Below are 72,089 nucleotides of genomic sequence, written 5' to 3' on the forward strand. Positions count from 1 at the left end.
TTTTGGTCACTGATGCGTCAAATTTGGAATAATTCTCCACATATCTGCCATAGAATGATTCTGTAAGCTTTACTGGGGCATTATATATTGTAATTCTGATCAAACAGCGTTTGAGCAAAAAACGGTATAGTCCTCTTTAAAACCTTCGATTTTATCTTGTCAGTTTTGAAATGTGGACACCAAAGGCTGGAGCTGTTAAATATCATTCGACATAAAGATAAATTAGACCAGTGGAAAATTAAAGCCATCTCTCTTGTCATACAGTCTTGCTGATAGTCGATAGGCGACTAGATTAGTGGATCTATGACCATTATTGAACCATATCAGATCATAATATACCTGAACCTTAGGATATTCAACTGCGAATGAAACTTTGTATAGTCCTTGATTTCAACCGACAGTTCATAGCCACTCTGTTCGAGCTTCGGACAGCGTAGTCAGACAACGTACAACATACGGCTCATAGTGATGTGGGCGATAGCTTCATGTAGTCCATCACTGACTATTTACAGCCAATACTCCGTCATTTTCACCACTCATTAATGGATCGTGCAGGATTTCGAGTGTCACGTTAATAGTATTTGCAATGGTTTGTTAATAACAAGATTAGTGTTCCTGAATTGGAGCCATTTCATATTATTAACAGAATTCTTGATAGATTAATCTTTAAGAAATCCTGTTTTATCTTTATCAAATCAAATCCCATGGCATTAGTAGTATACCAGCACACTAGTGTATAAGTAACATGCAAAGGGAAAAAATACGAATGAACAGGAAGACAATGATGAAATAAACACACAACTACCAAAAAGAAACTATATCTGAATATAATGGATGGTTAGGATAAAAAACACACATCAACTCAGTGTAAAGAAACAAAATTGGGTTTCAATTTAAGAGAAGCATGAACCAATTACCCAATAGTAAGAAACAGTTTTCGAATTCAACGGACAAGAAACTACACCGACTGTAAAGGAATAAATTACGATGAAGAAGAGGATAAAGACACCATCGGACTGCAAAGAATCAAAATCTGAATTAAATGGAAGAGAAGGATACAAAAACGTACACCAACGTTAAAGCAACATGACGATTTCAATGGAACAGAAGATTATAATAACCTGATGGAAACGAACAATGCAAAAAATATGGAATTACTTTTTAGTGTGTGAAGAGTCATAGACCCAAGATTATGTTATTTAGGGATGTGCGATGCCAACATCAGGTAAAAGAATCGTTTTGGATCAAGGACTTGTTGTTAGATTGTCCCTAGAATACGAAATATCGGTCCTTCTGACTTTTTTTAGCCACATGTATGTAGTTGATCATGTCAGAAGTAAAAGAAAATTGCAAGCGTACAAAAGAAACATGGCTTGTTTTCAGAGATTTGAACATTTATTATTTTCATACCAATATTTCTAAGTTTTCTAACTCTTAAATTTAAAATGCACACAAACACATCTCAACATTTGATTCTGACATCGTGTGTTGAAATTGTATGCGGGCTATTTCAAATGTACTGACGGTAAAGCTTATATTCCTGTAAATATATAAAACCAACATTTCTGACATAATTTAGTCTTACCTATAGATTTTCATTGTTAAAAGTCTAGTTCAAAACGCTCAAAACCAGAGTATAATTAGTCTTGCTTATCTGCTCAAACAGATCCAATAAGAAAGTACGTGTTGAAGTGATTAAAGCCTTATTGCCATTCGTATGAACATATTAGATAACTGTCATAATGATTTCTTAACATTTTGACCATTCAGTAGATTATGCAAGACCCTTATAGCTTGTCTTTTGAGTTGATTTCTAAACAATCCAAAGTTTGAGAGATGTGAAATATAAATATAGATATAAAATTATTTTGCCAAAAATAATTCCGTGTTCGTGAACTGTCAGCCTGTTTGGTTGGGCACTCCATCGTCAGATCTGAATGTTTTGATTTGATTTCCAAATAGATGCTTCTGTTGTATACGGTCAGTTCACGACACTCGATTCATTAGAATTGTAGTATTGTCGGCAACTATTTTAAATTCAAAGTCTTCCTACTTCCTTTTAGTTGCAAAACTTATTTTTATGGTAATCAATCTTACGAGTGTAGACACTGTGCCTAGAGCTTTTCGAATGATTAAAAACGTGCACGGCATTACGCAGTAAAGCCCCAAATACCTAGACGCATTGCTTGTCATACGCAATTATATGGATGTATCTGCTAATTTCCAAATATATCAAAACGTCACGTTGTATCTTCGGGTGTATGAATGAGATTGAAAAAATGCTTTGGGGCTAATAATATTAGCATAGTTAGACATCAAGTGCTTTGTGGAAGATGTCTTGGTGGTAACAGTGGGACACTTGCACGTGTTACATGCCCGAAAAAGGTTTGAGTGCTTTCCTTCTTAGCAATGAGTCATGCTTCCACTGGACGTTCATATTAACAAGCGTACCCTGTATGTGAGATTAATTGTTTATTCATATACATGTGCCTTGTTATCTTCAAAGGAAGTAATGAGTTACCTATTGGCACCCTTAAGACCTATTTCCTCTGTATCTAGCTATACTGGTTACAGTGTGTGTGTGAGGGGTTCATATTTCGAGATGTATTTTATCATCAGCCATTGTAACAACGTCTTTCATGCTTTCGTCTTTTAAATAAATTACATGCCTTGCCTAACCTTTCACGTATTGCTAAATATGTATCATTTTTAAGTTTTATATACTGGGTTTTGCCCTCTGGAGAAGCATATCTATCTATCTACTTCAAAGCAGATGTCTAATAACCAGCTGTTTAAGTCTCCAGTCTCTTAGACTTGGTTCATCGAAGTAGTCTGAACACAACGACAATTACTCCGAACTCCAATCGACAGATGGTAGGTTTTGTTTACGTTGTCTAGTCTATGGTGAAAGACCAGTGCTTGTTTGATTACATGCATATGGGTCTTGAACGTAAGGTCTTTGACTACCATAAACTCAGTAAATGTCGCGTTGATAACATTCGGTTTTCATATTGTCTTGCGGGTGTATATACCTTTAATCAATGAAATTAGGTGCTTTGGTTGTTTGACATATATTGTTTTTTATAGATGTGTTTTGATTAAGTGAAATTTAAGAATATGATGAGTAACCTCACGTTGATGCTTATTTTAAAAGACCGCCTAGCGGTCTTGTGGTAGAGCGCCCGCCCGGAGAGCGGAAAGTCGGGGGTGCGATCTCCGGTCGTGTCATACCAAAAGACGTTAAAAGATGGTACTTGTTGTTACCCTGTCTGGCGCTCGGCATTAAGGGGCTAAAACAAGGACTGGTCGGCTCGGAGTCAGTATACTGTGTCTGAGTGGGGTATTCATGTTAAACTGCGACATGGTATCTCAGTGTGCTGGCACTATAAATCGGCATCAGTCCTGACTAGTACAAGCAGTCACACACACACACACACACACACACACACACACACACACACACACACACACACACACACACACACACACACACACACACACACACACACACACTTTATTAAGTAGCGGCGTGTTTTCGTGCGTTCGTGCGTGCGATCGAGCGAGTGTGTGTGTGTGTGTGTGTGTGTGTGTGTGTGTGTGTGTTATAGCGCTAGCCCACAATCTAACATGGATATTCCACTCAGACATATTATGCTGGCACCGATCCGACCAGTTCTTGCTTTGTTTCTTTAAAGCCGAGAACAAGGCAGGATATCAAGGACCATCGTTTATCTATTTTGGTATGACGCGGCCGGGGGCTGTTAGGAATGTAAATGTGTATAGACAACTCTGACGGACCTTAAAGGTCCATTTGTGTCTTAAAAGTATAGTTATGTTGTAAAAAGGGTTTGAATGTTATTACCTTAAATTGTTTCTTTCTCCGTAATGTAATGGTACGTCTGATAGATTAATGGATCCGATTAAACAATTACCAAGTGACTTGAGGAGGTCAGGTGAAGGTGTTTTTGTGCCAGAAATACACATGTGTTTAATCACAATACATTTACATCAGAATCCCATTCAAAATGTGTTAACTTGTATCCATCGACAATTCAGACGAACACTGACAACACACAGTGCTTGTCTGTGCAGTTTACTTGAATCACAGTTGAAGTGTTAGCATTGCAGTACTTGTTATGACGATCACAGCATGGGGTAGCATTATGATTAACAGACAGTTAATTAAATACCGAGTTGTAAGGCCAAGTATAAATATTCCAGTTTATCTTTGTTTCATATCAAACATGTACAGGTTTGAGGACTTTCTGTCACACATAAAAACGCAGGCACGCAGGCATGCGCGCGCGATTTTAGATATCATATGTAAATGGGGTTTAATTATGAACATTAAACTTGTGACATTATTCTAAAACATGTTAATCGGACTCAGTGTTGTGTACGATGGCGAACTTACAGTTGAGTGTGGTATGCTTTGAAGGTGTAACGTCGTGTCCCTAGGACGCACCCGGTAACTCTCGATCAGCACAGCTTTCAGGTAGACCTGTTATGGGACTAGAACGCGATACAACAGACATTCATCATGAAGTACACAGGGAATTCTGACTTTCTGTAGTCCGTCTTTCATTGGGCATTGTGTCTTATAATGATGGAAAAGTAATGTTTTTTGGCACTTTTATGTATTTTGATCGTTTTGCTTGTTTTTCGAAAAGAAGTAAATACAAGAAATTCATTAATTCATTGCTTGATAATGTAGGTGGCTCTTCACTAGTTGTGGGTATTTCATTCATCATTCCCGCATCCGTCCTTCGTGTATTAAAAAACAGACAAACTGTCATGTCATATCATTAAATGTCAATGACATAATGGCTTTTCTGATAAAATGAGGACACCAGACTCGAGATGTCATTTAGTATTTATCTTAACAGTTACTGTATTGTACTTATCTATGAAATCATGAATAACTGCTGAACATTTTCTTGCCTTTTCTATCCTGAGCATTTTCATCCCTTTTTACAATATTAGTACTTCGAGTATGTGGGCCAAAAGCCTTGAATACAAGAATTGAAAAAAACATTGATTACATCGATAAATGTCACACTTGAAGATTAATAATAATCGATTTTGACAGTTGAAGCAAGGACCTGGCGTTGTAGGGGGTAATGGTGGCCCGCTGGGCCAAGAGGAGGAAGTTCATCACTGAGGTTGTGTCTCTCGACTGTTAAACTTTGCAGCTTCAGATGATAGTGCTTGGGCCGTCAGCATCGGATCCGTGCTCGTGGGCTTCGCCTAAGTCACCTATGTCCTGTAATATTCATGGCCGACTACGCGGTCTTGCCTAACAAATAAACTTCTATTTCCAAATAACTGTTTGGATTTCACTCGTCATTTTGAAATGTTGAAATATTACGGACATATGCTAGATGCAAACATATTTCTACCTCCTACGTTAGAAATTAATCACCAACGTAGGCGATACTGAAACCTATGTAAATTCTCTCTACGTTAGAAATAAAAATAGCGTGTGTAGTAGGATGCTTCCGTAAAATATCGATGTAAGCCTTTACGCTGTCATTTCATTCGGTAGTTGTTTTTCAATAACAATGAAACATAATCCTATAACGGATTGATCCATAACGAAGGACAGCTTGGCAACCATTTCAAATATCAATCTCTTTATGGAAACGCTTTGAAAAAATGTTTTCCCCATATCAGAATTTTTGTTAAAATGTTAAAGTGCAGTCAACTATATCCAGTGCATATGAATAGCAGTGAAAAATGAACATACCTATCAATCTTGTAACAATGTGTAGTTTTGTAGTACGTGGATCATTAGTGTGACCCTATGCTTTGTTCGTATTAACGTGTGTGGGCAGCTTAAAAGAGAAACGAACGTCTCCGTTTAATACCTATATGGTTGAATATGGTTTGCTGCAGATGCGTCAAGTTCTGCAATGCATCCAATTCATTCCATATAAAGATTACATGTAATTTTTGTTGATTGTTTGGTTTCAATTCGCTTTCCTGTCACGATCACAATTGATTGAGTGCCCATTGTTTTGTCCTTTATGTTATCTCAATTGCTGCATATATGTGTCCTACCCATCGTCACATATTGGCACTCATATGCATCATCGTTAATCACGCTTGCTAGATGATGTATTGCCACACAGTATTAAGTGCTTCCACTCTCTCTTTGTTATGTATGTGCATATTGACAAAACATGTACACAGTGGCCTGAGCGACATGACGACAATGGGTTAAAGCCACTTTTCCTGAAACACGTAACACATTTCCGCTGGTTCTCACACCTACTGATTGAGGGATTATTGTATTACGTCGTAGTCGGCGATGTTCCCGGGATGTCATGGGCCTGCAGTCCCGCCTGTAATGGAAGCAGTGACTAAGGTCGGGGCATTAAACCATACCATTAAACACATCCTGCTGAATCGAAGCCGTCACGGAAGTAAATGTTTCATCGTTTGTTCTATGGGTAGCCATCTTGTCACATGGTCTTACATGTGTGGTCAAATTGTTTCGTTTTAAAAATCAAGACTTTGAGAGCTGAATTGATTGACTGTGGTGTCTTTGAACGGGGTAATTGAATTGTGTACCATTGAACAACAAATACTGTTTACACACTCGACATTGTTCAATATGTGTAGGGGGCGGTCGGGTAGCCTAGTGGTTAAAGCGTTCGCTCGTCACGCCTAAAACCCGGGTTCGATTCCCGTACAATGTGTGAAGCCCATTTCTGGTGTCCCCCGCCGTGATATTGCTGGATTATTGCTAAAAGCGGCATAAAACCATACTCACTCACTCACTCAATATGTGTGTCTCATTTCGTAAGGAGAGCGTAGCTAACCGTCGCATTGACTTTCCCGGGACCAATTACATCTTTTCACCATCAACTTTGAATCATTATGTATTTTTTAATAAAGTAGTTATTTGATTTAGTTGTAAGTTCCATTTGTAAGACTGTGTCCCTACTGAAAGAATAGTGTGACTGAGCGTCACAAAACTGAGGGAAATAAATTTCTGTGTTGCATAGGACAAGTGGCAAAAGTATTTCAATAATCATATGAAAGCGTTACTAAAAGCGATTCCAACCATAACATATAAATAAAAAATAACAATGCAAGAGAAAAACCAGTCTTGATTATCCGCCGAAACAGATTAAAATTTACATTTGGTGTAAAGGGCAAAATAGCCGATGCGTCAAAGCCGTAAACGCCCCCACACTTTTACCACGAAACCCTATGAAAGCCGCCCCCACACTTGTACCACGAAACCCTATGAAAGCCGCCCCCACACTTGTACCACGAAACCCTATGGAAGCCGCCCCCACACTTGTACCACGAAACCCTATGAAAGCCGCCCCCACACTTGTACCACGAAACCCTATGAAAGCCGCCCCCACACTTGTACCACGAAACCCTATGAAAGCCGCCCCCACACTTGTACCACGAAACCCTATGAAAGCCGCCCCCACACTTGTACCACGAAACCCTATGAAAGCCGCCCCCGCACTTGTACCACGAAACCCTATGAAAGCCGCCCCCACACTTGTACCACGAAACCCTATGAAAGCCGCCCCCACATTTGTACCACGAAACCCTATGAAAGCCGCCCCCACACTTGTACCACGAAACCCTATGAAAGCCGCCCCCACACTTGTACCACGAAACCCTATGAAAGCCGCCCCCACACTTGTACCACGAAACCCTATGAAAACTGCCCCCACACTTGTACCACGAAACCCTATGAAAGCCGCCCCCACACTTGTACCACGAAACCCTATGAAAGCTGCCCCAACACTTGTACCACGAAACCCTATGAAAGCCGCCCCCACACTTGTACCACGAAACCCTATGAAAGCCGCCCCCACACTTGTACCACGAAACCCTATGAAAGCCGCCCCCACACTTGTACCACGAAACCCTATGAAAGCCCCAGTGAGGCCTCGATGGTCACAACCCTGATCGGGCATGAGCTGCAAAACGCCTGAAATCCCCGCACGAAAAACATGTAAGTGGGCCACTGAAGCCAACGATATCCCTTTGCAATAGATGGTAAAACTATTGTCACAAAGCCGAGACATAAGCATATAATATCCCGATAACATCAATGATGTGTTAACATACATTTTCTTGATGCAATCTGTACAATGAGTGTTTTCTTTTCATTTTTAAATACGAACATCTCTGAGCCGAGGACTGATTGCTTTCTACTGCTAATAATGTTCACGAATACGATGGAGTTACTCCGAGATTGTGAGATTGTTGCTGGGTGTTTTTCAGACAAATATATTTTAGGTTAATTAAAAAATATCTAGTGACCAAATGAAGCGACAAAACCCTTTCCATATTCAATAGAAATATCTGCATAAAGCAGAGTCGATTGTACAATTCCGACTACATCATGAGCATGTGTTTATGAATCACTATCAAATAGTAATGATACCAGGTGTTCGCGAAAAGGTGAGTGTATCCTGCCCCTTCGATGGCACATGTCACAAACACATGCTAGGGCAAGTCAATTGTTCATCCGAAACAATATGAGAACATATGGTACAAGTAAAAAAGGGAATTGAATCGGACATCATTTTTGTCGCTGATGCGTCAAATTGGGAAATATCCTCCACATGTCTACAATAAAACGTTTTGAAAGCTTTACTACGGCCTTGAATGTTGTAACCTTGATCAAACAACTTCTGAGTAAGAGTCGTATGAAGATCTTTGAAATCTTGGTACAAAGAGCATGCTCGATTGTATCTCAATAGTTTTGAAATAAACACCAAAGGCTGGAGCTTCTGGAATATTGCTCAAAGACCCTCGAGACTGATAATTTTCTGGTGCTGACGTTTGGAATTATATTGACAGTTACATACTTATGTGGTGGTTACTGGATGAATCAAATAGTGGATTCAACAGGATGTTGCAGAAAGGAGGATAGGAACATTGTTAAAGGTGGCTTTAAACCTCATCACTTACTCCAGCTGGACATAAGCTCCTCACAACAAAGGTTACTCGTGTTTGAAGCATTACAATTCATGTACTGCTTCAATCCTTTTACGTTAAACTGTAATCTCATAATACGTAATCGTGTTGGTTTCATTTCATGATTCAATCTCACGGTTAAGACAGAAAACATCCTGTTTTACGTTCGTCGTTTCTCCCCTCCTTTCTTCGGGTATTCGTACATGAACACATTACTGTGAACACAAACACGTACCAAATGCGTTGATGTTGGGGATAGGTTTGAAGATAGGTCAACGCAATGATTAAAAAAGCAGTTATTTTGTATATGTAAGATCATAGGATATTAAGTACTATTTGGGATTTTCCTGTCCATCTTCTCAGCATCACGTTTGTTTTTTCCTCAATCATGATGGAAGACTAATTAAAAACGTGAACATGATCTCCGCTTTACGTTCAATTTGGTTAATACAATTACAAACCCTTTCCATATCCAATAGAAATCTCTCAATAAAGCAGAGTCGATAGTACGATTCTGACATTATCATGAGCATGAGTTTATGAATCACTATCAAAAAGTGAGTGAGTGAGTGAGTATGGTTTTACGCCGCTTTTAGCAATATTCCAGCAATATCACGGCGGGGGACACCAGAAATGGGCTTCACACACTGTACCCATGTCTGGAATCGAACCCTGATCTTCGGCGTGACGAGCGAACGCTTTAACCACTAGGCTACCCGACCGCCCCTCTATCAAATAGTGATGACACCCGGTGTTCGGCAAAATAAATTATCTCTATCCGTAAACCTTGATTTTATTACCGGAGGACAAACAAGAGAGCCTGGAACAATTTATATTTCCAAATGTTGTTGGGGAAAGTATCTCGTAATGTAAATACAGATATTGTTTTAAACGCGGTTGTTTTTAATTGGCGCATATCGTATACAGATGCATAGGTGAGTGAGTGAGTGAGTGAGTGAGTGAGTGAGTGAGTGAGTGAGTGAGTGAGTGAGTTGGGTTTAACGCCGCTTTTAACATTATTCCAGTTATATCGCGGCGTGCCAGCTTAATGTGGGAGGAAAGCCCGAAGTGATGGAGGTCTCAGGCGTTTACCACTTCGGTGAAACCCACGAGCACGGGTATGGTGCTGACAAACCTAGAAAAATAATGGGGGCGAACCGGGATTCGAACCCAAGATGCATAGGTAAATATGATTAATCCTACCAGATGTGGATGTATACTGAACAATAAAATGTTAGGGATCATGAAAAGGTTTGGGATGTAATGTTGTGAAGACATTTTCATGCACACAATTTCATGAAAATATCCTCAAAAATAAATAATCATCATCCCTTACGTTTTTTGTTCAGTACCGTATTAGACGTAATAAGCGCCAAGGGCGCTCTCAAAATTAGAAATAGGGGGCTCTTATTAGGATATAATTATGGTGAAAGAGTTGAAAGTCGTAAATTTCGTGGTTTATGCTGACAGCCTGAAATGATACTAAAGAAAAGTATGTGCGTATTGTACACAGATATATTTTTCCAGAATTTAGCTGCCCGTAATTAAGGTTGCATATAACACACGAGTGCGTATTATACACGAATATATAAGTCGTGTGTACATTGATCAATTGGAAGGGTGCTAATTGGAATTGTTCACTAGCCAATATATTAGCAAACATCGCCGTGGGCGCAGAAGTGTATTGAAAAACAAGGAGATTATGTTGAAAAATTAAAACTTTTACAATTGTTAGTGATGTTTGATAGGCTCGTTTTAGCATTGCATATGCGCACTTAGCTCAAGGGTAACTAAAGCATTCATAAAGGTCTTCCGAACAGAAGACCTGCAAAAACTTTTAATGAATAAATACAAGAGACATCTAGGGAAATTTGTTACCAAATACAAACGATAGATGTAGTTGTTCGTAACACAAAGCAGCAGTATATCCGATTCCATGTCGGACTGCTGTCTAAATAAGACAATGAATCCATAGAGTGTTATTTAAGAAAGCCTTTTGGAAGGACTTTCTGTATTTCCATCCCCAAAGCAGCATCAATAAACATTCTATATACTTTCTGACCGCGCATGTTCTCCGCCATGTTGTTTCGAGGGATAAAATGGAGTCATTATTTAGTCACTATTTAAATTACACTGCAATATTCATATGTACCAGCAACTACATGCTGTTATCATACATCATAGTTATATATTAGAGTGAGTTGGCTTGGTTTAACGCTGTTTTGGTTAGTATTTCAGTTGTCACGGCTTGTCAGTTTGATGTGGGAAGGTAGACGTCTACTGCTACAGTGTATGCCACTGACATTTAGAAACATAATCGGGGTAAATAAAATCAACAAAACCCTTTCCACAGCCACAAGAAATCTCTGCTAAAAGCATAGTGGATTGTACGATACCGACTGTATCACGAGAATGTGTTCATGAACCACCATCAAATAGTGTGATACCAGGTGTTCGTGAATCCTGCCCCATCGTAGGCACTTGTCACGAACACATGCAAAGGCAAATCAATTGTTCACTCGAAAAAACACGGGCAGATCTAGTACAAGTCAAACAAGGAAACTGCATCGGACATTATTTTTGTCACTGAGGCGTCAAATTTGGAAGTGTCATAAACATTTTTGAAAGCCTTACTGCGGGCTTGAATGTTGTAACCTTGATTAAACAACTTTTAAGCGAGAGTCGTATGAAGCTCTTTTTAATCTTGGTGGAAAGAGCATGCTCGATTGTAACTCAAAAGTTGTGTAACATGGACTCCAAAGGCTGGAGCTGCTGAAATATTGTCTAGGGAACTGGAACCGGGATTTGTAGCGGCATCCACTACACCCATTTACTACACGTGCATCCACTACACCTGCATCTACTACATCCATGTACTGCATCTGCATCTTCTCAACCTGCATCTACTACATCGATATTCTGAAGCTATATGTGCATGTATCGACAACTAGAAGGCGCATAGACTTGATTACAAATGAAACTATTAATAATGTGCAGACATCGTAAGATAGGTGTCTTCAATTGCTTGTTTATAATTTAAAGGCTTCGGGAAATGACATTAAGTACGAAGAAACATACCAGTGTACAGTGGAATTTACAAACAACACTTTTCATATCATTGTTTGTCTGACATTATATAGGTTCGAACCTCTAGCTGGGGATGAGATGAAATTTAATGTTCACCAACTTCTGATCGTCGCAAAATACTGTTGTATTTTTAAACTGGCGTTTGAAAAATTGGAACATTGCACAATTGGTGCTCAGTCTACATGTATCTTGCTGTGTATACCTTTATGTATTTATCATACATGTGTGTGTGTCTGTCTGTGTGTGTATGTGTGTCTCTGTGTGTGTGTCTGTATGTGCGTGTGTGTCCGTCTCTGTGTGTGTGAATGTGTGTGCGTATATGTGTGTATGTATGTGTGTGTGTGCGTGTATGTGTGTGTGTGTCTGTGTGTGTGCGTGCGTGTGTGTATGTGTGTTTGTGAATGTGTGTGTGTGTATGTATGTATGTATGTATGTATGTATGTATGTATGTATGTATGTATGTATGTATGTATGTATGTATGTATGTATGTATGTGTATATGTGTGTGTATGCGTGTGTGTATGTGTGCGTATATGTGTGTGTATGTGTGTGTGCGTATGTGTATGTGTGTGCGTGTATGTGTGTGTATTCGTGTGTGTGTATGTGTGTGTGCGTGTTTGTGTGCGTATGTGTGTGTATGTGTGTGTATGTGTGTGCGTATATGTGTGTGTATATGTGTGTGCGTGTATGTACATGTGTGTGTATGTGTGTGTATGTGTATATGTATGTGTATGTCTGTGTGCGTGCGTGTGTGTATATGTGTGTGTATGTGTGTAATGTGTGTGTATGCGTGTGTGTATGTGTGCATGTATGTGTGTGTATGTTTGTGTGTATGTGCGTGTGCGTGTTTGTGTGTGTGTATGTGTGTGTGTGCGTGTGCGTGTGCGTGTGCGTGTGTGTGTGTGTGTGTGTGTGTGTCATTCCACGTCCTTGTAGTGTAGCTTCTGTACTTGGCGCATTGATCATGACTTGCAGTGTTATCTAGATTCCGTGGAACTTCAAAACATAGAAAGCACACATTATATCATTAGTTATCAGTTTACAACGTAGTCTATAACTGGAGGTGCTATGTCGACATTAACATGGATACTGCGAATTTGAAACCAAGCCCATCTTAAAATAGCATGAGATCAAGACTATTACTCTTCGGTGGACTCTCCCACATTTAACAACGAAAGAAATTGATTATACGACGTTGCCAAAAGCCACATTATCGTTCGGTCAAAAACCTCTGTAGTCCATGTTAATATGCAATTAATGTGTTTTCAACGCCATGGGTGGTAGTTTACAGTTCCAAGACTGCGAGGCTCTGCATATGCTTGTCTGTGGATGTTCAAGTTATGCAATTACCGCGAGCATATAGGACAAGACAATGCACCAAATATACTTGTATTACTTTAAAATCTGACCGAGCTTGGTTACTTTATTAATGCAAGAGACAGTCAACTTCTTAAAACGCCCCAAGAGTGTTCATCTAGACATCAAACTTCGCAGTATCGCACATTTTCACATTCTCAACACGACGATTTCTACTTTTTGTCATCTTTGAAGTTGGTCAGTGTTTCGAACGTGGGACTGTACCGCTTGCATTTTGTTTGTATTTTGTTTCCTTTCATGTGACATTGATATGAATAGGAATACCCTTGATGCATTGGTACCACGGTCGTTTAAGGAGCTACAGATGTCTTTGCAGAGCTGCGTACCTTAGGTATGACAGGATCCTATGATCAAAGGTTCCCAACCAGGTCTTCCCCGATTGTGATCCTTGAACTGTCCATATATTTACCCGTGCTCTTGAGTTCAAGAATAGTAAACGTCTAAGACTTTCATCACTTCGGGATTTCCTCCCACAAAAAGCTGACACGTGATGAAACTGACATATTATCCAAAGCACGTGTCTTTCAGCAAAGAGGCGAACGTCTGAGACCGGTAACACTTCAGGTATTAACCTGACAGGCCGTGATATAACTGGAATACTGTTGAAAGCGACGTTACCCCCAAATTATTCGCTCGCTCCAGAGTCAAACATCCTGGAAGGTTAGAGACTATTGCCCAGCTTCCGTCTCTGTCATAAGGTCGTCCGTCGCATTATCATCAGACAAGGCAAATAATGTATTCAGTTTGACTTATTTGAGAACACATTCGGGAACAAATCGTCGTCCTAAGCCGATTACCTATTTCCTTCCGGTTATACACCTTCAAAACATTAATCCATTCTGATCCATACATCATTTTGATCAGTACACGAGTACCAAAGGTAACAGTCAACCGCCTTACAATATGGAATTGGAAACAATTTTTCTCTAGTAATATCACAGAGCTCTCCTGTCTCAAAATTCTGTATTCAAATTGACATTTAACTTTTAAATGTTTATTGTTGTTTTTTACATGCAATGGCTCTTTTTAGATGTGCATGTATGCAGTAATGGCGTACTAACAACTCGTAGGTTTGTTTGCGTGTATAAAATAGAAAAAGCAAGTAATTATTGCAGAAAAAAGTTATTTGTTTGTTTGTTTAATGCCGTAGTCAACAATATTTAAATTATGCGATGGCGGCATAAAATAGTCGACCAGGCAGTGGTTGATTTCATAAGCAAGGTCCCACACCATTGGTGTATAATCACTTACGCTCAAGCAAGTAATCAAGCCTTACCAACCCATGTATCTAATAGCCACTTTCGAGCATAAATGTAAACTGCTAGACCCCCCCAAAAAATACACACCCATATTTGATGGTTGCTAAAAAGGAAACAAACAATAAATGGATATTCGATGGTGATGTATTTGATACGGATATCACAGTTGTGTTTTGGACCTTGAGTTTGCACTGTTCCGGCGACTGATTTCAGTCAAGTAACGTTTTTTGAAACCGTTTGTAATATTTAGGCAACTTGGGGACCTATTATAACCAGAGTCCCAATAGGGCTGGGCTGGGCTATGGGGTACGACTGATTGCATCTTATAGAATTGAAAAACAACCACACACACAACAAAAATAGTAAGTAGGTGAATCAATCATACGTTTATAACAAAACATCTATTAATAAGGTAAATGTCATATCATACGGGAGTATACAGAATAGAGGCTAACTGAATGTCTCCGATGTGATCCATTCTGGGTGAGTGAGTGAGTGAGTGAGTGAGTTAGTAAGTGAGTGAGTGAGTGAGTGAGTGAGTGAGTGGGTTGGTGGGTGTGTAGGTAAGTGAGCGGGTGGGTGATTGAGTGAATGAGTAAGCTTGTTTACCGCTTTCATACTATGACCAGTCTCTCAATTATATCAGTTAGCTTGACGTGGGAGGAAAGCCCGAAATGATTTTTTTTCGGTATTGCCAGACGTATTGTTCAACTTCAATACTTACCTGATATGATTTAATTATGAGCACTTCTAAGTATATTGGGGGCGGTCGGGTAGCCTAGTGGTTAAAGCGTTCGCTCGTCACGCCGGAGATCCGGGTTCGATTCCCGACATTGGGGCAAGCCCATTTCTGGTGTCCCCCCGCCGTGATATTGCTGGAATATTGCTAAAAGCGGCGTAAAACCATACACACTCACTCTAAGTATATTGCACATGCCAATTGAAATTGCAGCATGACCGGAGACACTTACCATTAGATATCCTGACCCTTGATCGGTACACTAATTTTGTGTTTATGTCAGTGTGTTTACTTCATCTTATCAAGGTGCGGTGGTCTTTAACATTGCATCTGGTTAAATAGAGTTGCGTCCTCCTTAGCCTCCAGGATCCGATGACCGTGTTCGAATCTCACAACGATGCTGATCCATTCCCTGTCAGATCATGCGAGTGCTTTCAGGGTCAACAAGTTTTGTCAACTATATATGTGAACTACATACGCCACTGTATAAACCCTACCTTATACCTGTATATGCGCTTGTAAACCACAGCCTGTACAGCACTTGCTTGATAATGGTGTTTGAACCTGCGGTGTTGGAACCAACACTGAAAAGTCGCTCCCAGTTGTAATAAACAAGTTGGTGACCCATATATCTTAACCTAACATAGTACTCCAACTTCTAAATGCCTCTCAAGGAGGACTATTATGGTCGCAATATGACGAATGATTTTTATTACTTGGTCCCTGGAGGTATCAGGTGTAAAACTCATCTTTGAAAATGTTATGCTTTGAATATTCTGAACAGATATGAAACAGCATGGTCAAAAATAGTTTTACTGACACGAGACAAGGTAGCTATTCTGTTTCTCCCTGATGTCACAACAAGTTATTCATTACTTCTTGTTTATTTTAATATGAACGGAACCACAGAAACGTCGAAGATGTGTAACACATGTTGCAATGAGCTCATTACGCAGAGCAAGATAATTAACTATCCGCTCCTCCAAATTGCACTTTGATATGCAAGCACATGCAGACATGTTAAAGAGCGTCTGACCTATAATATTATCACTGGCTTAGTGAAGTGTCAATCAATACAATAGCTTGTTAATGGGAAAGCTGATAACACTTCACAGCCTAATGGTCGTCAGGCATCACAAGGTGTAAACCAGGTTTGTGGTATTTGATAAGGGATTTGTTTCTCCTTCATGGTACTTAAATAGGAATCAATCGCCCGACCCTCGTCACGGTGACATGACCCACGGGCGTTACCGCCCCTGCAGCAAACACTAAGGCATGTCCTGCCCTTTTAGGGGCCAGCATGGCCATGTTTAGAAACACTTGATGACTGTACATGAATATTGCCTTGTTCTAGGCCATGTTGCTAGGCGGAGTTTTGTATGAACCCCTTATATACACATGAAGGAGGGTTGCATCTAATTCTGGCACAGTCATATATGTTCTTATTTGAAATATTTATCCTGGTAATAAACAACTATTAAAATCTAAACACCGCTTGCCTCACTTGTGATCTGTTCACTATCACATATGACGACATGGCCTTGGTACATGCGTGTTGACAGAGGCGTACCATTAAAGTCTATACATAGATTATATAGACATATGTTGGCATGATGTCGTAAAACTAACATTAACTCATGAATAAAATGTGACCTTAGCGTAGATTACATGCGAGTCAAATGTTACTAATCCTTTCAGATCTCTGTTGAAAGTTCGGCTTCCTTTTTCTGAAAAAGAAACCAATTGACATCAGAAAGTTTCTCGATGATGAGCCTTATACGGTAAATCATCGAGCAGTCTGGTTATTACTACCTATATATTTTTTAATATGTATATACCTCAATAGTTAAATGCTACATATATATATTTTTTTAATATATATATAACGAGACAATACATATGTCAGTTAAATAATTGTTGAAATTTCTTTTTAATATGATTAGCAAACAACTCACTGCATGAACCGACTCGTTAAAATGGTAGCTTAATTCACATTTGATAGTATATTTAAGTATGTTTCACCGTAAGTTAGAAATATACGTAAATACTATGCAGTGTGCACTATGCTACAGTTAACGTTCTTCATGAATTCGCACATGCAGTCAATTATGTAGGTAATGAAGGTATTTTTCTTTCTGTAGCTCCCCACCAACCTCTTACTTCCGCTATGACCTGTATATTCTCGGGGACAAATTTGACCCATCTTAAAATGAACACTCAGCATCAACTAGCTGCGTATAACGAAATGAGTGAGTGAGTGAGTTGTGTTTAACGCCGCTTTTAACAGTATTCCAGTTATATCACGGCGTGTCAGCTTAATGTGGGAGGAAAGCCCGAAGTGATGCAGGTCTAAGACGTTTACCACTTCGGTGAAACCCACGAGCACGGGTATGGTGCTGACAAACCTAGAAACATAATTGGGGCGAACCGGGATTCGAACCCACAATCATAGGTTTCTGGCGTGCCCAGGGGACGCAACTCTGCACAGCGAATTGCGGCGCCTTAGACGACTGGGCCACCCGCGCCCCCGTATAACGAAATGTATCTGATTGCCTGAGAGCGAGTGCCAGATATCATACCAGATTTAATACATTTCTACTGCACTTGTGTGTGTCTTAATGTCATTGCAACCTTTACACGTAATTACAAGTATCAAATGTTCATCTCCTATGTAGGGTCGGTAGGGTAGCCTAGTGGTTAAAGCGTTCGCTCGTCACGCCGAAGACACGGGTTTGATTCCCGACATGGGTAAAATGTGTGAAGCCCATTTCCGGTGTCCCCCGCCGTGATATTGCTGGAATATTGCTAAAAGCGGCGTAAAACCATACTCACTCACTCACTCATCCACGTTATGTGATATGAGTCACGACGGGACGACGTTGGGAAATAACTAGGCTTATCCTTATTATGCCTCTTCTAAGGTCAGTCAACAAGTCTTATGAAACATGTTTTATGAACCACATAAATGACTCCACAAACACGGTGATATATTATACTCAAGCGTTAGCCTATCAATTGAACCAACAACACCGTGACCTCAATATCCATGACCCGATGTCATGAATGACAGTACATTGATAGTCGTTTGTTTGTTTTGATTTTTATTTAACTCGGTAATATTCCAGACAGATGTAGGCTTCCTACAAACAATCTAATCTGGACCAGACAAACCAGTGATTGATCTTATATTTGACATCTTACGGTGCAGCTACGATGATATGTATTAACCGAGTCATTGAGTCTAACTGCCAGAACTTATAGTATTAAGTCGCCTTGTACCAATAGCATAGGCTGCTGCGGATCAACTCTAACCTGGAATTCCCATGGGGTTGAGTTCAGTAAATTAGTCACCATCTTTCACTTATGCACGAACATCACCTGTAGGAAAAACATTTAAATAATCTCCCGGGTCTTTGGCGTGACGAGCGCACGCTTACCCACTAGGCTCCCGACCGCCCAGGCTACCGAGGAAGCTGTAGTTATACAAATATAAGTATTTCTTTTGCAATTGTTGTCGGAAAGAAATTTTGAAATAATTGAATATACAATTGTACTTTACAACAGTGAAGTTGGGTCACGACAATATTCAGAGTATGTTTGGCAGAAAACACGACAGAATTAAACTAAAAGATATATATTAAGATTTAGGGACAACAGAGAAATTTGGCATTTACCTGTCCTTGGATAGGACGTCATATTTTTGTTTGGTAATTAGGAATGTGGTACATATATGTGCAGTTTCGAACTAAGCCTTTCAAGGATTGCTTCATTTTCTTTAGGGGTACTTTCAAAGTAAGCTTACAAAGTAACTGATCGACACACCTTTTTTGCCTTATCAAGTTTAGAAGAAAACTATTTTTGACTATAAGTGGCTCCATATTTTGTTACAAGGCAAAAATGTCTCTCTTCTAATTATGTAGCCTCGTGTTGTTTTTCTGTTTATTGTAATGAGTGATAGAAATGGAAATGGGCTTCACACAATCTACCCATGTCGGGAATCGAACCCGGGTCTTCGGCGTGACGAGCGAACGCTTTAACCACTAGGCTACCCAACCGCCCCTGATTGTAATGAGCGGTAACATGGTGTAAATAAACTTTATGTTCAGTAAATGTTTATATATACATAAGTAGGTGTGTTTTCTTTAAAGAGTGCCAGCTTTCCGCTTTTCCCGAGCGATGGTTGTTTGGTTGGTTAGTTGGTTTGTTGTTTAACGCTGCACTCCGCAATATACAAGCTGTATGACGGTGGTCTGTAAATAATCGAGTCTGGACCAGACAATCCAGTGATTGAAATCATGCTCATCGATCCACGCAATTGGGATCGATGACATGTATAAGCGAGCCTGACCACCCGATACCGTTAGTCGCCTCTTACGACAAGCATAGTCACCTTTTACGGCAAGCATGGGTTGCTGAAGACCTATTCTACCCCGGATCTTAGAGGGTCTCATCCGGATGGATGCAAGCTTCTATTCAACCTACATTGACGCGATATTGATAAACGTCGCCCCTCTCGTATATATAAGTGACCTTTCGTTATCATGCGTGTTCACATTATGAGGATTGGGGGCAAGGTAACGCGCTGAACGATGTGTATCGAGGGAGATGTTTGACACTAAGCTACTACATTTTCAAGGACTCGTGTATCTTCCTTTTCCGTACATCGGCACTGATGACACCCACGATGCATTTGGGTGAATTATTGATATTGTTCATGGTATAAATCTTGTCGTCATCTTGCATGCTTTGCCTAGTTGAACTGATGACAGTTGCTGACTTTTAACAACTGTTTATTGCTGAAAACCTCAGAAAAAGTACAGATCCTTATACTTGGGATGATGTTTAACATATCTTAAGTGGTACTTGTAGGCACTCACGACAGTCATATTATAACAATGTTAATCAGATCAACTATAACAAATTTGAATACATTATTATTTCATATGCATGTCTTTTATTGAGACAAAAATATATCAACATCCGTTTTCTGAAATCAGTACGTAACAAACACCAATGTGATAATCGTAATATACATATGTCCATATGACATTGATAAACATTTCCTACATCAGTAAAATTCAAATGTAATCGGATGCATTTACTAATACAAAACGTTACTTTTTCCGCTCATACATATGTGTTAAGGTCAGATCATTTGGGTATCGTTAGGCTGTACAACAAATGGTATAGTTTTTCTTCACAGTATAAAGCCGCAGGCCCCAGTACAGAATAAATACATGTGTTTTTTTATACAAAAGTGGTAGTATAATAACAAGTGGTAAAAAATGCAGTTAAAATACAATTAGAATTCTAATAATGAAGAACGAACAGATAAGGCATTTTAATGTATTTAGCACATAATGACAAGGTTTCAATGTTAGAAGATTGTGGTAAAGGTCTGAGAAATTTTTTTTTTTTAAAGTTAGTGTTGGAAAAATATGTGTTTCTTAAAATATAAATTTGGCATATTAACATAAAATGCAACTCATCTTCTGTAATGTTAGGAATGTTATATTATCTTTATGATGCAAACGTCACATTAGCTGTAGAGGCACACGTGTCCAACATCCTGTCAGTGGATGACCTGCTTTGGCACAAACCTATATTTTTAAAAACCCTTATGGCATGGCTCGCTCATTTTATTCTAGTCTTCGCCAAGTCTGTGGATTTGACTCTGGTGTCCTGTCACAGTACGACCCTGAAAGTGTACAAGACATCATGGTAAGGGAAAATTACAAACTGTCATGGAATAGGCGTATACATTGCCTCCGACAAATTCAAGCCAATAAACCTTTCCTTGTTCTCTTTTATTGCTCCAGTGAACATATATTATTCAATTTTCTGTCCCGGACGTCGCATTGGAACGTCACGCCTGCATCCCAAATATGACGTTGTTCGGCTATCGGTGCCTTAGGCTTGGTACCACCGGATCTCTTGGTGCAGGTTGGTTTACCACTGAGAATCCTGGTGTCGGTTTTCCACTGAGAACACAACCCTTCTGACAACGAGGGATTCGTCACACACTTTAGAAAGGTTTTGGTGATTTCAACAAGGCAGCGCTTCCTGAGAGAATTCCATTCGATGTCTGTGCTGCATCTTATTGTTTAATCTTAACATCAACAACAAAACAAAAACAAGTTTTGAATAACAAAGTGTATGTGGTTCTTGATCTCTTGATCCTCAATTCCTGAAGTTTATTGAATGAGGTTTGACTACCTCTTCACTGTTGGATGACGATGATGTTTACGTAGCAATTACCACAGGACGGTGGTAACCGATACCTCTGTATGAATGAAGCGTCGCATTGTCTCATTTGCACAACTGATGACACTGTGGACACAGCCGTAAAACGCTCACATATCTGATAAACAGGAACCATGGTGACGTATATGCTAGACAGGAGCCCAGTTGAGTCACCAAAGCCAGGCCCAAAACATATAAGTGGTCGGCATTGAATACTATCTGAAGACTTTCAGACCTTTAGATTCACGTGGCATAATTTCTCCATGATGTAAATACTTTCATGTAAACTGCATCTTTCAACATTAACTACTGGATATCGTTAATAAACATGCCACGTTTTGTTCTGATAATGTATCAGTGCTAACATTCCTATGACCAAGGGTACTCCGCGCAGTGAGTGAATACTGATTCACGTTGCGGTCAGCAAAATAAAATAAAGCGACAAAACCTTTAATAATCATAAGACATATCTACTGAAAGCAGAGTCTGGTGTACTATTCCGAGAATATCAGGAACATGTGTTTATGAATCACTATCAAGTGATGATACCAGGTGATCGCGAATAGATGAATGTATCCGCCCCACCGATAGCATCTGTCACAAACACACGCAAAGGCAAGTCAACTGTTCTCCTGAACAATACACAGGGACATACAGTACAAGTCAAAATAGGGAATTGCTTTGGACATGGGAATATCTTAGGTCATTATTATTGTTAACTTAAGAAGATGCGCAAGATTCTGAATATTGTTAACTTTAGAAAATGCCTCCTTGTGCCATGGGACACACGTTGTAACATGAAATTTGTTAGATATGTTGGATGAACAATGAAATAGTATTTGAATGCCATCCTTCATTCAAAGATCTTTATACTACCAGTTTGCCATAATCTTATTTCATCCCACTTTCTTCTGTAAAGAAGGCTATCAATTGTATAAAGACGATTTTATGTTAATGTCCTTTTCCGGTTGACCACATGTTAATCACGGGCTGCGATTGTGTTCGCGAGTTGTTCATGATGCGACAGTGAAGCTAAAGATGTAGGAAGACTGAACATGTTCGACTTCATTACAAAATAAACGGGTGCATAACTCAATCGTACTCGTTTGGGGTGCCTTCTAAACCCATTGAAGGGACTTACGTTTGTCCTGTAGTGTATAGATCCGTCCTGTGATACTGTTGACAACAGCTGAGCCCTCGTTTATCAATATTTGTTGGGATACAATCATATAGGGACAGAGATGCATTGCAGAGTCTTTTGCTATGATCAACCATTTCATTTGCAAAAGTATTATTTTATGCAGTGCACATTTTTCTATTATCAAAACACAATTCTAAAATTCTAATATTGATGATTAAAATTCACGTTCCCCATCCCTCTTTGTAATTCGCTTATCATCAGGTTGGTATGCGCATAATCATTTTGACTTCGCAAACACCAATCTAATCAAACAGACGCCGGGAGAATGGGGTTTAGCACGGCTTTGAACAGTATATCAGTTATATCACCGCTGACAGTATAATATAGGATTTTCTTAAAAGTCTACCATTTGTAAAATTACGAGAGTTGGTATCGTGCCGACACTGCAAGGATCGGGGCAAACCTTGGTTGTGAACCCACGATCATAGGATCAATCCTGTGACGCCCCAGGGACGCATCTCTGAATGAACACTTGGAAGTTTCTTGGAAGTTCTTCACAATGTCAGTTTAATTTCGTATGGTGTCCAAGGCTTATAATCAGGGAGAATCTGGGACTCGAACCCATGAATCAGCGGATCTAGTAACGACGAAGAGCCGTAACTCTGCATAGCGACTTACTGCGCTTCAGATGACAGGAAACTGAACTGAACAACTGAACTGGGATGGAATTTCTCAAGAACAAACGACATTGTCGTTTTCCCTCTACTTATGTTTCGTCGTATTGCTGTGTGGGTTAGAGGATAACCGTGTTATTACGCTCGGATATGCGCGTTTCCTACCACCCCCCACCAGATCAATATACCTGGCGCGTCACCGGGGGAGTGTCTTCATAACTCCGTTGTCTCAATTTACACATGTTCCAATAAAAAGAGATTGTTACATATAATATGAAACGTAAAACGCCAGACAATAATCACTTCCGATTATCTGCCAAAACACATTCCATTGGCAATATTGTAGAGAAGATTATATGAATGGATCACTGCAAATTAGTGATTAAACCAGGTTTTTACGAAAGAGCGTGTCCTGCTCGGCTGGTAGATCCAGCTACTGACAATTTGCATGAAAATGCAAAAGGTTGTTTATTTTAGTGTTTGTTATTCAAAATATGCATGGATAGTGACAAAATCTGGTCATAGTCATTTCAATTGTACATACATTTCCTTGTGAATTAAAAAAAACTAGTGTTGTTTCGAATCCCGGTTCGCCCCAATTATGTTTCTAGGTTTGTCAGCACCATACCCGTGCTCGTGGGTTTCACCGAAGTGGTAAACGTCTGAGACCTGCATCACTTCGGGCTTTCCTCCCACATTAAGCTGACACGCCGCGATATAACTGGAATACTGTTAAAAGCGGCGTTAAACCCAACTCACTCACTCACTATTAAAATAGCTTCAAACAAGAAATATGAGATAAAACAATAATTCCTATTTCAAAACAAATGCAAGGCCCAAATAATGGGCAATTTAACTGTAGATTGTAGACACGTTTCTGTGTCTACAAACATCCTTTATCTTCTCAATCGAGAACGTAGAAACGTTTCCATACAGGGACATCAGTTCCGATACCAACGTCAAGCGGAAGTATTGTGGGCTGCAGTTGAGATTTGCAGTGGAAATTTTCATTTTTTTATTGCCTGTATAATTTAACAAATATATTTACCGTATTCGACGTAATAAGCGCCCGGGGCGCTCTCAAAATTAGAAATAGGGGGCTCTTTTTAGAATATTATTTTGGTGAAAAAAAAACATAGTTGAAAGATAAATTTCGTGGTTTATGCTGACAGCCTGAAATGTTTATGTACGACAGATATATTTTTCCAGAATTTAATTGCCCAGAAATAAGGTGCATCTTACGCATCACATGTGCGTATTATACCGAATACATAAGTCTTGTGTGCATTGATCCATCGGAAGGGATGCTAATTGGACTTTGTTCACTAGCCAGTATATCAGCAAATATCGCCGTGGGCGCTTATTAGAGCGTCGAATACAGTAAGCATTATTAAGAAATAAGAGTAATTAAATAATACTTTTTTGATCAATATAAATCACCTGACTTTTTCAATCTCAGTGAAAGGTTGTACCCCCACATAACACGAGAAGTAGCACGTGCGACACGTGTGACACGTGTGAGATCTACAGGGCGTAGACTGAGGGTAAACAGCATATAATCTCGTCCCCGCTCAATGAACCTAACCCAACACTAACCCGATTTTCCATAACAATCTACGAAAACATCATATTTTAATATTAAGGATTTCCTTCTTTTAACTACATTTATAAATTTGCCCCATCAGCCTCTGCCTGTGGAAGATGACGGTATGATTTATCAAGTTTTCAGATTCGGTGACCTGGCAGATTGTGTTTTATCATACCCCGACGGCGTAGATCGTTGTTCACCATATCGAACACTAAATTGTCTGGTCCAGAATCTTTTATGTACAGGCCGCCGTCATATAGCTGGAATAGTACTGAGTGTGGCGTTAAACAACAAACAAACATCACAGTCTGTTTCAGAACCTAATTTGAAGTAGTATATGTCTGAAGCAATGATACCTCACCCCTCTAGTTCTACGATTTCATTAATTAATTCGTAATTTCAATATGATAGAAAACTAGGTCTCAAATTCTCTTTCTCAATTTTCCCTTTTTCACAAGAAATTGTACAGTAGGTTTACACAATATATATGGTTTGACTTGATACAAGTAAAACATAAATAAAATAACATATCACGTAATTAGTTTGTAGAGACATATCTATCTATTGGTATTTTATTTCACAGCATTCAATATTAAATGTGATCCTACATTTACGACCGTTTATTAATACTATTCCACAAATCATTTTAAATCATCGAGTAACGGATCCACTCGTCCATGTGTTTGCATTGGAAGTTAGGAGTGGTAATCTTCTTGTTTGCTGATACGTCTACACTCAACTTTGGCGTCAGGTTTAGCAGCAATACTTGGTAGTGGAAGTCTACGTCAAACCGGTTACCAATGACATTTTAGGATGTCCCTCTGTAAAGACTTCCTCACTCACTCACGCACTCACTCACTCACTCACTCACTCACTCACTCACTCACTCACTCACCCGAGTCTCAATTTGAAATGGAGCAGTATCGTTTTGAAAGTGCGCCTTTTAAACAACTACATTTGACAACTTGATTTGGTTTGTTGATTAACGCTGCACTCAGCAATATTCTAGCTATATGATGGCGGTCTATAAGTAATCGAGTCTGGACCAGACAATCCAGTGATTGACATAATGAGCATCGATCCACGCAATTGGGATCGATGACATGCATCAACCAAGTCAGCGAGTCTGACCACCCGATCCCGTTAGTCATTTCTAACGACAAGCATAGTTGCCTCTTACGGCAAGCGTGGGTTGCTGAAGACCTATTCTACCCCGAATCTTCACGGGCCCTGCTGGCTGAGAATCGATATTGATCAGGGATATGAATGCTTTTGATAAAGGGTATAATACGGCATTCTTAATAACTAATAAGTATGCTACTTTACAGCATACATTTGTATATGTATTTGCCTAACACAGCACTCAGGAATAATCAAGCTATGTGACGGTGGCCTGTATAATCCAGTGCTCCATAATGTGAATGAAAGCGCAAACACACTTCTATAGTCAAAAGAAATCTCTGCCAAAGCAGAGTCCATTTTACGATTCCGACAATATCATAAGCATGTGTTTATGAATCACTATGAATGATTGATAATACCAAGTATGCAACGATCTAAGCCGTCGGGGTATGATGCTGAACACCCGATCCATTTGGACGCCTTTAACGAACGGCGCAGGCGGCTGGGGACCAATTCTAACCCGGAATCCTCACGGGGTACATTTCGTTGAAACTAGGATAAGGTACAGTAAACTCCTGTTATAACGAACACGCTTATAACGAACTGACGGATATAACGAAGTTACTTTTTAGACCCGACTATTTGCTGTAGTTATGCTGTATATATGCTTATAACGAACTACGGTTATAACGAATTAAAAATAGTAGTCCCCTTGAGGTCGTTATAACCGTAGTTTACTGTATATTTAAACATCCGGAAACATATAATATTTCAATTTCTTCAGTGGAATGCCTACAGGCAACAAACACAAAGCAAATAGACGTTTAACTGGCACATTTTGAAAAGCTTACAATATTTGCAACAATATTTCCTATGGGGTACATGTAGGCTATGGGACTAGTGTTCGAAAGGAACTTTACTCTCCATAATGCGGAAAGATTAGGCACCTTGCTTGCATCAGCATGCCTCGACGACCTTCATTCATTGCATCAGCGCTTTTTCAAGGCACAGGGTGCATTGAAGATATGTGGGTATTTTAAAGACCACACGGAGGTAATATCACATTGTAAAACCTGCTCAAGTACTTTGACTCATAGTTTTGTTAGAAAGCGTATTGTGTTTTTGTGTTGACATTGTCTGAATACTGATGTGAAATACGCAGCTGTAAGTAATAACATGTCTTGATAGCCCGATCCAAACACGAAGTATGTGTTCTGCCCCAACTGGGATTGCCGACATGAGGGTTCCGGGAATCGATACACCAATGACATACGACATCTGTGTGTAGAGCATGTCACAATGAATATGTTTACAATAACATTAGTCAGATGGTGTTCAACCTTATCTGTGAACGTAATTCGCGTTTACAAGCGTTAAAGCGAAGGTGTCACTTGTGAAGCGATAAGCGAAGCCTTCGTCTTATTTAAGAGGTTAGCAATAGCGTGGGTGTCTGGAATGTTAAATCGCCACACGGCAAACATTGGGGTGGTACTTTATCGATGACGGCCCTCCCTTACTGTCAAGACTTTGATATAAAGAGCTAATAAATAGTCTACTCATTTCGACTTTCATTTAATCACGGCGGAGATTTGTATAAAGCTTTTGGGATGAGCCATGCCCGACGACAGATTAAGAGAGAAAATTGTTTGTGAGAAACACTAACAAGTAACGAACGATACTAGTGCACAGTGGTGAGTACATGATTTTCTTGTTTCTGTAGTATATGATAAATATCCTTTTTAATTTACATATTTGAATTAAAAAATATGAAAAAAAATCATCTGCACTTTTAAAACTGTACTGAGCTGAAATCCTTTATTTGTTTTTCATTTTATTTTGAGATTGAAAATTACATAAAACATATAATGCGCAACTGCTATAAAGCCATCTTTGACTTATAATGATACATTTAGATGATTTTGGAAAATTGAACAAGTAAAATTATTTATGCATTTGACCTTTCTTGACCGTAGAATTCATAAACGTTACTAATTCACCTTGGCTTTTATGTTTCTGTTCTTAATGTCTTCTTAACATTATTTCACTCTGTTATGATAATGCACATTATAGAGAGTGATAGGAAATGGCATAATGTCCAAAAAACAAAACTGACATAGTCGCAGCAAGTACTAACATTACTAATAACTTTAAGTAAACTATAATAGATAGTGACGCATGCTCTTGTCAAAGTGTTGTACACATTAAAGTTCGCATCAACTATCACCAGCAAGCCTGCAAATACAGGAACGGACAAATCGAGCTCACGCGCCACATAAGAATAATTGTACACAAAGTGATGATTGAAAATAACTGATTCTTGTGATCTGCACTGCTGACGGTTGAGAGAACTTAGTCTCGTGATCTAGTCCAGGTCTAGTTGTAGGAATTATTGCCCTTTGTGAAATCCAGACATAGTCCGTGTGTATTTATAGTAATCGTTAATTGTAGGATGAATTTACATCTTCAACTTCAGCTAGCAGACAAAGTCCTTCTGAATTACTGGAATCAAACTTGCGTGAACTGTCAGTCTGGCCAAACATTGAACACCTATAATATTTCTCATTGGGTAGTTTGTCAAACCTATCCGTGTCACGTGGTGTGCACCGTAATCAAACCACTAGGAACCGTTGGACTCTTGCCATTTCCCTACAGAACAAGACTGTGCTCAAATATATGCTTTAAAAGCGAAACTCATTCATTTCGCTCAAAGACAGATTCCCATGAAAATACTGCAAGAGCCAACGACCCGTGCCCTGAAAATATCCTAATGGTATCCACTTAAACAAAAGACATTTTACCCTCATAGACGTTTAAAGTTTAATGTCATCGTGAAAAGCATACATCCTTCTAAATATTAATAAAATAAATAAACACAAGAGTACAATCCTTTGAAATTGAATTAATGTTTACATTAACTCCCACGAACGCATCGTTTTTCAAAGGATCATCAATCACTTCTATTATTGATCTGGTATCCCTCCAGGCTGAATATTAGCAGAAGGTATTTGACTGTGTGACAACAATTTCAGATTGTCATGGCGACAAAAGTACAATCTAACAACGTGATTTGATAGTGATGCTTGAACACATGCTGATGATATACATGTAGTCGAAAGCATACATTGGACGAGGAAGTTAGTAACGATTTCTCATGATTATCGCTTTTGTTCAATAAAAGCACCGCTTATTCGCCTTAGGTATACACACTGTTATTTCTCCCATGGTCAACATATGCATAACATTTTTTATGTATGAAGATATGAAACGTTTTATCTAAATTGGTTGTAACGTGGTCTCAGGGTACTTCTTGCCCTTCATCAGATGGCTGAAAGTGAAAAGGTAGCCCTGAAGGGTCTTTACAAACAATACAGAAATCATTAACCCTCCAGGAAAGGCTTCATGGACTTTTGTTTTTCCATTTCCTAAAATAATAATAAAAAAACGACAACACCCTTTCCATTCCCAATAGAAATCTCTGCATAAAGCAGGGTCGATTGTACGATTCCAACCATATCATGAGCATGTGATTATGAATCACAATCAAATAGTAATGATACCGGGTGAGCGTACCCAGACCCGACGGTGGCACCCGTCATAAACACATGCAAAGACAAGTCAATTGTTAACCTGAAAAAAACCCGGGAACATATGGTACAAGTCAAAATAGGGAATTGCATCAGAATTCATTTTGTCACTGGTGCGTCAAATGTCCTCCACATGTCTACCTTAACACTTTTTGCAAGCTTTTCCAGGGCCTTGAATGTGGTAACCTTGATCAAACAACTTCTGAGAAAGAGTCGTATGACGCTCTTTGAAATCTTGGTAGAATGAGCATGATAGATTGCATCTCAAGAGTTGTGAACAGGAAAGGCTGGAGCTCCTGCAAATTTGTCAAAGATCGGCTGTGTCATCCATGTCTTATTCGCAATTTGTAAACTATTACCTTACTTATGTACGGGGGCGGTCGGGTAGCCCAGAGGTTAAAGCGTTCGCTCGTCACGCCGAAGACCCGGGTTCGATTCCCGACATGGGTTCAATATGTGAAGCCCATTTCTGGTGTCCCCCGTCGTGATATTGCTCGAATATTGCTAAAAGCGGCGTAAAACCATACTCACTCACTTATGTACGAAGTCTCTTCTCTGAACTGAATTAACAATACAATTAAACGTTTAGCAATATTAAAATGCTGCCTGCTCGTATACACCTTGTTATATTTTATTCTACATCTGGTTTATCTTCTGTTACAAAGTAGACACAATGTATGGATGTCTTCCTTTAGCTAGAAGATTTGTGTGCATTATGTTCAAAATAAGTTCATATTCCATCCCTTCTTGTTTAATGGTTTAAGTGAATATTTTACACTATTTGCCAGAAGGTTTCGAGGAAATTATTGGCTATGGAAGTAATGCCTTTGGAAATCAAATGTACACACCAACACGTAGCTATCACAATAGTAAAAGTAACAAAACACTTTCCACAATCATAAGGAATATCTATCCAAAGCTAAAATGTAAGAACATGGTTCTTGTTCAGGTTAGGGATGGCGGTCATAGTAGCACACGTGAACATTACTGAATACTTGCTTATGATGTAGTCAGTGTCGTACAAAAGACTGCTTTTTAGCAGATATTTCTTATGATTATGGTAATAGAAGCACAAATTGCATTCCTGGAATTCCCTTTTCATTTCTTGACCAGATATATAAAATATTTAATGTAATCATCAGTGAATAGTGAAACCTAATCATCTTTTTAACCGATTAGTGACCAATTAATAGTAAGAATGACATGATAAGCCCTAAGGGCTATACGAAGCTCATCAATGAAGGCAATTTGTAACACATAAAAAATACATCAGTGTAAGAAGTAAAATAACTATACAATTATTATATTCTACATTGGTCAGATTTCACTAATCTGTTTATGATTACTGATAATGGTTAGAGTTGCTTAATAAGGTCAAATTTCTACATTTCCAGCAGATTATGACAATATGTTTGACACAGCAATGATTATGTAAAATAAGTCGTGGTCTAACACAGAGTTCATTACATTTAGATCACTTGTAACATGGATGCCACACCTGGGATGTGCTAGGAATAATTTTGATCAATATTTATCAGGGCCCCGTTCCACAAAGCGAACTTAGCGCAAGTCTATGTTAAAGTATGGGAGTTGCGATCGTCTTAGCGCTAAGATTGTTTTGTGCAAACAGTTAACCACATTCTGCTAACCAAGGAGATTCAGTTTTCACTGAGGCATATGACGTCATCCATTGTATCATGACATCATAGCATCTTGTCATTACAGTCCAGAATGACGTCACATGTCTGTCTCACAACTTTGAGAGTTCACGTAGAGAAAGATTGCTGCGGAAAATGACTGAAAAACTTTATGTTTTACAGTCGTCGTCAATTCCAAAGCCAATTGTCGGTGTTTAAAATATGAAATCAAAAAGCTTAAAATTAAGGATTTGTCTTTTATCAGTGTTACCTGTATCACGTCAGCCACCTCCTCCAAATGTTACAATAACCTGATGAAAATATTCACACTGCGAAAATAATACTCCAAACTCTGTTTACTCCAAAGTTCGTTGCATTTAACTCTTGAAATATTCGTCTGCAACCTTTATATAACCATATAAAAGTGACTCAGTGAATTGTGTGTTACGTAGTTTTGAACGGCACTTCATTTATATTCCGGCCTATCAACTTCACGTTGACGGAGTGATGCAGGTCTTAGGTATTTACCACTTTGGTGAAACCAACGAGCACGGATATGATGCTAGAAACCTAACCAGAGCGAACCGGGATTACAACCCACGATCACAGGGTTCTTGAGCGCACAAGGGACGCACCTCTGCACAGCAAATTGCGGCGCCTTAGACGACTTAGCTACACATGCCCTCTTGTATAGTACTGCCTAGTTGTTAATACATTCCCCAGTAAACGCATGTATCACGGGTGCTCCCCGCGGGTTGAGCAGCAGTGAAACACCCGTGTGACCAACGGGTGTGCCATGTTTTTAATACAGGACCAGTCGACAAATAGATCAAATATAAAGTGTGATTCTTGAGTTCAGAAGTCGTCATGGGTTTGTGCACGCCAGACCATAAACATTCTCAAGTCTTTGAAAGGCATTTAGAAGTCATATACACAAGGAAGAGAATTTATGGATGTCCTCATAATAAAGAAGTTGATATCCATAAATTCTCTTCCTCATAAACATGATGTCGGCCCGTTAGTTGGCGTTCGGTTGCTCGACTCTATGCTTTCCGCTAGGCTCCTGTGTTGCCATTTCGACGAGCCGACAGACGGGCATCGAGTTAAGATACGAGTTCAATGTGTTCGCACGACGGTCGCGGGTTGGTGTATGTTCGCATAAAATCAAGATATTATGAACTGCGGAAATTCTTGTTCCACCGACCGCCTCCGTGGTCTAGTGGTAGAGCGTGGGCCCGGAGAGCGGAAGGTCCGGGGTTCGATCCCCGGCCGAGTCATACCAAAAGACGTTAAAAGATGGTACTTGTTGTTAGCATGTCTGGCGCTCGGCATGAAGGGGCTAAAACAAGGACTGGTCGGCTCGGAGTCAGTATACTGTGTCTGAGTGGGGTATTCATGTTAAACTGCGGCATGGTATCTCAGTAAGTTAGCACTATAAATCGACATCAGTCCGGACTAGAACAAGCAGCCACACAAACACACACAAGTACATGCACGTCGCTATATAAGTGCAATAATGTTGGACGCGACGTTAAACCCCATTTCACCTCACCTCTTGTTCCACCTGCTGCCTATACATGTAGATCCATGTGGTTGCATATACTACCGATGTTCTTTAGGTAAAGTTAGGTTTGTTTGTTGTTCGACGCCACACTCCAGTATTCCAGTATATGACGGCGGTCTGTAAAGTATGGAGCATGGCCTATCCAGTGATTGATATCATAAGCATCGAAATTTTCGAAATTGGGATACGATGACATGTATCAACCACGTCATCGAGCCTGACCACCCGATCCGTTAGTCTCCTGTTACGACAAACGCAGTTGCCTTTTCAGGCAAGCATGGATTCTGAAGACCAATCGCGGATCTTCACGGGTGGACACTTTTTTTCATTGATTACAACTTCATTATTCTTTGTAACAACTACTGTTTCAGAGCTACTTCTTGCCCGATCATAAAGGGTAATACTGACTAAGCTTATAGAGTGCATGATGATATGTTGACACACGGAAGGATTAATGTTCAAAAGAATCAAAGCAGTGTTGTTTGTTATTCATAAAGAAGAGTTATGGGGCGCCGCGATTAGATGTGCAGAGTTGCGTCCCTTGGGCACCCTAGAAACCTATGATTGTGGGTTCGAATCCCGGTTCGCCTCCATTATGTTTCTAGGTTTGTCAGCACCATGCCCTTGATCCTGGGCGTCACCGAAGCGGTAAACGTCTGAGACCTGCATCACTTCGGGCTTTCCTCCCACATTAAGCTGACACGCCGTGATATAAATTCTCTTAAAAGCGGCGTTAAACCCAACACACTCACTCTGACAACTTCTAAATGCCTATCAAAGGATTCTACTCTCTGGATGGATTAACATACAGACACCTTTTATCAATAATTCTTCTAAGTTCTCAGCTCAAAGCTCCCTCAAGCAACGCGGAAACATTGCGGCATAATGATTGTGAAGGAATATAAACTACTGAAGTTTCAATGACGACTATTATTGCGAAGTGATTAAAACGTGTGTGTGTGTCAAATGAACCAACCTGTTGGTATTTTATCAATAAGGAAGAATTTCTACAGCAGCGTATTTGTGATACAGCGTTGAATCCTCATCTCTGTACTGCATCCCCTTGAAACTCCATATCGGAGAGTTCTGGACAATATTGGCATCACTTGATTGTTGACTTGTATTCTAGAATAATTTCAATTAGTCTTTCAATTTGTTTTTTTAAATCTCTTTACCAGCTCCTCTTTGAAGGATGGCAGTCCATAATACCAAATGTTCGATCGTGTTCGTTATAATTCTCTACAAGCGGCTCTCAGAAGATTATACTTTCGTGACAAAAGAAATAATAGAAGTTATATGTCTTTTTTACCCTCACTCGCCCTCGCCCGGAGTATTTTTTGTTGTTCGTCAGCACCATACGATAATCATCATTTCTGGTTTTCATCCCATGTTAAACTGACACACCGTGAAGTAAACTGCTGGTGTCAACAAGCATGTGTTTTGCGAGCGACCAACGCCTTTTTCTAATAAACCCTGTCGTCGATGACAGAACTGTAATAGAAAAAAACCACACTGACAAAGGTCGACACAACGTGACTCCCCGGCCAATATTGGCCTTCCATACAAATATGAACATGTTTTCATGATATAAATAACTTATATATTTGTATGCGTGACAATTAAATAAAAAATAGTTAATTTATTCATTCATTCAGTATGTCATGTGAATATGTAGTCTTTGTCAAGAGCTATTGAGTGAGAGAGTTGGGTTTAACGCCGCTTTTAACAGTATTTCAGTTATATCGCGGCGTGTCAGCTTAATGTAGGAGGAAAGCCCGAAGTGATGCAGGTCTCAGACGTTTAACAGTTCGGTGAAACCCACGAGCAGGGGTATGGTGCTGACAAACCTAGAAACATAATCGGGGCGAACCGGGATTCGAACACACAATCATAGGTTTCTAGGGTGCCCAAGGGGCGCAACCCTGCACAGCGAATCCCGGCGCTTTGGACGACTGGGCCACCCGTGCCCCTCAAGAGCTATTGTATAACCTTCGTTAATATAACTATCACGGCTCGTGGTATGAAACCTAACGCGGGGCGCTCAACACCCCTATGTACCCCTCGTGATCCTGCTACAACGAATCTTTCTTATCGACATGTTTAAATGTGACATTGTAAAAGAATTAACACAAATTAAAAATTGATAGAAGACATCTAATCTTTTGAGCTGATGTTAACTTGTGCTGTGTCACGTGACTTCCATTGACTAGGAAAAAGCGTGCAGCTTTTTGCTTGGAAGCGGGATATAAGGGATATATTCTGACTCCAAGAATCCAAATGCAACCTGTATTGCTCGTGGCGGGGTATTTGAGATTATTCCCCCGCTGAGAAATGTATAACCCTCCTTGGCGGGTTACACACGTCAGTATTTTATCAAGATCACGGTTACCAATCAGATCTCATCACACTGACATGGAGGTATGATAAATATATATATCAAATGATTCGATTACCATGTTCATTCAAGAATGACAATGAAACGCTTCCCTTCGCCGTACGACCGTTACAAAGTAAAGGCCAGATCAGACAGTTATATTTTCAATCCGATTTCCTCCTTCAAAACGTCATGTTCTGTCTCTTGCTGGACTTACGGCTTCAGATGAAGAACATTTGTTTGTCGGCAACTGCCTCTTCTGGTTGTCTTCACCTGTCAAATGTTGTTTCTTTCACCTGAACAAATGTTAAACTGTTTGAAAATATTTTCCCCAGGATAATATATGGATTAGAGTTAATGCAAGATAATTAAATATCAATAGTTCACTGTGGTGTATGGCTTTGAATGAAAAACACAAAGGAAGATCAAACATAAAAACATGAAATCAATACTTATCTTTCGCGAAGAGGTCGTGGTTATAAGCTGGGTTTTGAACAGTATTTCAGTCATATCACGTCGTGTCAGCTTGATTCCCCCGACGTAATGTAGATCTTAGACGATTTTGTCCACGTGAAACCCACGAGCACACTGCTGACAAACTTAGAAGCATACATGTATTCAGGGCGAACAGAGGTTCGAACTGTCAATCAAAAACATGTACCAAGCCTAAGCGGCACAACGATGTACATTGAATAATAATCGCCTTGGACGACTGGGCTTCCCGGGCGGCTCGTGTTTTTAAACCTTCAAGCGCGGTTCAAGGGGCCTTGTGATCGAACCTGATCATGTCAAACCAGTGGTTGATAGTGTCAGCATCGATGAGACCCGTGAAGATCCGGTGTGGAATAGGTCTTCAGCAACTGATGCTTGCCGTAAAAGGCGACTAACGGGATCGCGTGGTCAGACTCGTATCCCAATTGCATGGATTGCTCATGATATCAATTACTGGGAAGACCGGTCCAGACTCAATCATTTTCAGGTCGCCGTCACATAGCTGGAATATTGCTGAGTGCGGCGTTACACAACAAACAAACAAACCAAGCATCGATGCACATTGTTGGTTGGCTGTTATATAACACGAAGCGGCTCAACATTTTTGCTACATTTCGTGTGATTGTGTTGGCTCATTCAAAATATTATATGTATGTACATGTAATCATAATGGGGATATGAACATATGTGCAAGAAACATCAGAACCAAACATATTTTCGAGTCATGACTGTTTATTAATAAGATAAGTTGACTTATAATGTTAGAAATATCACCAAGCAGTAACCTATTTCTTTTGTTTTAAAGCTTTTAAAGAATCAATGGATTTCATAAAATGCACACTCAGAAAACAAACATTTTAACTTAAATCAAGGAAGACTGCATTAACACATGCTTGTACATAATACACAAGACCATAGGTTTATACCGATAAACCAGGTGTCTCAATCTATACATGTCCTAACGCCAACGGATGTAATGTTATTTCCTATTAAGGTATGTTTGCTTGATCCGTCATGTATTCATCTATATTCATGACCGCACTTATGAGCATACAAGCATGCCATTCTCTCCTACCATGTATGTAGCATTGATAATTACTCATTGGCACCTAGTGGTATGCCGCGTGGGTGTCAGTATACCCATATTTATTGATGTATTGAACATTTAATAAATGTAACAATGAACTTTCTGGATTAGGTCGAGGACAACATACAGGGTTAAACTGTCCACACTATGTTTGGATCAAACACTAAAATCAATTATTTCTTTTTCATCTCAGACCGTTACTGACATTGTGCTCGTGAAAATCTTCATCCTTCGACATCCCTGAAGCTGTGATTAATGACGGAGCTGAAAATCCTGGAAAAGTATTCCTTGGGATAATCTGCTATCGAGTAAATACATGCAGAGACAAGCACGATAGTGTGGGAAGGAAATAGATCACCGCCGAGCTATCGTACAGGTCCATTTGTCAGTAGGAGACTCAAGTTAGTGCTAGACGGTTTCACTGAGTAAAGCCATGTCTCCCCGGGGGTATAGATCAACTCTCTCAGTGCCTTTGGTCACAATGAACAACTTTATAACACCGATAGTGCCTTCTTCGTCGCTTCGTGGATTCACGGTTGGTACTCTTTTTATATACCTATCATTCAAACCCTTCTTCACCAGTTGTAGAATTCATGCGAAATAACAAAGAAATTATGCATTTGTATGCTGATGTTGTTGTGTTTGATCCCTGTTATTGCCTATATTGCCTTGACCAGTTATTGGCAGCAATATGTATTTAAAATATAAACTGATTGTTTATTCAATAGATGCAGCAATATCATCCTAATTTGCCGACTTAAAATAAAGTTTTGTCACCTCTTTTTACAACAAGCTACAGTATTGTCAAATTTGTATTATGTTACTGCCTGCATGTAAGAATAAAAGTGGTGTCATATGTTTCCTTGAATTATGTTCGATTTACCCACATAATAGTCATCGTATATATCTTTTTCTGGACAAACATGTAGTCACATGAATATGTAGTAGAGGAGAAGACCTAAAAATAACATAACGCTTTCAAAAGTATTGAGTCGCTAATTGAAAATAACAATATTGACAATTCAATTGGTCTTTATGTCAAGCTTTCAAAAGAACCCACCGATTGTGCACAGTCGTTTTGTATTACCGTTGGTTTAATTTCCGGCTCAAAACACAATAAGCTACAATTACCAAGAAATTACAATAGTTGCTTTCTACCCACACCAATCTAATGCTCTATATTTATCTCTAAGGTGCAACAAGGGCCTTACGTATGTTATTTGATTGCTTTCAACTTTTTCTTTTCTGTTGTTATATCCTAGGGAGCTTCATGTACCGAAAACGTTCTACAAGATCTTTTGAAAGTCCTACATATTTGACAAATGAGCCCCTGATGAAAAAAGCTTTTGAACCATGGTACATTGGAAACGGAATTAAATAAAAGCGATACAACCCTTTCCATTTTCAATAGAAATCTTATAGAAATCAATAGAAACATTTATCTCAATGGGTTTCCGGTCTTTCATCAGATGGCTGAAAGTGTAAAGGTAGCCCTGAAAGGTCTTTGCAAACAATAAAGAAGTCATTAACCCTCCAGGAAAGGTTTCATGAACTTTTGTTTTTCAAGCTTCTAAAATAATAATATAAATAAAGCGACATATGAATCACTATGAAATAGTAATGATAACAGGTGTTCGCTAAAAGGTAAGCGTCCCCTGCCCCAGGGGTGGCACCTGTCACAAACACATGCAAAGGCATATCAAGTGTTCACCTGAAGAAACACGGGAACATATGGTACAAGTCAATATAGGGAACTGCATCGGACATCATTTTTGCCATTGATGCGTCACATTTGGATATGTCCGCCACATGTCTACCATAAAACCTTTTGAAGCTTTACTGAGGCATTGAATGTTGTAACAATGATAAAACAGCTTCTTAGCAAGGGATGTATGACGCTCTTTGAAATCTTGGTGGAAAGAGCATGTTCGATTGTATCTCAAACGTTGGGGAATGTAACACCCAGAGCTGGAGCTTCTGGAATATTGCTCGACATGAAGAAATGTTGGCTATTGGAAAGTTGAAGTTATCCCTCTTGTCACACATCCTTCTTGAGAGTTTTTTGTCACTCTGAATCTTATGAACAAAACAAATGAAAACATGGGCCATGTGCAGCGCATAGATTATAATCAATGAAGGAGGCTTTATAATTTACTTATTTCTCGTTACCCTAATATGATATGCATGTCAGATAATATCAAGTGTCTTTTGTTTTTACGTTTGCTGTTTAACGTCTCACTCAGCAATATTTTTGCAACTGTATGGTGGGGGTCGGTAAATTATCGAGTCTTGACAAGATAAACCAGTGATTGACATCATGACAACGATCCATGCAATTGGGATATGATGGCATGCATCAACCACGTCAGCGAGCCTGACATCCCGATCCCCTTAGTCGGCTCTTACGACAAGCACATCTCCTATGTGCACCTATCAGTTATAATCAGTCAGGTGGAAAATTTCCTTTTGAGGGAAATATGGTTTTGTGATAGGACGCGACATTTTGGTGTCAGTAATACCTTCGCAACGTTCACCAATTCTACGTCGTTGGTCCACTTTCTGTTAAAGAGACAATCTGGAGGCAATTGATTTAAGGAAATACTAGATTCTGTTCCAAAGACTCTCTGGTTAGTGCTGAGTGCTGGACTACTTTAGCACGACCTATAGAGATTTCCTTAGCGCAATTGGTAGTGGCCTCAATAAACCAGCCGTGAATTCAGTTGTCATTTAAAAGCAACATATCACTATTGAATTACGGGGACGTTTCATAATCTTATTTAAGAAAAGTGCTAAGATGGTTCAAATGATTGTGAACGAATCCGGCCCAGAGAAATACAGACTGAAAAGCTCAAAAAAAGTTCTTACAATGAATCCAAATTCTTCCGCAAGGCCTCACTGGTGCGATATATAGCTTTGCCAAGTACCGAGAGAGAGACCTTCATTGTCGCACCAATGGGCTCATGACTATTATGAAAGGTTGGCAATTTAACTTGTGGGTGGTTCAAAGCCAACAGAAATCGACTATCCATTGTTCGATCTTAGGGTGATGAAAGGTTACGTTCACTCATGGCAACTTAACTCAACCAGAATGTAATCTTCAAAGACGTATTTACAAGGGATTCTTTTTGAACCACGGACAGTTAAAGTGACTTATGATATTCATATTGGTGTCGTGCTTGCATAAGATGCGTAAAGTGATATGCTCACTACGCTCACTGTCAACACACTTTTCGCGAACACCTGGTGTCATCATTTATCCCAAGTGATCCTTTCATATATTTGTCACTGCTTTTACGCCCAATGGAATCTGTTTCGGCAGATAATTGTGACTGATTATTCTCTAGCGTTGACGCTTAATGTTTACATGAACATTTCAAACGATATCCCAAACCAGGTTCAAAATATTCCATTAACAAACGATAGTATGCTGAGACTACGATTGGACACAGAATTTCTTTTATTTGTTTGTTTGTTTGTTTGTTGTTTAACACCGCACTCAGCAATATTCCAGGTATATGACGGCGGTCTGTACATAATCGAGTCTGGACCAGATAATCCAGTGATTGATGTCATAAGAATCGATCCACCCAATTGGGATCGATGACATGCTTGAATCAAATCAGCGGGCCTGATCACCTGCTCCCCTTAGTCGCCTCTTAGGACAAGCTTAGTCGCCTTTTACGGCAAGCGTGGGTTGCTGAAGACCTATTAAGACATAAAAAGCCAGTAAACAAACATAAAGTTGAAATGTCCTTCAAAAGTAAGATAGTTCATATCTACGTCCAAATGAGCACGTCGTTTCAACATAACTTCAAACTGGGGATAAACATTGATTCGAATTTCTTACGGGTTGTTCTTTAAGGAGTAGTCTGTACGAGTCACATGTACACAACGAAATGACGGCGGCCTGTAACTTATCGAGGCTGGACCTGCAAACCATAAATATTCTATGCATCATTCCACGCTATCAGGGTACGATGACATTCAAGTCAATGAGATCGACCTTTCGATTCATTTAAAATTCGTCCTCCGCAGATGTATGTACACCTGTATCACAATGGCCATTTAAAACGTATATAATATTTAAAAAATACTTTACCTATTTTCGTATAGCTGTTTTGAAAACATGTTCAAGTAAGACCGCCTGTATGTTACATAATTATTATCACCCATATAATATTTTGCACAGTTTCGCTCGCTCATGAAAGTTGTTTGATAGGGCGGCTATTTTTAGCGTTGTTCGTTTCAATTGTGCTCAAATGGAAGTCATGTTGGCGGATGGGGCCAGGGTATTTATCATAATAAAATAAGCATATTATACGATATGCAATCGAGGATGAATAAAACATTTTATTCATATTTCTGCATTAGGTGTGATCTGTGATGACCTTTCTGTTCTGTCTTAAGTTATGTCATAATAACATGTTTCATTTCGTTATACCCAGCACACACGTGAGCAAATCCGTATGGTTTAACACCGGTTTGAATGATATTTCAGTTACATCAGATAAGTAAAGCCCGAAGCCGGTCAGGTAATGACACACGATTGTCAATGAATAATGGTAAAATGACCACTACGTGAGTTCTGTTGCAGTTACTCTTGATTAAAGTTCTTAATATAGAGCAAACGGACACATAAAACAATGCCTTAGGTGATACCTTTCACATTACAATTTGTAATACAGCTTTAAAGGTGTCGTCAGCCTTTGCTATATGAGAAGGAGTGAACAGTTTTCTAATTACATCACTACACGTCACCTTGATATCGGATGAAGGCCTGGAGGGTAGTTCTTTGACGATTACCACTTTGGTGATCCCGTTAGTCGCCTCTTACGACAAGGATAGTCGCCTCTTACGGCAAGAATAGTCGCCTCTTACGGTAAGGATAGTCGCCCCTTACGGCAAGAATATTCGCCTCTCACGGCAAGGATAGTCGCCTCTTACGGCAAGGATAGTCGCCCCTTACGGCAAGGATACTCGCCTCTTACGGCAAGGATAGTCGCATCTTACGGCAAGGATAGTCGCCCCTTACGGCAAGCATGGGTTGCTGAAGACATATTCTTCCTCGTATCTTCACGGGTCTGTCTCGCAATGCGTCTGCATAGTTATACTTGGCATCATAAGATGGCTAGTGTTACCGATGCGATAAACGAATTTGAAAGCAATATACAAACCAATATACAAACCAAGCACACATGATATGACTGAAGTATTGTTCAAAGCGGCGTTAAACCGAACTCACTCACGTCGTAGGCGTGAACTACCTTGACCCTAAAACACGACATATGATACCTCAAGGACAGGCCAAACTAATTCGATTCACGATCACTGGTGTCATTATTGTATATAGTCTATATATTTGTCGGTAACCTTTTGTTTCATGTAACCGATATACGAACATAATTACCCAAATGGAATTGTCGTTCTTAATTTCGCATAAACGCATAACCTTGGCTTCATCTCAAGATGAGGGTTACATAAGGAGTTTGTAATACACGTTGTAAATTGCCTTCATATCACCTAGGTTACAGTGCTGCAATGTGATTGATTGAAATATGGTTTTGATTGGGATTGGATCCCGTAAATAGTTTTATTGCGTGTGAATACTTTTCTTGACAAGTCTTTTTTCTTAATCCCAATTTTTTTAAAAATAACTAAATAAATGTTACGTTTTATCAAATATATATCATGAAAGACTTCAGAGTTTTTTTCACACTCTGCCGAGCAAACGAATGCAGTTTTCACGGAAACATTTGTATCATGAAGTCATCCTAGAATTACGCGCTACCTAACTGTTTGTATCTTGAAAGGACGTGTTTCAGGTTTGCGGGTGTTTTTCAGTTTTAATCAATACTAAATGAAATGTCCGGTCATCGAATGCTTATCATGTCAAAATGGACAAATATTAATAGTGGTGTCTACCATGCAGCACACAATAGTTGCTTTCTCCTTAAAACAAGCTTTTGTACACTATAAGAATATTTTATTTGTTCATCTCTCTAAAATTAAAATGTTTACACGCATGACCTGCAATTCCAGAAGGGACATTGTCGTCTTTACAAGCAAAAAGTGTCACAATTAATCAAAACGCGACAATGAGACGCGACATTTTGACCAATTGTCGCCCTTTCAAAAATACTTTTGTTTGCTACCAAAGGGCGACAATGAGATAACGCGCCATTTTGCAAGGTCAAAATAGATGACTGATGCTTATGGATACAAACAGACATGCGATAGCCTGTTACCTGAGACTTGCATGTTATGGTTCGTACACAAGAATGACAGTCTGATATCTATCTTCCATAGAAACATGTTGAGGCCATCAATTCAACACATTCATCATAACATTTTCCATTAGGCATGATGTATCAAATGTATCATATCACTGATTGATGGGCACCTTGATAAACAGTAAAATGAGGGAAATAAAGCAGACATGTGAAGATAAAAGTTTTTGAGGAACCAACTTAACATTTCGTATTCGATTTTACCTATCAGTGTATTACCATTCGGTTACATGTACATAGGGGGCGGTCGGGTAGCCTAGTGGTTAAAGCGTTCGCTCGTCACGCCGAAGACCCGGGTTCGATTCCCGACATGGGTACATGTGTGAAGCCCATTTCTGGTGTCCCCCGCCGTGATATTGCTGGAATATTACTAAAAGCGGCGTAAAACCATACTCACCCATCCCCACCCACATGTACATAGGAAACATTTACTCAAGGGACTTAACCCGAGTTCTCAGATATCCGGTGCAGTTGTGTAGCCTAGTGGTTAAAGCTTTCGCTCGTCACCCCGAAGAACCGGGTTCGATTCCGACATGGGTACAAGGAGTGAAGCCCATTTCTGGTGCCCCCCGTGATATTGCTGGAATATTGCTAAAAGAGGCGTAAAACTCACTCACTCACTCACTCGCTCTCAGATACCCCCAAGAGGTTGCATAAAAAAATAGAAATATCACATAAATAGTATATCCCTAAGAGGTCACACCCATAAGTGAGTGAGTTCGGGTTAACGCCACTTTGGAACAGTATTCCAGTTATATCACGGCACGTCACACCCGTTAATAGAAATCACACATCAATAACTGACAAGGATGGTTGGTTGGTTGGTTGTTTAACGCCGCACTCAGCAATATTCCAGCTTTATGACGGCGGTCTGTAAATAATCGAAGACTCGTTGCCGAAGACCCATTCTACACCGGAAAGTGACAAGGAGTACATGTTCCTTAGTTCTGAAAACGAGTATAAGAGGATATACCTTACAGGTACATTACAAAATAATGTTAGGAATATATTCGTTTGTGGAGACAAACAGCATTAGAGGGTAGATATTCTTCTGTGGTTAAAAAAACCCACTATTTAGGGGGTATACAATTTAAGATGTCAAAGTTAAAGATGTCAAAGTTAGAGGACTATATGTATCTTAGAGATCAATATCTTCCAAAGTGTTGACAAGGAGAAGTACCGTAGTAGGTTTGTTAGAGGTATCTGTCAACTAATTCTGATGGGCGGTAACAGCAAAATAGTGATGACAATCATTTGAGTTTATCATTAACATTCGTGAAAGGGAAAGCATGTCCTGCTTTACAGGTGGAACCCGCCGCTCACACAAAGAATGTGTTTCTTAGTGATGGCAAGAAGTATTTAAAGGGACCTACTGCTAAGAAACGCCAATCAGACGCCCTAGTATAGTCCTCAGAGGCAAAAACCAATATTACAAGGACATTCTATATTCGTAACAGGCAGTTTGGGGGATCCTGCGTAGAAATGTAATCGTGTTTAGTGGTAAAACAGTATTATCAGAGGAATCAGTATTACAGAAGAAGAAAAATATTTTATTCAAGTGTCCATCGGTGTAAACATGTCAAAATAGACAGAATATCACAATACAATAGTATACATCGCCCAACCGACTGGAGCCCACAAGACATTAATAACTGTGTTACGGTAAAAAAATAATAGACGCACTTTTTAGTTGCTAAAAAGCAATGACATATGACCTGTATACATGATGTTACTACAACAAAAAGCCAACAAACACCCGGCTCCGTCATATGACCATTGTCAATCTGTCATGGCATGAGAGGCTAACCATAGTCACATGAAAGACTGGCGCTTCCCCCGAGCCGCATACACTGCATGCATTTAAAATATTCTAATTGAACATACATGAGATGTTAAAAGGCAATATAGTTTAGCCATTATTTGCGGTCCTAAAAGTCTTCGCTTGATCATGTTGATGACGCCGCACTCAGCAATATTCCAGCTATATGACGGCGGTCTGTGTAAACAATCGAGTCTGGACCAGACAATCCAGTGATTGATACCATGAGCATCGATCCACGCAATGGGGATCGATGACATGCATCAACCAAGTAAGCGAGCCTGACCACCCGATCCCGTAAGTCGCCTCTTACTACAAACCTAGTCGCCTTTTACAGCAAGCATGACCTATTCTACACAGCATCTTCACGGGTCAGCTACAGAACCACACTGCATAATGACTATAGCGTGTTCTATAGGAGATAAAGTTATGAAGTTTAGATTTAATGGACGAGCACGGTTCCAAAGCCCAAATAACGATTGCATGTTATCCGAAAATGCACTTTGTCTCCAATTTTGTGAGCATTATAGCTTTTACATGCACGATTTGCTAGAAGAGTTCCATGCTTTGAGAAACGACCGAGTTCAATTTAAATAGGTAGTGTGCCACATCTAAATTTTTCAAGACTACAGCGTGCGACCTGTCCATAATATTACCAACATAATGCGAAACACTCAATGACTTTAACAATCAATATGTCCTTTATAAAATATTTTATTAACATTGAATATCCGCTTGTCATTCCATTTTTTCCAAGCCGTCTCTTCTTATCTACACTAACAAGTCTACTTTACACATATTCAAAACCTGTACGTGAAACATTAAGAATATCTAGCTGTAATTCATTAAAATATTTTACACTGTACGGTTCTATGATTTTGTAAATTTAGACGACCAATTTTGTACAAAGTTTCTTCCAATAATGGGCAATTTCAGTTCTTTGTTTCCTAACTAGAGTACCAACACATTTTTACCACTGTCAAATTTGAAGGTTTTTTTTCCCACACCCGAAGAAAATGGAAGCGCCATTTCTTAGCACTCTATTCTTTAATAAAAATAGCCCCATTCTAAATTATGACTTCCAAGTATTGGAACTATGCCTGTCATTCGCTGTACATATCCTCTGGATAACCTTCCAAAATTTTCGAGAATCTTTACGTGACCGCAGCATGTTATAAAAAGACTTGCGTTCTAAAAGGTATACACTCTTTAGTGTCTTCGTTCTAAAAGGCGGCATCAAATTTAACCATACACGTTCCGCAGTAGAAACAGTTTTCCATTGAATATGTAAGACTTCACATCAACTTGGTGTATACATTGATTTACCTTTTTCACAAGCTGGCTTGTGTGAAGTACTTCACCAATTTAATCAATTTAAGTTCAGGATACATTCAGTTCAAAAAGTCATCAGATGCAGCGTTCACATCATGGTGTATATTCAAGTATAGCTCAAATCCTACAAATGGTTTCATTCAATCGTGAGACCGCCTCCGTGGTCTAGTGGTAGAGCGTCCGCCCGGAGAGCGGAAGGTCCGGGGTTCGATCCCCGGCCGCGTCACACCAAAAGACGTTAAAAGATGGTACTTGTTGTTACCCTGTCTCGCGCTCGGCATTAAGGGGCTAAAACAAGGACTGGTCGACTCGGAGTCAGTATACTGTGTCTGAGTGGGGTATTCATGTTAAACTGCGGCATGGTATCTCAGTGAGTTAGCACTATCAATCGACATCAGTCCGGACTAGTACAAGCAGCCACACAAACACACACACGTACATGCACGTCGCTATATAAGTGCAATAATCTTGGACGCGACGTTAAACCCCATTTCACCTCACCTCACGTCATTCAATCGTGCCATAGTATCTTCATTCACGAGAAGACCACCTTGGACTTTAGCTTGATCATAACGCTTGTACTCTTTAACCGCTGCCACAAACATGATCATTAAAACTTTGCTGGACATCGGTGCAGGTAAAGATTATAAGAATTGTCTGGTACAACATCAGACACATTACATCCGTTAATAAGTTATGACATTTTAATAACTTTAATGTTTTCGTGAGCTGTTACAATGTAGTTACCCACTTAGCTTTGTTTGTTTGTTGTTTAACGCCGCACTCAGCAATATGTCAGCTATATGACGGCGGTCTGTAAATAATCGAGTCTGGACTTGACAATCCAGTGATTAACACCATGAGCATCGATCGACGCAATTGGGATACGATGACATACATCAACCAAGTCAGAGAGTCCGACCACTCAAATCCCGTTAGTCGCCTCTTACGACAAGCATAGTCGCATGGGTTGTTGAAGACCTATTTTAACCCGGATATTCACGGGACCAACCACCAAGCAACCATTCTTGAGTTGCCAACTCCTTATATCGTCTTTCCCGGCTCCAACGCGAGCATTGAAATCCCTACAAATGTATGTGATTTCTTCGACGCTGTGGTATACATAATACGTTTCAGAATTATCTGCATTTGTAGCGGTTTTGGAGCAGAGCACACACACAAAACTAAAATGTCAACACTAAATTTCTCAAAAAGCTGTCTTTAAAAATAGAACCAACTGTTTCCCGTTGTGGCCCTGGGATGGCATGACTGTATGGCGGTTGCTGCCATACTATTTATAACCATCAACTGAAACACCGTCACCATATTTTAAACATGTTTCGCATACACCAAAAATATCAAAATTGAGTTCCTTTGATATGGACTCCCTGAAGAGTGTGTTATTAGAATTTCTTATAGACCACCCGCAAGAGTTCACTAATCCGTTGCCATGAAAATGAAGCATTTTTCCTTGTCTGAACTCGTTCATACTGTCCGCATGTTTGATCTGGAGATAAGTTCCTCTTGTGACAAGGCAGCGTCAATATACGCTTCATTATTTTTCAAATTCTTGTTTTGCAATTGTTGTTTCTGTTAGTTGTGTGATTCTGGCCTGACGACAGCGCCAAGTTTGTCATCGTTCCGCTTCTTCCGCTCTGTGCAGGTTGAATGCACTGTTGTCAATTTTAATCAATCCTTGTAAGGTTTGTTTACAAGTTGACATGTAACAATCGGATTGCTGACTTCACGTGCATCTACTGACATGTTCCGAATAATTACTGAGATGCATGTTGTTCATTGTCAATAATTTTAAATCTTATTAACTAATATTGCTACCTGTATCACGTTTCAGAGGGTGTGTGTGTGTGTGTGTGTGTGTGTGTGTGTGTGTGTGTGTGTGTGGCCTAGTGGTTAAAGCGTTCAATGTACAATGTGTGAAACCCATTTCTGGTGTCCCCCGCCGTGATATTGCTGGAATATTGCTAAAGGCGGCGTAAAACCATACTCACTCACTCACTCACTCGTATCACGTTTCAGGGCCACAGCTTCATTTCATGGGGCAGCCGCGGGCTTGCGAACTGCCCTGACTACATTTTCTATCAGTCTATCTTGAAAACAGAATATTTTCATTTGGTTAACTGCAGCGAGAATATTCGCATTACTTGCCTCATAGATCCCGCAAATATTTAGACTGGCCCCAGGTACATTTGTTGAAGAATGTTCCACCGCTTCAGTGCCATTAAATCTAATTTTTTTTCTCTGAGGAAGGTTCACAGTCTCCGTCTTTAAGTTCGGTTACATTCTTTGTAACATAACTACTTCGACAAAACTACCTGCTTCACCGATTAACTGGGCCATTGTAGCTACTACTATCAATGCCAATGTCGCAAACAGCAATATAATGTATGATTTGTTAGGATTGGTTGTGTAGGTGCTTCATTTGTTGAAAAGCAATACCTTTGAAAACGAATTGCTATTGTTTGGCTTCATTGTTCTCCATTATTCTTTCCCTGGAGGTGACAAGATGTCGGGACGCGTCTTCGTCCAAGGGCGGGTAACTCTCAATTACACCCCCAGGGTGTTCTATGTCCATTTTTCAGCAGGTTGCTTTTCTTTATAACTGCCTTTTCTGTGCACGTCGATTCGATTGAGGTTTGTTTGTTTGTATGTTGTTTAATGCCGCACATATTCCAGCTATATGGCGGCGGTCTGTAAATAATCGAGTCTGGACAAGACAATCCAGTGATTGATATCATGAGCATCGGTCCACGCAGTTGGGATATGATGACATGCATCAACCAAGTCAGTGAGCCTTACCACCCGATCCCGCTAGTCGTCTCCAGACAAGCATTGTCGCCTTTTATGGCAAGACCTATTCTTCACCGGATCTTCACGTGTCTCGATTTAGGTGCAAGGGGAGTAAGCATTGATTCGTGTTATTGCTTTATTGTATACTCACCACTACAAGGGACGAGAGTACCATACATGTTTGTAATATATGAAGACTTACTCATATTCAAGAGATATTAGATTGGTTCGATCAACAAACGAAAATACTGTTACATGTTGTGTGAACCGATGCTCATGACCGCATCACGTGATGTCATAGATCCATGACTCGAGATGCACCATTTGACTTGTGCAGGATTAGCTTGTAATGTTTGGAAATCATGTGCAGCATATGGTGATAAGAATAAAAACACTCTGTGGTAACATTTGACTAACATTTAGTTTTGTCATTAATCGGTACACATTGGAAACATTTCTTATTAAGGTACATACTTATCTACGTGTTTCTATGGTTCGCGTTTCTTTTGGCGGTAAGTATATAATGTGTAGGAGGATTTGATTCGTCCGTCGTGTTTCACATCATCGGTTTGGTATGGAAATTCCAAACCCTGAAATCAAATAAATACTTGTGTTGATATTGTTGGCAACCTGTCGACTTGATTTCCCCATCTAATCATGTCTATTGCTTGTCATTTGCGTGCCATTATCATGCATTACCTAACAGTATGGGAGACAAAATCATGCTGACATGATTTCTGGGGGTATTCTCCGCGAGAACGTTGCATTTTGGTTCAATAAACCGGGTATCGTTGACTGTTATAACTACTACTACTACTACTACTACTACTACTACTACTACTACTACTACTATTCTACGACTACTCCTATGTTCCGTGACGATCCGGGGTGTAATAGGTCTTCAGCAACCCATGCGTGCCTTAAAAGAGGTGACTAACGGGATCGGGTTGATGCATGTCATCGTATCCCAATTGCGCATATCTATGCGCATATCATTCACTGGATTGTCTGGTCAGACTCGATTATTAACAGACCGCCGTCATATAACAGGAATATTGCTTAGTGCGGCGTTAAACAACCAAAGAAACGAAAATGTACCATTAGCTTGCAATAAATAGTTAAGTCGTAAATCTAACAGAATCCTCAGATATCCATTAGAACTTCATGCCTCAGGGTAGGATATATCTTAGATATCAATTATGAACAATTATGCCTCTGAACTTGTAATTTGTCACTGACGCTTCTACTTCAGTTAGTGGCTATGCGATGCCGACTTTGATATCATAGCTAGGTCCAGATATAAATATATTTATGGCATCAGTAAAATTTGTGTCCTGGAAAATATCAAGAACTGTTTGAGTAAAACTAATTTAGTCGTACTAGCCGACATTATACAACAACGAAACGTTAACATATTTACCATCCATATGATATCATCTTTGTATGCTTGTCGTAAGAGGCGACTAACGGGATCGGGTGGTCAGACTCGCTGACTTGGCTGATGCATGTCATCGATCCCAATTGCGTGGATCGATGCTCATGATATCAATCAGTGGATTGTCTGGTCCATATTATTTACAACCCCAAACAAATAATTATTCATCTCTTCTTTCAGGGGATGCCTACAAAGCACGTGCATGGTGTGCAACACGTGTTTCTCCTCATAACGACATGTTTGCTAATGCTGACCGTCCCAACTTCAGGTTTTTGTGATGAGAGATGCGAGAAGGCTAATCCAAACCTCCATAGAATTAAAGGAATTTGGTCCAACTCATTCAGGGGACAAAGTAAGTAAACCAAACAGTAATCTGTAAATGCATTTAACAACATAAGAACTGACACATAATTCTTATTGACTTTCGATTCGTACATATTTAGGCCATCCAGTATATCATATCGCCATCCTGTTAATAATTTGGTTGGACCCATGCGCCCCAAACTCTCGTTCCTGAAGTGATGTCATCATCTCCAATTCTAGTATGACTAAACTAGCAGAAAAAAAATCGATTGGACGGCTAGAAAAGGTCTTCAGCAACCCATGCTTGTAAAAGGCGATTATGCTTGTTGTAAGAGGCGACTAACGGTATCAGGCTCGCTGACTTGGTTGATGCATGTCATCGTATCCCAGTTTCGTGGATCGATGCTCATGATACCAATCACTGGACTGTCTGGTCCAGACTCGATTATTTACAGACCGCCGTCATATAGCTGGGATATTGCTGAGTGCATCCAATAATTTGAATCGGTCTCAAAAGAAAACGAATGGTCCAGGTTATGGATCATAATAGAATGGGGATATAATACCCGAGATAATTGAGGATCTTATTAGCATTCGTTTTAACATACCTGTATACTACCTAGGGTCAATTAAAAGTCAACGATTTTTATATATCCCAACTATTCATTATTTTTGATAATGCCCACTTGCGATCAGAGTTTATTCTATTTTATTGAACTAATGGATTGATTTTATGTTTGTTACAGCATTAAACTTTAACGAATTTATCCAGTACTTGATATCTGCATCTGGGAACAATCAGCGGTTATCCCCTCTTAGAGACAATCTGGTTCGAATGATTCGAGAGTACCGGGACTGTGTGATGGCGTGTGAACACGCCTTCAGCAAACGAAGTAACACACACAGCAACTTAAAAAGCCGAAAATCGCAACTCTGTGAGTTTACAAGCATTTCAGTTCTGCTTCTTTGCCTCCTGTCGAACTTAATGTCCCCAAAAACTGAAACAACTTGACATTTTGATTCATTCTTCGAGAGTATGCACAACAACCACAAAAACATTATTATTTTGATCACGTTCTGATTCAACGCCACTGCTTCTGTCTCAATTGACGATGGTGCTCTCAACCCGTGCATAACATTTTCTGACAGCTTACAAATAATGTGGGGGCACAAGTAGTCTAATGGTCTGAGTTAATTTAATTCGAGATCTGGCTCGAATCCTATGATCGACCTGATTACAGTCTCTGTACTCATGGGATTGGCCAAAATGATAAAGGCCTGTGGCCTCCATCACTTCAGCTTTCTACAAAACATCTTTCTTTCTTTCTTTCTTTGTTGTTTACCGAACTCAGTAATGTTCCATGTATGTGACGGCGGTCTGTAGATAATCGAGTCTGGACCAGACAATCCAGTGGTTGACATTATGAGCATTGATCCACGAAATTGGGATCGATGACATGCATCAACCAAGTCAGCGAGCCTGACCATCCGATCCGGTTAGTCGCCTCTTACGACAAGCAAAGTCGCCTCTTACGGCAAGCATGGGTTGCTGAAGTCCTATTCTACCCCGCATCTTCAGGGGTCTTCTATATATCAGCTGTCAAGCCATGATATAACTGAAATACTGGCCGAAGCTCAGGCGGCATTCAAAAATAAAATCATAACTCATGTCATATACAACCCGTGGGCTGTGGGACTCCATTACCAATGCTTCCCATGAGAGGCATCTCATGGTAACAATGGATGATAAGACTGGTAGCGTATCGTCGTAACCAATCAGGCCAACGACATGGTCATGCCATTTGCCACTGGTTTGCATTTGCCTGGCCGCTTAACAGACGAAACTTTGATATATCTGTCGGTTTCGCCATCAGACCAATAGTTGACTCCGAGTGAGTGAGTGAGTGAAGTGTGTTTTAACGCCGCTTTTAACTGTATTCCAGTTATATCGCGTCGTGTCAGCTTAATGTGGGAGGAAAGCCCGAAGTGATGCATGTCTCAGACGTTTACCACTTCGGTGAAATCCACGAGCAGGGGTATGATGCTGACAAACTTAGAAACATAATTGGGGCGAACCGGGATTGGAAACCACAATCAAAGGTTTCTGGCGTTCCCAAGGGACGCATCTCTGTACAGCGAATCGCGGCGCCTTAGACGACTGGGCCACCCGTGCCCCCAAATAATTTGTAGAAGAAATTGATGGTTACTTGGTACATGGAACTTGACTTATATGTTGTATTCGCGTGTGTTCATAATTTAAAAAACGCTAAGTTGAACGAATTATCTCAGTAAGTTAATTGGTCAAGCTTTTAATCTAAAATACCGCCAGTGTTTTCTTCATTACGTCATTATTTGAAAGAAACATCATGTTGCAACGAAAGTGCGATATATTTTTAACAAAATCTTTTTCAAAATATAGAATCACATTTAAACCTGAAGCTAATGTTCAAGTTTGTTGATCAATAGGTATCAGCAATAATGCATCGAGAGCTATCATTTGATCACATATGTGATATCTCCTGCGGCGGCATGTGTTAAATACCAAATAATTGATATAACTATATTAATATGTAAATCAATACATTGTACATTAGGTAAATGTCATTATTTGATGCATTGTATTATATGTATTAATGCCAGTATTTGTTTATTTGTACTTTATAGTATGTAAGTAGAAGACACCTTCGGTATATTTATTAGTACATTGAGACCGTGTCCGCGGTCTGGTGGGAGGGCGTCCGTCCGGAAGGTCGGGGTTCTACTCTGTCTGGCGCTCGGCATTAAGGGGTTAAAACCAGGGCTGGTCGGCTCGATGTCAGTATGTGTCTGCGTGGGGTATTCATGTTCAACTGCAGCGTGGTATTTCTTTGGGGCTAGCATTATAAAATCGAGATAAGTCCGGACTAGTACAAACACACGCACGCACGCACGCACATGCACGTCGCTATATGCCCATTTCACCTCACCTATTGGTTTATTGTACCTTTGGACATCGCTTTGTTTTATATTTTGATGTATTGTACTATTTATTTTAAAAGTATCTTGCTTATAACTGTCTTTAAAGTTTATGACAATTTTGTCTAAAACGAAAGCAAATATCCACATCGTTAACTAGCTATGTGAAATATGAGGATAGGACATTTAAGCAAGAAGTAGACATTCACATTGTTACCAATTGTGCTCCCATCAATGCTGATCTGTTTCTTTAAGCATATGAATCGAGATTGCTGCTCATATTGGCAAAATCAAAAAAAGGCTATTTGGCCATGAAGTGTGACTTACGAGGGTTGAATGATGTGTTTTAAGCCTCACATGTAGAAGGAATCGTATAATAGTGACATCTTTTGTTGTGGACAATACTGCAACTATTTGATCGATGCACGTTCCTCAAGTTTGTCCATTTTTAAAAGTCACATGCCCCTGCTTATATTTATAGATTTTACAATGAATCCGCTACTTCATTTTACAGTCAAATCGAAACAATTCGCTTCGCAATTACTTGTGGATATAACTCTTTGACATCTTATGTGTCCACAACAAACGAGTTCATTATTATTCCTTTAATGTGTAGCTTCGAATTTATCTACCGACCCTCGTATGTCGATGCACTTTTCATAAAGTGTTACATCTTTGTATTCTGTATTGGCACATAGTAACATATTCATTGTGACATTTCTTGTACATTTATTTGATTTCTTTTTCTTTTCAGGCAACGTTCTTTTCCGTGCACAAAAACAGGCTCAAACTGTTATTCCTAAACAGATCTACAAGCACTGTTTCTCCAAAGTGCCCTAGATCAACCGTCACCAGGAATTAAACATGGCTCAGAAACCAACCAACAGAGCAAGCCCCACAATGCCGAGGACCATGGCCAACATCTATATGCAATGCAAATACCTATCAAGCTGATACCTCGAGAAAAATAACAAGATCATACGTGTCCAAGCGGGTGTTGTTCGGAACATCATTCCACAAAGCGGCCTTAGTGTTGTGACCGTCTTAAGCATGGGACTCGCTGCACTAAGTCCAGTTTGTGGAAAGAAGACCCGGGCATTCGGCTTTTGAAAATGTTTTGGACTCTCCCTCTTTGAGACTTGCTTTGAGACTTTGATGACAAATCAATTCAAAAAGAACTATCACGCGACTTTGAATGGTTCTTTGTCGCTATGCCATGGATTATGGATCTAAAGGAATCAAGATAAACTTAATTGCTTAAATCGACTTTGAATTGTTAAAGGTTCAGGAAGGACTTGTAATGAAATAAAATCTTCCATTGTTACGTTTAACACTCTGATTTTTAGGCATGTAATCATCTTCTTGAAGTCAATGATTTCCCACACGTATAAATTACCTCTTCTATAAAATTGCAAAAGATGTTGCATAATTCTTTAAAAATGAAAATCATTCTCTTAATGATATTAGGCTTTTCAGACGGATAGGAAAATATATTATAGTTTGCGCTATACTCAAGAAATGTTGTTGCCAAATCAGGAACTCAAAGAGAACCTGTTTCACATCGCGTTCATAAGCATAAAAATCAAAATCTAAGACCCCAACGTTCCTTGATTTATGTAAATGAACAGGAACTACTCTCTCGTTGTTTTCCGATTTGGCAATATCATGCGTTTTCTCATGTCATTTTTACAGTTAAGGTATAAACATCGGTTGCATTTTGTTTACATAGTACTGCTGTCAGCTATTTAGATAAAGAGGCATCAATATATTAGATTCAAGTATGGCTTAATGGTTAGAACCAGCCGTTAAAAGCCATCTGGTATTTACACAACAACCATGCAGTCCTCTCTCGATGGTATTCAATGAGATCATTATTAACGTGATATTAATACCTCAATCAAAATTGAATGCTTTGACCTTATGCATACAAAAATGATTATTACAGGAAATTACCTTTGGACCTTCGGAATACTGAAAGTATGCCATATTGGGCCAGTATCAGGCCGTTTTTTTATCAATATATCTTTTAATTATTGTTTTATTCCTGGTATCCTTGTTTTGTGAGAGCAATCAATACTGAGGATCATGATTAATAAATACTGCCTGCTGTGGACAAAATGATACATCTAAACATGAAAGGAAAAGAAAATTATATTCATGCAGATGCAGCACAAATATATCTTTCCTGTTATCGTTTCACATGAATCTAATAATTGAGCTTACAATGGAGTAGATATATGGACCTTTGCCTCAATAATTTATGTGATTATGGCTATTATTTAAAAACACTTTTTTTCACTTTTGGAGGATGATAAGGACATGTTATGAAGGGGATTTATCATCAGGTGTCTTTGCGATAAACTGAACTATAAAAACCAAGGACGCGAAAACTGATTAAGGATCCGCTCTTATATAAAGATGCAACATCCCTCTTCTCCTTGTCCTTCAAACTGCCATGGTTACGCATATCTATGTGTTCGTTGCAAACAAATATCTTTAAAAAGATATGTGTGTGTAAGTGTAAGGACAGCATTCAGAAATGTATGACATATGAGGACAAACTGTACGAGAAGCACTGATACAAATATATTGAATTTCAAAATATTAAATATTAAATAACTTTGTCTGGTCGAAGGAAAATATATTTGTTATTACATGATAAACACCTTTTTCAAACTGATCGTATATTTTTATCAAACATGTATTATATGTGCAGAAACATATGACAAGCACATTTAAGAAATATCAAGTTTTAACTGTAGACAAAAATGCAAAATGATGAATTTGTACGATAATAAATATTGTACAAACTTATGAGTGTTCTGTTCTTTCTGTTCATGTCTACACATGCAGTTTCTCCGTGGTCTAGTAGATAGAGTGTTTGCTCTGAAAGCGGAAGCTCGTTGATTCGATACACAGCCGCGTTATACCAAAAGGCCTTAATATATGGTCACTGTAAAAATGCTGCACAGAATCTCATTGGGCTGGCACTATAAAATCCCGCCACGTGCAGTTTCAGATAAGCACGGGTTCCCAGTAGGCTAAGGTGTCTCTATATGCAGTTATAAGCCTTCCATGATCCGCCAAACGAGGGTTCGAATCCAATAGTTGTCCTGTTTATGACCCTTGGTTTGTCAGCGCTCATGGCTCTCACTTCTATCTTACTGGTAACCATCTACGACCTCGGTTTTATCTGACATTAAGTTAGGTGACTGAAATAATGTACAAAACAAAATAAAATCAATGCCACTTGTTTACTTCCACCCAGTTAAAGTATGTATCTGGGGTCCAGTATTTGTCCTTTCCTATTAGCTCAATATGGATGGGTGACCGAGCTAAGTAGTTTGACTCTAGCCTTTCTATGGCTTTTGTCCCGATTATCACTGCAAAACAGGTTTCATGTGGTGTCCACGTTGGAAAGAGTCTTTGAAATGGTGCCTCGTACGACAGCTTGTGTGCCCATTGATCCAAACACCAGGGGGAAAATGATGTATCGTCATGAGCATTGAATTAGTGAATGAATTAAAAATGAACTTATCATTATGTTATGACTTTAGTAGCCTGTATCCTGTATACCTCGTCACCTACATGTTTACTGAACACAATCTGCAGTGTATAACACTTAACTATGAAATATAGACCTTTTTACAAGAAATGAATACAACACTATGAACACCATTCAAACAGTTTGCGCCACAACATTTTGAACAGCCTTTAACCATAAATACAATACGTCAACGCAAGAGAAACACCAGTCTCGATTATCCGCCGAAACAGATTCCATTGGTCACAAACCCGGGGATTCCCCCACCACGCCGGCTCAGGCCCAAATAAGACACTTTAGTCACTGGTAATGTATGGTTCAGATTCGACTGCTAACAGATTGCCGTAATAAAGCTGGAATATTGCTGAGTAAGACGTTTTACAACATGCACAACATGTATAGAAATAAGACGTTTCATTACAAAAATGTATCAAAAAGCGATTCTTCTCAATATCTTTTCTCCACTGATATCAGCATGCTCTGCCAGTTAACTATACCTGCAAGATATCATTAATTCGCCGTTAATGTAGAGTGGCAAATATGGACACTTAACCAGAATCGATTTCTCGTTGTTTCTGCTTCCCTTGTGCAAACATCGTACTTCTTCTAATACAGTACAAGTGTGGCATGGCGCCTATTAACATTCTGACAGCAGCAAACATCGAGAATATTAGACAAACAAGTCGTTAGACAGACGGACAGATCGTGACAGCTGGCTTCTCACGATATCCCACGTTATTGTACGCCGGAATCTTGAAATAACTCCATTTTAATGTTTGACACTGTTAGTAATAATTTCACAGAGGATTGTTACATTCAAATTATTGACAAAACTTAATGCTTCTTTGAGGCGAAACAATATTCCTTACCTATTAACACTTTAACTTGTACTTCAACAACAACAGCAACAACAGTAATAATAATGATAATGATGATGATGATGATGATAATAATGATGATAATAATAATAATAATAATAATAATAATAATAATAATAATAATAATAAAAAAAAAAATGTATTTGCAAACAAATTAAGCAAATTAACTATATGTAAAAGTGAAAAATCTCTTCCATAATCCTAAGAAGTCTCTACTAAAAGCAGAGTCCATTGTATGATTCCGACCACATTATGAGCATGCGTTCATGAGTCATTATTAAATCGTGATTATACTAGTTGTTCGTGAAAAGTTGACCATATCCTGTCCCACCGGTGGCCACTGTCACAAACACATGATAAGCAAGTCAAACACAGGAACATGTGGTCAAAATAGTGAATTGCATCCCACATAATTTTGGTCACTGATGCGTCATATATGAAAGCTTTACTAGGGCCTTGGTGAAAAATCTTTTGAACAAACAAGAAACACGGAGATAAGGAAACGAGATAAAACAAGGAGACAACAAGAAGGAAATAAGAACAAGAAAACAAAGAACGAGGAAAACTGGGCAACAAAGAACAAGGAAAACTGGGCAACAAAGAACGAGGAAAACTGGGCAACAAAGAACGAGGAAAACTGGGCAACAAAGAACGAGGAAAACTGGGCAACAAAGAACGAGGAAAACTGGGCAACAAAGAACAAGGAAAACTGGGCAACAAAGAACGAGGAAAACTGGGCAACAAAGAACAAGGAAAACTGGGCAACAAAGAACGAGGAAAACTGGGCAACAAAGAACGAGGAAAACTGGGCAACAAAGAACGAGGAAAACTGGGCAACAAAGAACAAGGAAAACTGGGCAACAAAGAACAAGGAAAACTGGGCAACAAAGAACGAGGAAAACTGGGCAACAAAGAACAAGGAAGCGTGGCAATATAGAAGGCAGAAACAAGGGAAAAGGAAAACAAGGAAACAAAGAAGAAGCAAATAAGGAACAGGGAAACAAGGAAATAAAGAACGAGCAAACATTGACAACAAGGAAAGAATGACAAGAACAACAAGGAAACGGTGAAACAATTAAGAAAGAAACAAGTGAAAAAAGGAAACACGGAAGCAAAGAACAAGGAAACGAACGCAATCTTGCTTAAGCATTCCAATTTCCATACTATAATAATATTCAGAATTAATATTCAGGACAATGGACCAATGCACAAATCGGCCATTGTCATGGCTAGAATCCACGAGTGTGACTTTGCACTCGTTCAGCAACCACCTTCTTTTCCTTAGATTGGCTGCGTCAGACATTTGATCCAAAACATGAAAAAAACCATTCCGTCTCGAACGATGACGTCACAGCAGCTGTGCTGAACTTTTGTTGAGGAAGTAAGCATACAAGTAGGAAAACAGATATCAGATGACTCGGGAGACGTTCACAAGACAATTAGAAATATAATAAAATCAACTCACGAGACTAAAAAAGTGATATTTTTGAAGTAACGTTAGGAAATGAACGGACAGCTACTGACAATATAGCGTCTGGGTCCCCAAAATAAGCAAATTATTCCCAAGGTTATTATCCCGAGAATGGAAGCAGACTCACTCCACCTGTTTGTTCTTCAGCTAGCATCGTTATTACTTGTGTACAAATGTTAACACAACATTCACAAGTGCTTCAAACAAACATTAAGTCATCAATACATGTTCGTTCCGCCTTTTCCGGTTACTCAATGACTTACTTAATTTGTCATGTCCCGACCTTGTGGCCAAGGTTTGTGCGTTCAATTAACTATGGTAGCCATTGGAAATGCCTAGCTTAAATTTGTTATGGCTCTAAGTTGTTTGACAAAGGTATGTTTTCCCTTTTTATGCAAAGATAATTATATATATTGCATGAAATATTGACACCCTCTCAAGAAACTTTCCTGAAAAACTATTTTCCTGCATACACGTTCTATTTATTAAATTTGTCTGATATAACTACGCTTGTAGAAACAGTTATTCAATGAAACTAATATGATAACTATAAACCACAGGTAAAATGACATCTCTATCTTTTAGGTTTCGGTGCAGTTTCTCCTGGTAACGCACCGAGGTCTTGGAAAGTATCTTAAATTCAACACGTTCATGGATACACAACCAGTTCAGAGATCTGAAGACGATTGATACATGTATGTACTCTCTGCTGACTGATTTGACAATGACTCTTGCAACTAAAATTTGTACCTTTAGGAGATTTTTGATGATTTCATGAGATGCTCCTGCCAAGAAGCTGCAGAAGTATATTGTGTCTTTAAATTGTTAAAGTCATTCGTTTCAAAAGTTTATTCCTGCTACACCATCACTTGGATACTTGAAATTGTGTTTGTGTTTGCTTCATGCGTCTCATAGCACGTCATACATGTGTTTACCTTCTACCGAGTTTCTTCAGGTTTCCAACTTTGTTGCAGCGCAGGTGACACTAAGGGGAGGTAATTCTTGAAAGTTACGGAAAAACATAAATTGCTATTCAGTAGCAGCTTAAATTAAAACGAAAAATGATTCTACTTATTGTCAACAAATATATATATATATATATATATATATATATATATATATATATATATATATATATATATATAATATAAAGGATATGACTTTGGCGTTTCATTCCTATAAACGGAAGATACCGGTGAGATCACACAATGAAATTGCATCACAGACCACTCTGACGTCATGACATCAAAGTCAAATGATATGACTCATCTCTCTGACACCGAATCTGTGTTATCTGTACGTGTTACACTCAAGACACTGGTCATAATTGTTTATAAAATGAAAATGTAAGAATTTTTTTGAGTGATACATAGAATTTTAACCTAGTGTATTTTGATATCAAGCATTATCAACACTCGTCCCTTTTAGAATGAATTTGTACAGAGATGATGTATGGCTTTGGCGATTCAGAAAATAATCTTGATTATCTGCTGAAACTGATTCCATTGGGCCTAAAATATTAAATAGTTGTATGGCTTTGGCGATTCAGCTTATCATTAATTTCTGTGAAAACGATAAGAACGAGCTATTCTGATTAATAAATAAAAAGTTTATGAGATATGCCCTGAAAAAATGAACCACACCTTATCATTTGAAGTATATAACGTCAGTCTTGAAAATAATCAGTATTGTTTTCTGCCTAAATTGATTCCGTTGGGCTTAAAATATTAAATAATTGTATGGCTTTGGCGATTCAGCTGATCATTAATTTCTGTGAAAACGATAAGAAGGAGCTCAGACTATTCTGATAAATAGATAAAAGGTTTTCGAGATATGCCCTGAAAAAATGAACCACACCTTATCATTGAAAGTATATAACGTCAGTCTTGAAAATAATCAGTATTGTTTTCAGCCGAAACTGATTCCGTTGGGCCTAAAAGGTACACTAGTTGGCTTCGGCGATTCAGCTTATCATTAATTTATGTGAAAACGATAAAAACGAAACCCAACTATTCTGACAAATAATTAAAAGATTTATGAGTTATGCTCCGAAAATGAGTCATACCTTATTCATGGAAATATATATCGTCAACGCCAGAAAAAATATTCAATCTTGATGACAGATTCATTTGGGCCTAAAAGGTAAAATAGTTGTAAAAATGATATGGACTGAGAACCAGTGATGACACAAGATGTGTGTCATGTCCTACCGGTAGCACTTGCCTCTCACACATTTCGCATAACAAAGTAAGTTGCCTTACGACACAAAGCCGTACACCTGCCACACGACATCATCTTTGGAAGAGATGCAACTCTAAATGAAATGTTGGGGTACGGCAACCCAGTCAGCTGCAACATCTTATAATTCATGGTTTGTCAGCACCATATCCGTTTTCGTGGCTTTCGTCAATTGTTAAACGTGGTATGGTTTAGCTGTGATGTCAATGAATTACTGTTCAAAGATGCATTAACCCGACCTACTCATTCACTTAATTAATAAAAAGATTACGATTAAGCTATTACGACGTCGAATGGATTTCGGCTTAAAGTCGGTATCAGTAAATGAAATGTCTTTGTTTTGATGGAAACACAGGATTCTCGGTTTGTGTTGGTATCTCTGAAAGAACGTCGTCTTGAGTATATATGCCCACAATATACTTGACCATCAGTTGCCAGAGACAAGTGGATATTTAAATATGAATTAAAAGTAGTGTCTGAATGTAAAGAAATTAGTTTGGGGCAGCTATTTCATCCAAATATCTATCAAGACATAAGTTAGTTTTTGAATAGCATATTTTGGTCAATCATAAACAGGCGTTGACGTTTTATATTTACTCGTGAAACAGGCATGAACAGATAAAGACTACAATATTAATAACCTGTGACATAACAGTAGACGGTGGACAGCCAGTCTTGTTAGTGTTTAACTGTTATGATAAAAAGGTGCACACTTTCAAATTCATGTACTGTTCTCAAAACTGTAATAGATTTTCTCAGGTCAAGTCAGTGTCAACACAAGTTACAATGAATATTTAGAAGTCATTTTCCATTGTGTCCATCTACAACTTTTAATTTTATTTATGATAAATTGAATTAAACGAATAAAATCATCATACCCGTGTTTATATGTATACACATGTCTTAAGATTTATGTCTTAGTTAACTGTGTCTCACCATTAAAAGTAAGTTTTCTTTTACCTTTTTTTGAGTGCGGGAATGTGGGTTTACACTGCTTTTAGATCTTTCCCAGTTATGTAGTATCACGCCAGAAATGGGCTTCACCCATTGTACCAGTGTGGGGAATCGAACCCGAGTGTTCGACGTGACGAGTTATCATTTAGTACGATGGGGAGGTCCTATGAAGATATCAAAATTAACAACCGTATATGAATACATGGATTGTCATGTTATCATTATTGGAAACCATTGAACCATTTATAGTGACTTGAGTGAGTGAGTGAGTTGGGTTTAACGCCGCTTTTAACAGTATTCCAGTTATATCGCGTTGTGTCAGCTTAATGTGGGAGGAAAGCCTGAAGTGATGGAGGTCTGAGACGTTTTCCACTTCGGTGAAACCCACGAGCACGGGTATGATGCTGACAAACCTAGAAACATAATCGGGGCGAACCGGGATTCGAACCCACACTCAAAGGTTTCTGGCGTGCCCAAGGGACGCAACTCTACACAGCGAATCGCGGCGCCTTGGACGACTGTAGTGACGGGAACATGCATGGTATACTAAATATAAAAGGGATAACGAAAATACAAAAAATATATTGTCCATTGAACCAGCTGAAAGGAGTTTACCAAACTACATGTTGGAAAAGACCTTGACACTAACACTGATCTTTGAATAGGGGAAACAAATGAAGATGGCAGGACTCCTGGTGTAATCACTGACTCTTGAGGTTAACTATTTGACCTGGTCCCTTCAGTTTACGATTAGCGATACATGAACGATCCGAGGATGCTTAAACCAAATGTTTTATGGTTTTGTTAACAGAAGAAGGGGATAAAACAAACACGTGAAACGTTTTCATACAAATTTATGCATTTTATGCTCCAAACATATATTTATGTATTTCTGATTAAATAGTAATGTGTCACAAAAATGTGAGAGTTACATCACATATTGCCTAACGTTTGAGTATAAGTTTTGTCAGATCACTCATGAACGTCTGTGTAGCTTTAAAATAGCATTCTGTCCTTCATTGAATGTTTCCTGGCAATTTCCTGGCAATTTCCTCTGACTTCTTTTCTAAGTTTTCAAAAGTTCTCCGAGGGATTAAGAAAGCAATCATTTTGCTGTGAATGGTTGTTTTGAATGTCATCCAGTAATATTATATATTGAGATAGCCACATGAACCTGAAGTTGTCCCTTTATCTTAACTTAAGATATGAAATGAGAGAAAAGAGCTCTCATGTCCTAAAGGCATTTTATATTATGAGTAACATAGGACGGATGGATTTTTATGATCTTTTCCATCTTTGCCAGACTTCGGAATAGATACGAAGCTGGCTTTAAGCAGCGATGGAGTGAAATTTCCTAAAATCCTACTTTGATTAAATATATCTAAAACTGATAATAATAAAAGCGACAAAACCTTGTCCTTATTCACAAAACAATCTCTGCTAAAATCAGTGCCGATTGTACGATTCCGACTATAGCATGATGGCACCCGTCACAAACACATGCAAAGGCAGGTCAATTGCTCACATAAAACGTATTTATTCACATCAAATCAAAATCGACATTTGGAAAAGGCAAACCAGTGACTGGAAACATGAGCAACGATCATGACACCATATCAGCCAGGTGCCGGGGCCAGAGCCAAATTATAGAGCTGACTGAAACATAACGACGTCAGATCACTGTAACAGAATGACCACTAAAGCATGAATGTTTAGAAGGAGTTATTTCATCAAGCAAAGAAACACGAAAACATGTTTTTTGCCCACCGCTATCTCAGCTCATATGTGTCAAGAGATTGAACCGCTTTTCTCTCCGTCTGTTGAGGGCGTGTTTGTAAACTGCCGAACCATAAGAGTTGAAGAACTTATCAGGAAAATGTTTGCTAAGTGAGTACACGTACCACCCCATTCTACTTTTCGACTGGGATTTAGAAAACAATCGACTCCTACAGTGTGCGAATTGAAGCATTGACCGCATTCAGTGGATTCAGTCTTTACCCCCCACGCAACTGAGTACCGCTTTATGATCTGCAACAAGCTTCTGAATAGGCCTGATTATCATAGTTGTTCAAACGGGTGGATAAACTTAATAAGCTTCGACTCAAACACGTGTTACTACTTGGATCAATGTTGGGCCTAATTCTGCAACAGATCCACGAGGTGTATGGAAATGCATGCATGCCCAGCTAAATCTGCTACGAAAGACCAGTAACTGCAATGCCCATCTCGCTATTTTGATTCGCGGTGATACTCATCTGTCAGGAGTAAATGCTAAAACTTGTAATAACCGCCCATGTTCGTGAAATGACGTTATTTCATATCGGAAATCAACATCGGTTTCCTGAAATAATTCCTAAAAAATAGCTAGCACACAATCAGGTCATTCATGTGAACAATAAACACAGCTTGTAACTTTAGTGAACTATTTTGTTCTGCTGCTCACTGGGGAATCCAATATATATCAAATCAGTGTCCCATTTCTAAACCTGTGTACAACGTCGACTGCAAACACGAATATTGTTAGACAAAAAGGACACGATTCTATGTTCACATGGATTGACTCCTTGTCACACACCACTGTCCTGTACTGACAACACTCGACCTTAACATACCTCAATTTACTTGCTAATGTTTGTAAATCTCGGCTACAGAGTGTAACTATGACTACATGATAAACAATTGTTATGATATGGCCTAAACATTTACATATAACAATATTAATGAAACGTGTTAGTTTTGAACAGTTGAAGTATTCTTCCAGCGCAATGTGTAAAAGGAGATGCTTGTTTAGCCATTGACTCTAATGATTATTGCATCTCGTATGAAATAGAATTTCGCACACACACACGTCCCACACACTCACATACTCGCACACACACAAACACACACACTAGAACACACAGACACACACACACTCGCACACACAAACACACACTCTCGCACACACACTTACTCGCACACACAAACACCCACCCACGCATACTCGCACACACAAATGCACACATCCTCGCACACATACAAACACACACATACACACATACCCGCACACACACATACTCGCACACACGCACACATACACAAATACTCGCACACACAAACACACACACACACTCGCACACACACATACTCGCACGCACACACACACGCACGCACACACACGCATACTCGCACACACACAAACACACACTTACACACATACTCGCACACACATACACACATTCTCGCACACACGCACACACTCTCGCAAACATACACAAATACTCGCACACACACAAACACACACACGCACTCGCACACACACAAACACACATACACACTCACAGACACACACAAACACTCACACGCTTTCTAGCTCTCTCTCTGCCTCGCTCTTTCCTTGCCTCCGCCTCTATGTTCAAGAAGCTGCATGATCTGGGTAGTGACAGCTGAACCTCACATGACTGTCGCAAGGAAGGCTTGTTTGAGTCATTTTACAGCCCTTTCTCTGACTTCGTGAAAGTTAGTCGCGATCACCTTAGAGATGTGTTAACCATACAATGTCACTCTCGCTTACCAATAGATGCACAAAATACACGTGTTTATACATGTAAATGTAACACTATTATCAACTTTGCTTTGTACACACGATCCAGTAAACGAAAGTCACTGTGCAACAATGTCAAGTGAAATCACTTCCATTTGTGACATACAACCGTAAACGAATGACGGCGGTCTGTAAATAATCGAATCTGGACCAGACAAACTAGTGATTGACAGCACGAGCGTCGATCCATGTAATTGGCATGCGATGACATGCATCAACAAAGTCAGAGAGGCTGACCACGTTTCCACCAAAGTCATGTTTAATTAAAAACAAATCCAGTTCCATATTTGTGTGTGACCATTCACTGGTTGCGCTGAGTATATATCCTCACATTGCACCATGTCACTGTAGTTACTCTGATAAACAACAACGTAGCAATGAAGTGTTATTGCTATTCCGTCCACAGACAAGTTGTGAAACACGGGCAGAAAGGGGAGGCCGACATTTAGTTAATTTCACTACTTGGATCTTTTAATCCCATAGGTGTCGGCCTGGTAGCTCTACCTTCATTTGTTAATCCCATAGGTGTCAGCCTGGTAGCTCTTCCTTCATCTGTTAATCACATAGGTGTCGGCCTGGTAGGTCTACCTTCATTTGTTCATTCTATAGGTGTCGTCCTGGTAGCTCTACCTACATTTGTTAATTCTATAGGTGTCGGTCTGGTAGCTCTACCTACATCTGTTAATTCTATAGGTGTCGGTCTGGTAGCTCTACCTACATCTGTTAATTCTATAGGTGTCGGCCTGGTAGCTCTAGCTACATTTGTTAATCCCATAGGTGTCAGCCTGGTAGCTCTTCCTTCATCTGTTAATCACATAGGTGTCGGCCTAGTAGTTCTACCTTCATTTGTTAATCCCAACGGTGTCAGCCTGGTAGCTCTTCCTTCATCTGTTAATCACATAGGTGTCGGCCTGGTAGGTCTACCTTCATTTGTTCATTTTATAGGTGTCGTCCTCGTAGCTCTACCTACATTTGTTAATTCTATAGGTGTCGGTCTGGTAGCTCTACCTACATCTGTTAATTCTATAGATGTCGTCCTGGTAGCTCTACCTTCATTTGTTAATCACATCGGTGTCAGCCTGGTAGCTCTTCCTTCATCTGTTAGTCACATAGGTGTCGGCCTAGTAGCTCTACCTTCATTTGTTAATCCCATAGGTGTCAGCCTGGTAGCTCTTCCTTCATCTGTTAATCACATAGGTGTCAGCCTGGTAGGTCTACCTTCATTTGTTCATTCTATAGGTTTCGTCCTGTTAGCTCTACCTACATCTGTTAATTCTATAGGTGTCGGTCTGGTAGCTCTACCTACATCTGTTAATTCTATAGGTGTCGGCCTGGTAGCTCTACCTACATCTGTTAATTCTATAGGTGTCGGTCTGGTAGCTCTACCTACATCTGTTAATTCTATAGGTGTCGGCCTGGTAGCTCTACCTACATCTGTTAATTCTATAGTTTTCGCCCTGGCAGCTTTTACTGCCTCTGTTATTCCGATAGGTGTCGGCCTGGCGGCTCTACCTGCATCCGTTAATCCAATAGGTGTCGGCCTGGCAGCACTACCTGCTTCTGTTACTCCTATAGGTGGCAGCCTTTAAACTCTACCTGCATCTGTTACTCCTATAGGTGTCTGCCTGGCAGCATTACCCGCATCTGTTACTCCTAAATGTGTCGGTCTGGCAGCTTTACCCGCATCTGTTACTCCTAAAGGTGTCGGTCTGGCAGCATTACCCGCATCTGTTAACGTTACTCCTAAAGGTGTCTGCCTGGCAGCATTACTCGCATCTGTTACTCCTAAAGGTGTCGGTCTGGCAGCTTTACCTGCATCTGTTACTCCTAAAGGTGTCGGTCTGGCAGCATTACTCGCATCTGTTACTCCTAAAGGTGTCGGCCTGGCAGGTTTACCTGCATCTGTTATCCCTATAGGTGTCGTCCTGGCGGCACAACCTGCATCTGTTAATCCTATAGGTGACGGCCTTGAAGCTCTTCCTGCTTCTGTTACTCCTATAGGTGTCGGCCTGGCGGCCCTACCTGCATCTATTTATCCTATAGGTGTCGGCCTGGCGGCTCTTCCTGCATCTGTTAATCCTATAGGTGTCGGCCTGGCGGCCCTACCTGCATCTATTAATCCTATAGGTGTCGGCCTGGCGGTCCTACCGGCATCTGTTACCCCCATAGTTGTCGGCCTGGCGGTCCTACCTGCATCTGTTACTCCAATAAGTGTCGGTCTTGAAGCTTTTCCTGCATCTGTTACTCCGATAGGTGTCGTCCTTGCGGCTCTTCCTGCATCTGTAATCCCTATAGGTGTCGGCCTGGTAGCTCTACCTTCATGTGTTACTCCTATTGGTGTCGGCCTGGCGGCTCTACCTGCATCTGTTACTCCTATAGGTGTCGGCCTGGCGGCCCTACCTGCATCTATTAATCCTATAGGTGTCAGCCTTGCGGCTCTTCCTGCATCTATTAATCCTATAGGTGTCGGCATGGCAGCTTTACCTGCTTCTGCTACCCCTATAGGTGTCGGCCTAGCGGCTCTTCCTGCATCTGTTACTCCAATAGGTGTCGGCCTCGCAGCACACTCCCTAGGGTAGAAGAAGGGTAAGAACGGGGCCGCAGTCTTCCCGCATTACGCCATTTTTATAAATGTATCATACTATATATCGTACTTTTTGCAATGAAAATATAAAAGTATGTTTCAAAAGTTTGTATTCAAATACAGCATCTTTGCCAGGTTAGAATGAATTACCCGTCGGAACCAGCTTTAGAAAATATCTATATTACTTGTTGGCTAAATTGGATTTCGTTGTCAGGCTTCGTGCTTTGGTGGTTGGCGTGTCATCGTACCCCATCGGCGTGGGACCTTGCTCATAATATCATCCACTGGTTTATCTTTCTTACACTCGACTACTTACAGGCTGTCTTGGAATACTCCTGTCTGTGGTGTAAAACAATAAACAAAAAAGAGCTGATAGCGTAACATGACATCCAGGCAGATATGCTGAACTGTCTCCCTATAACATAACTTTTACTTGTGCACGAGTGCTTTTAAGTGTTACTTTCTCTTGTTCTGTGTGCAATATTACAAACGACAGATATGCCATGTTTAAACACTCAAGATATAACGTTGATGTTTTACAATGCTTTGCTTGTGGTTGTTTGATGCGCCGTACAATGGCCACGACTGGACGTGTTACTGCTGCTGCTGCTTCCTCCGTCAGACTCTGAACTAGATCCTTCAGACTGATACTGTTACTTGTTGGTTGTCGTCGTACGTGCTGGGAAGGTAGCGATTGCCTTGGTATACGTAGAAGTAGTAGTATATATGACGGCTGTGTTGTAGTGATACATGTAGTGATGGTGGATGTTGTAGCGATGGTTGCGGTGATGATGAAGTTGTTGGTAGTAATAGAGGAGGTGCTTATGATTTGTAATGTGTTGGATGGTGTTGATGCAGTGGTACTTGTGGCGACCATGGTGTTTATGTTGAGGGACCTGTAAGGAAGTCGGCGACCACAATATACACCTAAATGTCAGTGTAAACAGGTTATTTGTGCCACGATACCAGTTTCATTTGGTATTATATGTTAAATCAGGTCGGACCGCTTCCGTGGTCTAGTGGTAGAGCGTCCGCCCGTAGAGCGGAAGGTCCGGGGTTCGATCCCCGGCCGCGTCATACCAAAAGACGTTAAAAGATGGTACTTGTTGTTACCCTGTCTGGCGCTCGGCATTAAGAGGCTTTAACAAGGACTGGTCGGGTCGGAGTCAGTATACTGTGTCTGAGTGGGGTATTCATGTTAAACTGCGGCATGGTATCTCAGTGGGCTGGCACTAAAAATCGGCATCAGTCCGGACTAGTACACGTAGTCACACACACAGGTGCATGCACGTATATATATAATCTTTTATGCGACGTTAAGCCCCATTTCACCTCAACTAATTCAGGTCGAAACTTGCCCATGATTTTATAGGAGGAAACGGTCACTGCCTGTGTGTTTCATACGGGTATGGACAACACTTGCCAAGCAATGTTTAGTTAAAGTACTGAAGTTCAATAAATATGATCGTGCTCATTTCCTCTGATGAACGCTGACGGATCCTTATTAAGTGAATGTATTGACATCGCCGTGCGATTGTGACACGTATCGTATTGTAACTACGTGTTTCGTTACAGCCCTACTAATCACCTTTTTCCTCCACGAGTTTGAGTGATTTCAGCCTTCGGTCCTACACGAGAGTTAATGATTTGCAAATATATAGACACACAACGGCTGAACTTTCTCTTGTAGTGAAATGGAGTGACATGTCTTTTTTTCTGGTACACGCACGCGTCAATAACACTTCTGCTACAACTTCCATATTTTATAGTGTATTAGAATTCAGATCACGTGTCGCTAACCTTCACAATTCTGCAACATCCAGTATTCCTAAAATATGTGGGAATCAGATTAATAAACTTATTGAGTTGAATAATCGATATTGATTGTTGATCGTTTCAGATGTATCTGGATTTTTGCGTAACCATTTGTAAATAGAAACGACCAACCCTTTTCCATAGTCATAACATCTCTGTTAAAAGCGGCGTCCGCTGTGCGACAGTATGAATCACTATTAAACGGTGATGACACCAGGTGTTCTCGACAAGGTGAGTGCCTGTTACAGATACGTGCCAAAGAAAGTCAAGTGTCACCTGCACAAAAACGGGAACATATGGCACAAGTCAAACTAGGGAATTGAATCGGACATTATTTTTGTCATTGATCCACATTTCTACCATAAATGTTTTAAATGCTTCACGAAGGACTTGAATGATGTCACCATGATGAAGATGACAACATTTGAACAAACGCTCGATTCTACCTAAAAGTTGTGAAATGTTGACACCAAAGGTTGGGACGCCTGGAATATGCTCTAAATGAAACGTTGACTGTTGTAAAGTTGGGGTCATCCCTCTTGTCATACAACTAAAGTTGTTTGAAACTCTGAATCTTTATGCGAATGTCTAAATATGAAACAGATGTGTATCTTTTATTTCCAGTTTAGGTAGGTAAATCAAATGCTTTAGAAACTGTTAACATTTTAATATGCAGTTGTTTCTGGGCTTAAGGTTACCTGTAATCACATCTCAGGGATAGCGTGTGTCAAGGTGATGAAGGTTGGGACGATGCTGCAATGAAAAGATTCTAGCCCTTCGTCTGTGAAACAGACTATACAAAAACGTAAGGCCACTATGAAATGTGACGTCACATGTCTCACATTTCTCAATCGTGTGTTGAGTCAGCAACTGAAAGCACTTTCTTAATCATCCTCATGGAAGCGTAATGTTGTCCCAGTGTAAAAACATATTACATCTCATCTATTTATCTTAATTCAGTATTAACTGTCATTAGCACAAGATCATACAGCTTGAAAACCCCATACAGTCCACAAATGACCTATTTTACTGACATGCGTACCAGATGTGCAATACAGATACCACATGTTCAAAAGATTGGGAAAGATACATAAAAAGGCCTTTGAGAAGATATTCCATTTTTTTTTCAAAATATCTCGGTGAACAGAATAGTGCAT

The 72,089-nt window shown here is 39.6% G+C and overlaps 4 protein-coding genes across 4 annotated transcripts; all 4 read left to right on the top strand.

Moving 5' to 3' along the window:
* The first annotated feature begins 7,218 nt into the window (after positions 1-7,218).
* LOC139463621 (homeobox protein ESX1-like) lies at positions 7,219-7,941 on the top strand. Its single transcript, XM_071244894.1, has one exon. The coding sequence runs from the start codon at positions 7,219-7,221 to the stop codon at positions 7,939-7,941; it is 723 nt and encodes a 240-aa protein (XP_071100995.1).
* A 29,301-nt stretch (positions 7,942-37,242) lies between these two features.
* On the top strand, positions 37,243-54,852 carry LOC139463482 (uncharacterized). The gene is made up of 4 exons (XM_071244753.1): positions 37,243-37,461; positions 50,788-50,959; positions 51,657-51,845; positions 54,620-54,852. Exons 1-4 carry the CDS (start codon positions 37,360-37,362, stop codon positions 54,703-54,705), a joined length of 549 nt encoding a protein of 182 aa, XP_071100854.1. The 5' UTR covers positions 37,243-37,359; the 3' UTR covers positions 54,706-54,852.
* A 2,156-nt stretch (positions 54,853-57,008) lies between these two features.
* Positions 57,009-59,276, top strand: LOC139463623 (uncharacterized). Its single transcript, XM_071244895.1, has 2 exons — positions 57,009-57,032; positions 58,740-59,276. Exons 1-2 carry the CDS (start codon positions 57,009-57,011, stop codon positions 59,274-59,276), a joined length of 561 nt encoding a protein of 186 aa, XP_071100996.1.
* Positions 59,277-66,340: 7,064 nt separating this feature from the next.
* LOC139463624 (calphotin-like) lies at positions 66,341-69,112 on the top strand. Its single transcript, XM_071244896.1, has 2 exons — positions 66,341-66,365; positions 68,151-69,112. Exons 1-2 carry the CDS (start codon positions 66,341-66,343, stop codon positions 69,110-69,112), a joined length of 987 nt encoding a protein of 328 aa, XP_071100997.1.
* Positions 69,113-72,089: the final 2,977 nt, after the last annotated feature.

This window comes from Haliotis cracherodii, unplaced genomic scaffold (assembly GCF_022045235.1).
Source record: "Haliotis cracherodii isolate W230 unplaced genomic scaffold, xgHalCrac1.p SCAF_16, whole genome shotgun sequence".
NCBI classification, from domain to species: Eukaryota; Metazoa; Mollusca; class Gastropoda; order Lepetellida; family Haliotidae; genus Haliotis; species Haliotis cracherodii.

Bases quoted from the DNA above. Each gene is read 5' to 3' on its own strand.
- LOC139463621 (XM_071244894.1), top strand. From the start codon at position 7,219: ATGAAAGCCGCCCCCACACTTGTACCACGAAACCCTATGAAAGCCGCC.
- LOC139463482 (XM_071244753.1), top strand. From the start codon at position 37,360: ATGTCTCCCCGGGGGTATAGATCAACTCTCTCAGTGCCTTTGGTCACA. The intron at 50,960-51,656 runs GTAAGTAAACCA...TGTTTGTTACAG, and splicing joins CAACTCATTCAGGGGACAAA to CATTAAACTTTAACGAATTT. The intron at 51,846-54,619 runs GTGAGTTTACAA...TTTTCTTTTCAG, and splicing joins AAGCCGAAAATCGCAACTCT to GCAACGTTCTTTTCCGTGCA.
- LOC139463623 (XM_071244895.1), top strand. From the start codon at position 57,009: ATGGCTCTCACTTCTATCTTACTG. The intron at 57,033-58,739 runs GTAACCATCTAC...AAGCTTTACTAG, and splicing joins CTCTCACTTCTATCTTACTG to GGCCTTGGTGAAAAATCTTT.
- LOC139463624 (XM_071244896.1), top strand. From the start codon at position 66,341: ATGTTCAAGAAGCTGCATGATCTGG. The intron at 66,366-68,150 runs GTAGTGACAGCT...TTACTCCTATAG, and splicing joins CAAGAAGCTGCATGATCTGG to GTGTCTGCCTGGCAGCATTA.